Here is a 60,948-nt window from a genome sequence, read left to right on the forward strand (position 1 = left end):
GCACTGACACCAGTGTAGTTAAAATAGTAACTTTCATCCTGACTCTCCTGGATTCAGTCTTCCCCTTCCTGATCACGCTGGCCTCCTACGTGTCCATCATAATTGCCATCCTGAGGATCCCCTCCAGCATGGGCATGCAGAAGGCCTTCTCCACCTGCTCCTCGCGCTTCACTGTCGTCACTGTTTTCTATGGCACCCTCATCATTGTCCACATGCTGCCCAGAACCTGCAGACTCAGACAGCTCAACAAGGTGTTCTCCTTCTACACCATCCTCACCACCCTGGTCAATCTCCTCACCTACAGTCTGCAGAGCAAGGAGCTCAGGAAGGCCCTGAGGAAAGCACTCAGGAAAGATTTGGGTGGTACCTAGAGGTCATGCCATTTGACATGGGCACAAACAACTTCTAACTTCTACAAAGCCAAGTACTCTGTACTGCAAGATCTCTTTAGAAGTGTGCGGCCTTGAGATTGCCTGTGGAGTGCTAATGGGAGGAAAGGGAAAGCTCTGTGGAAAGAAATGCTTTTATTTTAGAAAAAGTTAAAAAGGTCATGCATTAACTTTTTCTTTGATTATAAGGAGTGTGGTGTTCCTACATGTATCAACTGTTTTCTTTCTCGGAGAATCTGGAAGGAATAAATTTGGGATGGCAGATGAATTCCTTCCACGGGCACACCTGGGGGGATCCATCTTGCTTTTGGTCCCTGAGATGGGAGACATCTCCCTCAGCATTGCACATTTCTAGGGTAGAAGCTGGCATGTCAGCCGGCAGTGAATATTACATCTCTCTGGACTTCTAAGGAAAAATGTGCCGTTTCTGTTTGGGGGCTCAGGTGGGTTAAACCCACCTCAACTATATTCCCTCCTTTGGCTTGGCACAACCTCAAGGACCAGCTAGGGTTACAACAAGTGGTTGGATGGGGTGAGCACTCATGCCTTCTCCAGCAGCAAGAGGAAATGGAAAAGCCTGAGTGAGGCAGGCAGTTCCTGTTGCTGAGGGTTAGCAAAAGAGATTCAAGCAACACCTGGGCCTCCCTCTTCCACACTGTCCCTGTCCACTGAGGTAACAGCAAAACCCACTCCATCTGTTCTTCTCTGACTCCAGCTGCAGCTCTGCTCCTCACCCATCACCTTCTTGTAGGGAGATGGCACTATCATCCTTCCTCCCAACTCCTTTACTCTTGGAGCATCAGGCTTCTCTCCCCAGCCCTCATTCCTATTGCAAAGCTTTTACCAGTCCTCCAGAGCCTAGGACAGGGGTGGGCCTGGGGACCACATTCCACATGCATCTCAACTCCTTTATCTCCCTGTGCTATGGGACCTTGGGAGTCTCATCCTACTTGATGGTATTTGCCACCAAGAAACACTCCTGAATCCTCTTCAGCTTTCTCACCAAGAGTCACAAGTCCTCTTCTGAAAAGCTGATCTCTCATCAGTCAGGCGTGTGCTCACCTTTTGCACAGGGCTACTGGGGTTATCCCACCCCAGGTTCAAGACTCTCTCCTTTCCTTGCCTGAATTTCAGGAGGCTCCTGCCAGCCCAAATCTGCAGTGCGTTGAGGTTCCTCTGAATAGCAACCAGCCCTCTAGAGTACTGAGCAGCAGATGAGAGAGACCAGAGCTCTCAGGTCACTGATGGATGGGCACTGAGTAAACCTTCCCACTATGGACCTGCAGAGGATCAAGCCCCGATCCATTAACTGATCACAAGGGCACAAAATTATCCGGGGTCTCCTGGGAAAGGGGAGACTCTTCCGGGGATATTGGAGAGAGGCTGTCACACTGCGTAGAATTTGGTCTGGCATGTTTTACGAGGATTAGGGGAATGTAGAAAGCTTATTCTGAGATGTCCACGCAGAAGGCCAAAAGTGGGGAAAAGAGGAGATCCAGGGGAATCAAGAAGAGGAAGAATGGTGAAATGGAAGGGAGGGGCAAAGAAAGGGAGCAGTTCCATGTCAACAAGCTGCTGGTCAGTACGCTTGTCTGGCTGACATAAGGGTATGCATAATGTGAGAGCATCTGCTTCATGAAGATTATCTGGTCTCAGACCATTCCAGTGCAAAAGGGATAATAAGTAAAGAGAAAGCACTTAAAAAACCCACATAGACATAAACATGATAGACAAGGAGTAACAGAGATGATGCCGAGACCAACATTCCCCAGTCATTAATTGATGTGTCATGAAGAAAGTACAAGCGTAGCTTTGGAGAGGGCCAACCTAGAGTTTGTAATAGATAAGAAGTGGGAAACAAGACATTAAGACTTTGGATATTCAAGAGGTGCTTGGGGGGCTGTGCAAAACTGACTAAGGAATGTCTAGGGAAGAGGATCAGGGTGGAACAAGGATCTGAGGTAACATCTTTTCAAAACTGACTTGCTGACCACTGGCAGAAAAAGGAGCCAGACTGATTCACTGGGCTTATTTCTGTGTCTCCCTCAGAAGAAGACAGATCATCTTCCAGATTCTTCCAGATCTTCCGCTGTCTCTCTAATGATGACAAAGTGAGCCTAGACCACAATCTGAGATACTCAGTTTGGCATGACGTGACACTCACATCCTGCTCTGGAGGATCACTGTACTGTGATGGTAGCACACTGGAGAGCATCCAAAACGCCTTCCAGATACCTGGATGCACCCAAAGAGTCCCTAGGCATCCTTCAGATGGTGTTCAATAAAATCCTCCAGCATGCCTTTAATCTCAGTGCACAATTGCTGCTCAATATGTTTGTTGTCGTTTAAACTTTTAAATAGTGCTATTGTCTGCCTGGCTTGCACTTCCATCACTTTAATTTGTTTTAGATCTTGGCTCTTGAACGTCTGACACATCCTTTTGCAGGGGGGAGCGGAGGCACACAGAGGTTGAAAAGGTCTTAGTAAGTTAGATCTATGGATGCTATGGCCCCTATCAGTTATGATCAGAGCAAGGAAATGCACTATGGAGTTGATGTCCTCAGGACATTTATCGTGGTCAGGTGGGATTACACACATAACCCACATAGCATTTTAATCTGACCTAACTCCTCATACTTCCCTAAGAAAGAAAGAGGAAGAATCAGCATTTCTAGGACATGAATCACCCTGTTTTCAGAGAAATAATTACAAATTACTGAGGAGAAACATTCGTTCAGAGCAGATCCAACATATCCGTGTGTAAGACTCACATACACCCAATGGGAGAGCCTCCCAGGATGGCCTTGCAGACTGAGGATGGGAGTTACTGCCTATGGGTGTATGAGAGTCATTTTGGAATGCTGGGATGGTGCAAGACTTACTATGGAGTGTTTAGGGAAGGATCAAAGGTAGGAAAAGGGCAGTAACCAAGACAAGCCACCAGTAATCTCCATGACGCTGCTCTACCAGGTATGGATTGAAAAGGGGCCTCACATTAAGCCCTGAAACTGTGTCCCTGCAGTTGTCCTATCAGCTACTGACTCACCGCAAGTGGGCAGCAAGTGGCAGCAGCAGCAATGTGCATACCAAGGCTACATTGACTTTACACTCAGCCTCGAAGCCATGTGCCTACTGCTGGCCTATCACGGACTGAGGCAGAAGCACCTCCCAATCTGCACAAACAGCAGGTAGGTGCCTCTCCCTGGCCTCTGAGGTGCTGAGGCAGAAGTCACCTCACAGTCAGCACCCAAGCCAGGTGCCAGCAGCTTGCCTATCAGGTACTGAGGATAAAGGGACCTCACAAGCACCCATCCTCCCCATGAGCCTGCTGCTGGCCTATCAGGTACTCAGGCAGAAAGGACCTCAAAGTCCACACTGAAGCTATTAATCAGTTTCTTGTTTATTTGGAGAATACACAGAGGTGACAGCACAGGAACCTGCACCAACCAAGAGCCTGCTGATGGTCAATCAACCCCAGAGAACAAAGTGACCTCACAAGCAGCATCCAAGGAACGTGCCTTCTACTGACCTGTCATTAACATAGTCCCGAGTGACACGTATCATACATGTGCCTTTAACTGACCTATCAGGCACACCAGGGGAAAAAAAGTCACTCTGAGCATCCAAGCCATGTTCGGCCTGGCTGTTTTCACGGCCTGCCACCTTCTGCTGGCATATGAGGTACTCAGGGAAGTCAGACACGCTGGAATGGCCAGATGTGACTGCATGTCTTAAACTCTTTATTTGTACTTCAGAGATAACAGTGGGACATCTGTGCTCCCAGCTCTCCTGGGAACCACTGCTTACAAACATGTGTCTTGGGTTTCATGACTCTCACCACTTCTCCCCAGTGGGGAAGGTGAGCAGCCCACTGGTTGCTCCCATGGGAGACAAGTGAGGCTTTCTCCCACCTGCAACCATACGGCTGTTGCTTCCTCTCCCTCTCTTCAGAAAGAGCAGGAGAGGGGGAACAGAGCAGCTTCCGTAAAATGCTAGCAACAAACTCCCTCCAGACACAAGAGCCGTTGGGACAGGTCTATGCAGCGGGAGGGGACTAGCAGTTTCCCAGGGTGTGTCCTCAAGGCAGGAAAAATCAACAGGAACTTAAAGACAACTGGTCATCCGTCAGAAACAGCCATGAGTCTGCCTGTCTGCACAGCTCTCTGGATCACCACACCAAAGCCACAGGCAGGACAAATCCCCAGAGCCATTCCCTTCAGGATGCAGGACACTCGCCACTTGCACACTCCCCAGGCACTGCTCTGCTCACTGCCTTCCCTTGGCTACTCAGCCCAGACACACACAGAAGCTCTTGTGGTGACACCAGAAAGTGGCCAAGGCACTCTGGGCTCACAAGGCATGTGGAAAAAACTGAGCACAAGACCAGGGCCACAGCTGGCTCCTTGGGCAATGCTGCTGCTTTCAGAGGGAAGGATGCTGCTCCCTGTGGGCACAGCAGGCTGCTGCCTCGTCCCTGGACCCCACCATGCCATGAACCTCCACCTGGGGACAATGGTTAGGGGATTTCTTTTCTAATGCTGAAGTTACAGACACAATTCAGAAATGCTTGGAGGTCCTGCAGGTCTCCTGAGCCCAAAGCAACCTCTGTCCCTTTCCTTTCATCAGTTGGGCAGGGAGGCTCTGTGAAGGGAGAAAGGGTGCAGAGTCTTTGAACTGAGACCCAAGCAATGAGACCACCCCAGACTGGAGGTCTGCTGAAATGCCAGCTGCCCTGGGGGCACAGGCTCTGGAGCAGGAGACCTGGCTCTGTACCTGTACTCGTGGGGCACTGGCTGATGTCTTAGTGCCACCTGCTGCCTGGCACTGGGCACATCTTCATCCCTTGCAGGGTGAGAAGCCCAAGCACTGCGAGACTTCCTCAGCTCACACACAGGAGGCTTTCAGGCACTTAGACATAGGCCTTCAAGACATGCTGCACTTTAAGAAGAGAGTCTTTAATTCATCTTACTGGCCATTTTATAGCCCCATAGGAAAGGAGGGGCACAATAGCATTTGCTGAGCAGGCCAGTAGTAATAGCATTTGTGACATGAGGAAGCAGAAGGAGAGCAGAGGTACCAGGAGGTGAACTCACACCCTGTCACCCATGGAAGCCAGGTGCATTGAGGGGAGCCTTCGCATCCATATGTAGCCTCACCTCAGTCACTTGCAGCTGCTTTCAGAGGGTCGCGATGTTTGCAAAGATGTTGACAGCTACAGGGATGCACCCTGGCATCCTCCCTCCATCCATGCGGGCACTGGAACTGCACTGGGAGCCTACATGAGTGGAGGAACCTAGAAGAAAGAATTGGAGGGTTATCATCAGTTCTGCTGACCTAACATACTCACAGCAGCCTGGGGCAAATGTCTCCCCTCTGTACTGAACCGAACAATCATCAGAGCACAGACATCTGGGCCCTTGGAGACACTGGACTCCTGGTTTTGGCAAAACTAAGACTCTTTTTTTGGATGCTTGGTCTTGTCTGAGCTTCCCAGTTCCTGAAAGGCACTGACACACAGGAGGAAGTCCAGCACAAGGACACTAAAATGGTCAGGGGCTGAAGCATGGGGCAGATAAGGAGAGGCTGGAAGAGCTGGGTATGTTCAGCCCAGGCAAGAGAAGGCCCAGAGAGATTGTGAATCTCCATCCTGGGAGATATTCAGAACTTGACGGTACAAGGACTGGAGCATCCTCACCCTCTGGGCCATGCCTTGATCAGGCTGCTGGACCCCCACCTCCACAGGTCCTCCACCATTGCAGGCTCAATACATTTGCTATTTTAGGACTGCATTCCCAAGGGACCAGTGGCTTTGGTGCTGCCACCTTGAGTGCTGACCAAAGACAGGCACCTCAAAGCCACCCATCACCCCAACGGGTCTGACTTCCTGTGAGTTCGCATCCCCACTATCTGTAAGGGTCTGGGCAGGCACAAAGAGGAGAAATGGCTCTGACTCATTTGAGTAACTCCCCATCTCTCTGAAGGACTCGAATGGCTTAGGGCCTGCGATGGGAAGATGCAATGAGTGTCCGGATTCAACAGAAAGTCATTAAGGCATCAGCAAACAGTGAGCATCTCTGGGTCACACAAGGATGCTCCAAGGAGGGAACACGGTCACCAACAATCCCCACATCACATCCCCAAGAAGGACACTGTGACGGCACACTGGGCCCTGGGAGTGAACTCAAGTCCTCACCTTACAGTGCTCCCTTCTCCCAGCCTGGCAGGGCTCCCATAGCACTGCTCCCTCCAGACATCTCCTCCTGCACACAGCACCAACACACTGGGGTCTCCACCCCCTCCACAGGGCACCCACGTGCTGTGACACACTGCCTCCCGACATGCCTCACAGAAGGTGTGGGAGAGCCAAGCTTGTTTTTACCCATTTTTGGTGCAAGACACTGTCCTCTAAACCGGCACGAGGGGGCAGGCTGGAGGAAGGACCATTTCTCTTTCCTCTCTTACAAAGTATTTGACCCTCAGGGCTCCCCTCATGGGCACCCTGACTTCTCAGCACTGCAGGGAGACTATCCCCTCAGGCCTCAGCAGGGACGAGATCGAAAACAAGAGTGGTTACACTGCAAGAGCTCTGGGACTCTCCCCTCAAAAAAGGAGGGGCAACTCTAAAAGTGCTCAGGCAGAAAACACCAAGGGTCAAGGGCTTCAAGCACACAGGGTCCTCAATGCCTGCCCAAAAGATGGCAACTTCCTTGGACGACGGCTGTGCTCACCACCACTCCCTTGGCTCCAGCTACTTGCAGCAATGCATCTAGAGCTAAGTGGGGCTCCTCACACCCATTCAAGGCTCAGGAGAAAACACAGCGCCTTGCCCATGTCAGCAGTGGCAGCACCTAACAACACCACACCTAGCACACTCCTGCCTGCATGTGGGCTGCTCTCTTGTGTCCCTGCTGCAGCGCAGACAGCAGGATGATGGGAGAATTCAGAGACTGCAGCTGGGAGGAGGAGAGGTGCAGCCCTCGCAGGGCACTCTTGCTTGGCTCGCCTACTCAAAGGGACTCCTTGCCTAGGGAGATCTGGCACAGCAAGGGACCAGCACCTTCCAATTCATCTCCTAGGAACATACTTACCCGTATATAAAGACCCTCTCTCCACAAAGCTTTCACTCCTCCAAGGAGCTTCCAGCACACTAATGCCCAGCCAGCAATGAGCAACACACATGGCCCTCTCCTCCCTCAGCAAACTCTGCTGCAAGGGAAAGCTCTCATGAAGAAAAGCAAGCAAGCAGAAAGGGAAAAAGCAGCCTTGGTTCACACTTCAGAGCAAGCAGAAACACTCCCTGCCCTTTAGGCAGCATCCTGCCTGCACATCCTGGCAAGAGCTGAGGAAACACAAGGCCTGAACCTCATCACACACAAGGCAGCAGGCTGCCAGCATCCCTGCCTCACACCACCTGGGCAGCCTGGGCCCTGCAAGCCAAGCCACCTCCTCACCACACAGTGATCCTCATCCCCTCAGCCTAAGGCACTCCTCACAAAGAGCACTGCTCTCTCCAGACACCTCCTCCTGTGATGAGCACCAGGACACTGGGGTATCGTCTCTGCCCACCACAAGGTACCCCACCACTCTGACACACCACATGCCCACTCCTCACCTCACAGAGGGCTGCCACCCATCATGCAGCTATACATCAGGGACACAGGGCAAACGACCAGTCATGGCAGCAGCTAGGGGACCCTCAGGACACATCAACCCTCAGAGATATCATCCACATCTTGGAGAAAAAGCTCAACAGCCCCCTGGGGTTTTGATGGGGCAGAGTTTTCTGCAGCACACAGACACTGGAAATCAGAGATTCCCAATGTCACTGCTCGCACCAGCTCTTAATTCATTTAGAAGTATAAAAATTCTGGCTGGACTCCCTCAGAGACTGGTGCAGGGGTGCAAGCCTGTCCTGAGGAACAAGCCCCAAGTCAGACTCCAGGTCTGCGCTTACAGCCGTGAGGCTGACTCTGGCCCATCAGGGACTCAGGAAGAGATCACAGTCACCACCACAGCCGCGTGCCTGTCACAGGAGCTGGGGAAAGGCCTGCAAGTGATTCTGGGGAGCATTTCCTGACAGGAGCATCACACGGAAGCAGCGACCATGGGGCTGGAGGCAGCAGGGCCTCACGGCCCAGGCAGAGGGAGAAGCCGCCCCACAGCACAGGCGTCTGGCTCCTTCCGCAGGGCTGAGCCACAGGCTGCGCTCCGATTGGCTGGCAGAGCCGTCAGTCAGACACAGCCCCGCCCCCTTCCCTTGCATCCCTTGGGCGCTGCCATGGCAACGCTGTGGTCCTGTGTGACGCTCCCCTCTCCTCCCCACCGTGGGACGGCGCCATCTTCTGGGCGGCAGCGTTGGGTGCCATGGGGCCTTGGGGCAGCCCGGCGCTGGGTGCCCGTGCAGATCAGGGCCCTGGGGCCCAGCCGCTGCCCCGCATGGCTGGGCTCTGCCGCAGGGGCCCTGCAGGGCTCCTCGCTGCCCTGCACCCTGTGTCCATGCCGGGCGTGGGAGGAAGCCCTGGGGCCTGTGCTGGTGCCAGCCCTGGTGCTGGCGTGGGCGCCCTGGGCATGGCCGGGACGCTGGAGCCCACGGGCAGTGTGCCGCTGCCCCCAGGGCAGGGCAGGGCCTCTCGCCCCTTCTGCCCCTGCCCCCTCCCCATGGCAGCCCTGGAGCTCGGCAGCCCTTGTGCTGTGCCAGGTCATGGCCAGGCAGGGTCTGCTATGTGTGGGGCTGGGCTGGGCCTTGGGGGGGGGGGTGTCACTCCACAGGGCTGAGGAGCCCCAGGAGCACAGGAGCCTTGGGGCTCAGGGCAGCCCCATTCCCAGGACCCAGCAGTCCAGGCTGCCACATTGTCCCCTGAACCAGGCAGCACCCTCAGGCAGGGCTCTTGTGGCAGCCCCCACACTGTCCAGCCACCCCACAGATCAGGGCCCACAGCCATTTTTGCAGTTAACTGTCTCTGTGGGACATGTCAGGAAGGAGCCCCTGCAGCCCTTACCCTTGGTGCAGAGCATAGGAGACGGGAATAAACAGCTGGAGTCTAAGCTGATAGTGTCAGTGCAGGAGCCTCCGTCTGGCTTGCTCCCTTGCCCTCAGCTCACCTCTCTATGCAGGGAGGAAGGATACTCTTCCTGTCTGGTCACCCCAAACTCCTCTCCAACATGTCCCTGCTCCTCTGCCTGTTAGCGAGCAGTCCCAACATGTTCCCGCTGCCTCCTGTCCCTGCTGCTTGCCATGAAGCAGCTCTGAAGGGCAGCAGTGGGGAGCATGAGAGCAGTGCCCAGCAGCACTTGGGCCTTGCAGGGAAGTGAGGACCTCACCGTGTCACCAGGGAGACCTTCCTGTGATGTGTCACATCCCACTGTGACCTCAGCTCGTGTCACTTGGGGGCTCAGTAGGTCATTGCCATGGAGATGGCACAGCGAGGGAGAGAGCACAGAGATTTCCCCTCACATCCTGTAAAGTAGTCACCTCCCCTCACCCCAGTTAAGTTCCAAATATTTCTAATAAACCCTTCAGGAACATCTCCAGATGGTGCCGAAAGATGTGAAATATTTAAAATGAAGCACTAGAGGGATCATTTTAGGATCCTGCACGAACAGGTCTCTGCACTGGGCAGACCTCTGCAGGAAGCTGGGGCTTGGGGGTTGGATTGGAGGTTGACACCTTTCAAAGACAGGATCAGAGTCATATGGCATCCACATGACAGCACAAAGTCTGACCACGCACTGACATGCTTTTAGTGAGCTTCAAAACTGGTTTATTCTGTGGTTCGCTTTGGTGAGCTTCAAAACTGATAACTACTGTGGGTCACTCTCTTTGTAGAAGTAGGCTGTAGAACAGCATAGGACAGGATGTGGTCTTCCGCCCTGAAGCACCAAAACAGATTCTTTGTTTTTAAAAGTGCTCAGCAAAGCTTTTCGTCTGCAGTGCTTGAGGTGGAGATGAGATACCACAAAAGAGCAAACGTGCCCTTAGTACACATCATCCAGAGAGCTTTACCAGGGACGCTGGTCCTTCCCAGGCTCCAAAGCCATAGGGGAGATCAGGTGGCAAATCTGGGGAAGTGTTCCCCTTTCCCATGAATTGTGTCCAGTTTTCCTCCTAGTTGAGCTTAGGGAAAGCAGTTCTCATCTTTGGACCTCTATTGGCCCCAGGCTTTTCAGCATCACCTCAGGGCAGTGCTTCTCCCCTGGGTACAACCCCTGACACCTTGCGTCCCCCTGGTGCCCTGCCTCTCCTGGGAAACTGTACTGCCTGGATCTCCCACCACACCTGCCTCTCCTGGGAGACTGTACAGCCCTGGCTCCCTGAATCCTCCACATTTTTGAGTCTGGGCTTCTGAGGACATGCCCACAGACTGCAGTGTTGCTGTCCAGGCTCCGGTGCAGAGCTTGTAAGACAGTGCTGCACCTCAGAACATGCATTTTGGCTCATTTATGTGTTTGCAATGGCAGCAGCTCCCATCTCTGCAGCTGCTGGAGTTTGAGAATGTCCCTACAACCAGCCTTCCTGCTCTTCCTCGTCTTTGCACTGTCCTGGGGTGACTCTTGCAGGAAGGCTCCATCCCCCTTGAATACTGTGAGAGATCACAGAATCACAGAATGGTTGATACTGGAGGGGACCTTTGGAGATCCTCTGGTCCCATCCTCCTGCTCAAGCACAGTCAACTAGAGCATGTTGGACAGGATTTTCTCCAGGTGCCTTTTGAATATCTCCAGAGAAGGAGACTCCACAGCCTCCCTGGGCAACCTATTCTAGTGTTCCGTCACTCTCACCATAAAGAAGTTCTTCCTTATATTCAGGTGGAACTTCCCGTGTTTCAGTTTTTGCCCATTGCCTCTTGTCCTGTCACTTGGCACCACTGAGAAGATTCCAGCCCCATCCACTTAATACCCTTCCTTACAGTATTTACAGACATTGATAAGATCCCCTCTCAGGCTTCTCTTCTCCAGTTTAAACAGGCCCAACTGTCACAGCTTTCCTTCATAAGAGAGATGCTCCAGTCCTTTAATCATTTTTGTAGCCCTACGCTGTACTCTTTCCAGAAGTTCCCACGTTTCTCTTGTACTGGGGATCCCAGAACTGGACACAGTACTCGAGATGAGGCCTCACCAGGGCTGAGTAGAGGGGCAGGATCACCTCCCTCAACCTGCTGGCAACAGTCTTCCTAATGCACCCCAGGATACCGTTGGCCTTCCTGGCCACAAGGGCACATTCCTGGCTCAGAGAGGTGGGCCTTTCCGGGTCACCACAAAAGGAAGGACTCCTTTACTTCTTTGGGTGCCTTATTCAGCCCTTGGCACCGCCTAGATGATGCTGTGATCCTCAGATCTGCACCTTTAGCTTTCTGCCCTGTCTACTTTGTGTCTACGCAAGCAGAAGGAAAGCTGGGCAGAATTCATGGGAAAGGGGAAAATTTCCTCGGATTTGCTTCCTAGTCTCCCCCATGGCTTTGGAGACTGGCATGGACCAGGGACCCAGATAAAGCCCTGTGAATGATGTGTATTAAGGGCACGTTTGCTCTTTTCTGGCATCTCCTCTCCCTCTCAAGCACCGCGGACGAAGAAACTTTGCTGAGCACTTTTAAAAACAAGGACAAAGCTTGCACCCTGTCCCATATTGACCTGCATCCTTTTATTCTACACAGAACAGCCACCCATAGGAGAAACCAGTGTTGAGGTTCACCAAGGCATCTCAGCACCTGGTCACACTTTATGCTGTCATGCGGCATGCCACATGACTTTGATCCTGGTCTTTGAAAAATGCCAAGCCTCAATCCAGCCCCCAAAGCCCAGATTCCTGCACAGGTCTACCCAGTGCAGACCAGTCAGGTCAGGAGCACAAAAGTGACCTCTCCAGTGCCTCATTTTAAATATTTCACAGCTTTTGGCATCATCTGGTGATGTTCCTGAAGGATTTATCAGATTTTTTGGGAAAATAACTTAGATGAGGGGACGTGATTCCTTTCCAGAACATGATGGGAAATCTCTCTGCTCTCTCCCTGGCTGTGCCATCTCCATGGCGATGACCTACTGAGGCCCCACGTGACATGAACTGAGGTCACAGTGGGACATGACATATCACAGAGTGGTCTCTCCCATGCCACAGCAGTGTCCTCACTTCCCTGTGAGCCCTGGGTGCTGCTGGGCATTGCTGTCACACTCCACCACTGCCCTTCAGAGCTGGTCCATGGGAAGGAGCAGGTACAGAAGGAAACAAGGTCACGTTGATATTGCTCATCAACAGGCAGATGAACAAGGGACATGTTGGAGAGAATTTTGGGCTGAAAAGACAGGAAGACCATCCTTGCTCCCTGGATGGAGAGAAAGATGAGAGCAAGGAAGCAAGGCAGATGGAGGCCTCCTGGACTGATACCATCTACTTGCATTCCATTTCCTTTTTCCCAAGGCTCCTGCACCTCTCCAGCAAGGATAAAGGCTTTGGGAGCTCCTTCCTGAGGTGTTGTATAAAGACTGTGAACTACAACAACGGCTGTGGATCCTGGGCTGTGAGGGTGGCTGGACAGTGTGGGGGCTGCCACAAGAGCCCTGCCTGAGGGTCCCATCTGGCTCAGGGGACAACCCTGGGGCAGCCCAGCCTCCTGAGTCCCAGGGGTGGGGCTGCCCTGAGCCCCAAGGCTCCTGTGGGGCCAGCTCCATCCTCTCATGGTAGGAGGCTATCCAAGGCCAGTGTTCCCTGGGTGTGAGTCCCCATTTGGGAATTGGCTCTGACAGGAAATGTGTCCTGTGTCCTGGAAGCTGGGGTGTCCTGCAGATCCTGTGGGGCTATATGTGTCTACTTCTTTAGGAGAACCAGTACTCCTTCCCCTTGGATCCTTTTATGCTTCCAACTTGTCAGAGCATGTTTTGGTCTCAGAGATGTTGTCCCCAGATGGCCACAGCCCCTGTCCTCCTGCAAAAGGGGGTCAAACCTCTGCACCAAAAAGTCTGTTTGCAAGGGCAGCTTGGAAACAGATGGAAGTGCCATCCCCATGTCATAGGTCCTCCACAGGTCCACCATCTCTAGCAACCTCCCCGGCCTGCTACCTTCCCCAAGAGATGCACACCAAATAGCTGAGCCTGGCACAAGCACACACGGTCATGGGAGAGGAAAAATGCTGCCATTCAGCTACTGTGTGTGAATGGGCAGTGTGGGAGCACAGAGCTGTGTGCTTGTGGGGCAAATGTAGGTGTCCTGGGAAAGGCACCAGGACATGGAAGGTGCAAGAGAAAAGAGCCCAGGGTGTTCCCTGTGTTGTATGGACACACTGGGGGAGCTGCCACAGGGCCATCGTCCTAGACCAGCCCCACACAGGTCTCTGTATCCTGACAGAGGGGAAAATACCAGCCTTGCAAGGTCCCTCTTTTCCCAGAAAATCCTGGAGTACAGCTCTCTGCTGACCCCCGTGTGGGGCATAGCCCAGGATGGGCAAGGGCTGGGTGCTCAGACCCCCTCCCCCTCCAGACTCTGGAGGGTCATTTAAGAGTCATTTGATAATACTCCAGCCCTTTCCGTGTATGAGGTCTCTGGTGGCAGCTCCAGCTGAGCTCTGGCTTTCCTCACTCCATCCTTGCATGCACAGACAGAATCTTGATGCTCCCCCTAGGCAGCCTGGCCACCTTCCATCCTCTGTGCGCTTCCACCCTCACACCCTGAGTGCTGGTGCTGGTGGCAGGACAGATGTGGAGGATCCCCGACAGCAGTTCCTGCAGGAGCTCCCCAGGGAAATGCTGTTCCCAGCCCCACCTCAGCCCCAGCTGCAGCATGACAGAGGGGAGCTGCCCTGTCCCAGTCCACCCTGATGGTGCCAGTTCCACCTCAGGCTGCTCCTGAAAGTCTCCAGCACATCCCTGGAGGGAGCTGGAGTTGCCTCAGGCCCCAAGGTAGTCTGCAGGCAGGAGGGCTTGACTTGGGCACAGCAGCGGTGGTGGTGAGAGCAGAGGCAGGAGCAGGGAAATTGGGGTGAAGACCCCTGCCCTCAGCTGCATGGCTGGGACACTCAACAGCTGATGTCTTTGTAGCTGGCCAGGCCCCAGCTGCAGGGTAGATCCCTGCTTGAGGACAGCAGCATCAGAATTTTCATGGGCTCCAGTGTAGCTGTGACTGTGGGGACAGAGCAGACCTAGGCAAAAACAACTCCAAAGGCTGGCGGTGGAAAAGGCAGTGTGGGGCTGGTGAAGGCCCTCTCTCTTCTCTCCATGGGGAAGAGAGTCCCCAGGCAATCCTGGACTCCACCTTAGCCTACAGGAGGGGAACACATGGAGGGTGGAAGAGGCAGACAGAGCCTCTGGGAGCAGGGGTGTAAGGGAGTTTTCCAAAGCCCAGGTCTGAGCCCGGGACCTTTGGATCTTCCCTCAACACTCTCCCAGCAGACTCGGTCTGCTCTGCCCTAGGTGCTTTCCTCCCCCTGCCACCCATGCTGATGCAGAGACAGAGGAGCAAGAATTCATGGAATTGCAGAAGAGTTTTGATGGGAAGAGACCTCTGGAGGTCTCCAGTCTGACCTCCCACACAAAGCAGGGCTGAGTGGAGCCCTCCAGTCCTATCTGGCCATCGCTGGACTGCACCTGATGCCAATTATTAGCCCCAAACCTGCTCTGCTCCTCTTGTCCAGGCAGTGTGGGACAGTGGGTCACTTCCCTGACTGCCTTGCCAGCACCCTTGACTCCTGGCTCCCCTTCCCGCATGGAGCAGCCTCACTCCTGCTGCTCCCAACAGCACCTTCTCTGTTGGAGGAACCCTGTCCCAAATGGTTCATAAGTAGGTGAGTGGTATCAGAGAAGGACCTTCTCTCCTGACTTTTCATTGTATAATCAGGCCCAGGCAGTTGCCCTTGCTTTTCCATCCACTGAAGAGTCTCTGTTCAATGTTACCTGAGTAGGGGGCCAAATCTGAAATTCTCCTCACATCTTTACATTGGCTGTCAGGCAAGAGTTTCTGCGTGGATACAGTCACTTTTATACCCACAACGTTCTCTGTGTCATGCTTGGGTTGCAGTTTTCCTGGCCAAGGCTTTCTAGACTGTAGTGAGGTAACAGGGCTGAGGTAGAGATGAGGAATTAGGTCAGCAGGACAAGGACAGGGTCAGGTCAGGACTTGCGAGGTGCAGGGCCAGGCACAGCTAAGCCCCACAGCGTTACTCAGGCCAGGCCCATGGAAAAGGGCAGCAGCTCCACATCAAGGGGGATGAGGTCCTGCAGTGAGGCCTGTCACTGTCTCCCGTGTTCTTGTGCCCGGCAGATCCTCCTCCCTGTCTGCCTGAAGCCCCTCCATGCCCACCTTGCTGCTGTGAACAGCATGAAAGCCCTGGCCTTGCGGCACCTCCGGCAGTTCCTGCTGCCCCGGAAACAGCGCTGCCTGCCCTGAGGTGATACACAGAGGAATCAAGCTCTCCTTCTCTTTTCCTTTCTCTGAATACTGCCCTGCTATTTTGCTGTGACGTCTCTGCTCCCCAGAGAAGCTTTCTCCTGGTCAGAGTATCCATGCTGGCCTGGCCATTCCTGCACCCCTGCCCTGTGCTCCCCGCAGTGCCCCAGGGTGGCGGAGGCTGGTGGATCAGTCCACCAGCACTGGTCACTCAGAGATGAGCCCTGAATCCAACCCTCAGTCCCTAACAGATCACATTGGGACTCTGAGCTCACCCCCCATATGCTATGTTCACAAGGAGAATGCCAGATTCCTTAATGGTGCATTCCCATGTGAATATTTTTGACTCTGTCTTCTGAAGAAAGACCAGACTACAGGTACATCACAGAGGAGATCCCCTTTTATTATGGAAATTATATTGTGGAAGCCAGGTATGCTGTGAGGGTCCTCAGGGCCTGCTCCTGTCTGAGCTCACAGAAATGCACACAGAAGCACCATGTTACAAGAGGACTTAGGCCATATACACATATGAGAACGGAGCAGAACAGTGTGGAAAAGAGGAGAAAAGGCCTAAAAAGAAAAACTCCTGCTTCTTTTGGTGGATGTTTCTCCAAGAAAGTTGCAGCCCCCCTGCAAAGATTGCTGTGAGGAAAGGCCTGCTGTGACACTTTGGGAATGGTGCTGTGCAGCAGAAGGTCTGTTCGCAGAGACTTCGAGCAGATTCTCCTCCCCTTCATTCCTGCTCTGCTTTGAGTGTTGGAGCTCTGTAGAGGGAAGGGAGTAGCCCACGGTGACAGCTGGCTGCCAGCCTCACAGGAGAGGGATGTGAGATCACACCCTGACTGTGGCCAGGGGAGCTGAGCTCTCCTAATGGACACAGGACCCATGGTCTCACCTCATTGGTATTTATCTGAGCCTGACTCTGGGCCCCTGAGCTCCCTTGGTGTCACTACCAAGAGACACTGCAAAGGGAAACTCCTCTCATTGCACTGGGGGCATCCAAGCGAGCTCAGCCTTGCAGGCTGTGAGGCTCCTCTGTTAGAGTTATACTGATGAAACCCTCAAATACTTAACAAGACTCAAGGACAAGGGAGAGAGGCTCTCGTAAAATAGTCTTGCAAAGTGCAACGAACTCCAGCCGAATAACCTTGAGAAAACCACAAGATTTTGAAGAATGTGAGGAGTCGACAAGACAAAAACAGCAGAACAACCCAGAGTAACCTAGAAGTTCATTAAGGCTTATTAACACACTAAACTACACACCCTTAAATGAATAATGAGACGGAAATGACATGATAATGATGTTACCACCTTCTTCTCTGCTTCTTAAGCTAATGAACAGGAATGTCAAAGCACAAATGCAGAGTGAATATGTGATGTAATAAAACTGTAACCAATAGAAAAATTATATATAAAGCACTCCCTGAAAAGTGTGTGTAACTAAAGAAAGAGAAAGGGAGAAGGTGTGCTAGCTTTGAGGATCTACCACCTAGCACCCATCTCTGTGCAGAAATGAAATAAACAAGTATCTCGACCCAGTGTTGCTTGCACACCGGGTAACAGCACCCAGTTTTGGGACAACACCTCCATCAGTGCTGATGCAGAGAGAAGCCAGGCTTCCTGCTTCAACATAGTCTCTGGGTCCAATTCAAATGAGAGATTTCTGGGGAGATGGAGTATGAACTGAACTTTTTGTTTGTTTTTAGTATGGATGCAAAAGAGACAAGAAGGAAATGCACAACACATAGCCTTGACTCTAGACATCCTAGTGAGTGAATGCACGTGGGCCAGTTATTGGTGCTGACCTTGTACCCACTGGATGAGTTTCCTCAATGAGCTCCTTGTTCCTCATGCTGTAGATGAGGGGGTTCACTGTTGGAGGCACCACCATGTACAGAACAGCCACCACCAGATCCAGAGCTGGGGAGGAGAGGGAAGGCGGCTTCAGGTAAGCAAAAAATATTGTGCTGACAAACAGGGAGACCGCAGACAGGTGCGGGAGGCACATGGAAAAGGCTTTGTGCCGGCCCTGCTCAGAGGGCATCCTCAGCACAGCAGTTAAGACCTGCACGTAGGACACCATGATGAAAATGAAACACCCTCAGCCTAAACAGGCAGTAATCACAATAAGCCCAACTTCTGTAAGGCAGGAGTCTGAGCAGGAGAGCCTGAGGATCTGAGCGATCTCACAGAAGAACTGGTCCCCTGTGTTTCCTTGGCAGAGAGGTATGGAAAATGTGTTGGCAGTGTGCAGGGCTGCATTGAGAAAACCACTGGCCCAGGCAACTGCTGCCATTTTGACACAAGCTCTGCTGCCCATGATTATGTTGTAGTGCAGGGGTCTGCAGATGCCGATGTAGCAGTCATAGGCCATGACTGTGAGAATACTCTGTTGAACATAAGAAAATAAAGAAAAAGACTTGAGCAGCACATCCCAAGTAGGAAATGCCTCTGGTGTCCCACAGGGAATTGACCATTGATTTGGGGACAGTTACAGAGATGGCACCAATGTCCAGAACAGAGAGACTGAGGAGGAAGAAGTACATGGGGGTGTGCAGGTGGTGGCTGCAGGTTACTGCTGTGGTGATGAGGCCGTTGCTCAGGAGGGCAGCCAGGTAGGTGCTCAGGAAGAACGAGAAGTGCAAGAGCTGCAGGTCCCATGTGTCTGCGAATGCCAGGAGGAGGAACTCATTGAAGGAGCTGCCGTTGGACATTATTTCCCACTGGCCATGGGGAACAATTCAAGGAGAAAAAGATAGGGACAATTTAGGAGAGACTTAAAAAAAAACCAAAACAAATAAAAAGAAATTAATAAAATTTTACATTTCTTATTAAAAATCTGACATTGCATCTCTTTATTTGTGAGTAGCTCTGACACTCACAGTTTCTGTCAAATGAAATCCACTCGTCTTGTGGCAGGGCTTTTCAGCATCTTCACATCACTTCTCAAGAATGATGGTTACAGAAATGAGTTTCAGGGATTTGCCCAGCTGGGTATGCCACCTCACTGATGATGACATTTCAGGGCAGATCTCCGCCCCTTTGTGGGGCAGCGTGAGATGGGCTCGTGGCAAGAGAGATCCCCTCTCCTCTGCCAGAGGTCTGGCTGCAAAGGAGGGGGCTTATACCCTGGACCCTGTGGCTGTCAGGGCAGGGACTCTTCCGAGTGGGAGGGGAGAAACTGGAGGCTTGCTCAGAGGAAGGTGTCTGCATCAGAGGGACTGACCTTCACTTGGCCAAATCCATCCTCCCATGATGATTCTGTTTGCAGTTCCCTTTCATTCTGCAGCTGTTCCTGCTGCCTGGAGCTCCCTCTGTCCCAACATTTTTTCCCTGTCAGTGCTCACAGACCCTGTCACACCCTGTGTATGCTCAGTTCTGCCCTACATAAACCTCTCAGGACTGGGCACTGTCCAAGGGCATCTCTGTGCATGCAGGTCCTAAGGAGTAGGTCACAAAAGCCCTGAGAAGTCCATAAAGATGCTGCTGGTGCTGCTGTAGGGGGAAGGGGAGTTGAAGGGCTTTGATGATCTTTCAGAGCTGTTGATCTCTGAGAGTGAAGATTTGTGAATCCTAGTTTCTTGACAAAAGAGGAAACACTTTCCCTTTTTCTTCCTCTCAGTATTAGGAAACTGAAAGACCTGGAAGGAAAGCTCCTTCCCTTTTCTGTAGCCTTTTCTTCACCTTCCTCTGCAGTGCAAGGACACTGCTCTGAATCACAGCTCTGGACACACCTGGGTGCATATTCCAGCTTCACAGCCCTGCAGCCGTCCTTGGGAGAAAGTAGCAGCATGCCCTACGCTCTGGCAGTGTGGCAGGGGATCGCTACTCTGAAGAATCTTGCCCTCCTCTACAAAGGAGAGTGATACTTGAGGGATGTGAAAGGTTTAGGAGACCCTTCCAGGAGCCTCCACAGCATTGCCCTGCAGCCAGAGACTTACCGTTTCAAGGGCTGTGAAGATTTCTCCTACAAGGAGCTCTCCTCTGTCCTCACACTCAACACAACCGTTCACTTCTCTCTGTCATGTCTCATCTCACATCAGCAGCAGGAGGCAGTGCCCACAGCCCTGCTGCTCTTTGCAGAGGATCTAATGCTGCACAGAGCTGTGCTGCCAGTTTGCCATCAGCCCCCTCTGTCCCTGAAGCCTGGCTCTGCTCAAGGGCAGGGGCCCAGCTGAAGGTATGACTTCTTCTATCCTTTGGGCTCCCTCCCCCCTGGGAAATGTTCACGGAGATAAAGCAAACTAATCACCTTTTGTCCCTCTCTAAACAACACAGAGAGACCAGTTACAGCTTTGTCAGTTGTTTCATCAGAGGATGGTTATCTACAAGAGGTGGAAAAATCCCACCCCTGGATATCTATATTCCCATGTCTTAAATAGGTAGGACACCTAGATGGGGACAAGAAGGCAGCTCATTACCCTTGGTTCAGGTTTTCATTCAGATGACACAATCTGGGCATTGCATGCCCGTTTAGAAGGCCCTGGGCTGGAGTAGAAGTGGGACATAGCCCGGATGGGCAAGGGAGCATCACAGGGAGCTCTTCCTGGTGCCAAAGCAGAACTCTCATTTCCCTAAAAGACCTGGGCACTGCTGGGCACTTCTCATGCGCTTCCCACCATTGCCCTTAGGAGCTGCTCCACAGTGAGGAGTGGGGATGGGAGATACTGGGGCCACGCTGGGGCTGTTCCCTCACAGACAGAGGCACAGGGACCTCTTGAAGACAAGTTTTGGGTGATGAGGCGGGAAGAGCGTACTATTTCCCTGGATGAAAAGGTGAGCTGAGAGCAAGGGAGTAAGGAAGATAGAAGGCTGCTGGACCAAGACCATTAGCCTGGACTGCTGTTCCTTGTTCCCAATGGTCCTGAGGCTATTCACCAAGCATAAGAGCTTTGAGAGCTCCTTCCCAAGGTGTCACACAAAGACACAAGAGCCCTACCTGAGGGTCCTATCTGGCTCCAGGGACAATGTGGCAGGCAGAACTCCTGGGTCCTGTGGCTGAGGCTGCCCTGAGCCACAGCTCTATCCACTAATGTCAGGGAGCAATGCTGGTTCAGGTTTTCCCGGGCATAGCCACCTCCTGCTAGTGTATGAAGTACTCAGGGAAGTCAGACACGCTGGAATGGCCAGATGTGACTGCATGTCTTAAACTCTTTATTTGTACTTCAGAGATAACAGTGGGACATCTGTGCTCCCAGCTCTCCTGGGAACCACTGCTTACAAACATGTGTCTTGGGTTTCATGACTCTCACCACTTCTCCCCAGTGGGGAAGGTGAGCAGCCCACTGGTTGCTCCCATGGGAGACAAGTGAGGCTTTCTCCCACCTGCAACCATACGGCTGTTGCTTCCTCTCCCTCTCTTCAGAAAGAGCAGGAGAGGGGGAACAGAGCAGCTTCCGTAAAATGCTAGCAACAAACTCCCTCCAGACACAAGAGCCGTTGGGACAGGTCTATGCAGCGGGAGGGGACTAGCAGTTTCCCAGGGTGTGTCCTCAAGGCAGGAAAAATCAACAGGAACTTAAAGACAACTGGTCATCCGTCAGAAACAGCCATGAGTCTGCCTGTCTGCACAGCTCTCTGGATCACCACACCAAAGCCACAGGCAGGACAAATCCCCAGAGCCATTCCCTTCAGGATGCAGGACACTCGCCACTTGCACACTCCCCAGGCACTGCTCTGCTCACTGCCTTCCCTTGGCTACTCAGCCCAGACACACACAGAAGCTCTTGTGGTGACACCAGAAAGTGGCCAAGGCACTCTGGGCTCACAAGGCATGTGGAAAAACCTAAGCATAAGACCAGGGCCACAGCTGGCTCCTTGGGCAATGCTGCTGCTTTCAGAGGGAAGGATGCTGCTCCCTGTGGGCACAGCAGGCTGCTGCCTCGTCCCTGGACCCCACCATGCCATGAACCTCCACCTGGGGACAATGGTTAGGGGATTTCTTTTCTAATGCTGAAGTTACAGACACAATTCAGAAATGCTTGGAGGTCCTGCAGGTCTCCTGAGCCCAAAGCAACCTCTGTCCCTTTCCTTTCATCAGTTGGGCAGGGAGGCTCTGTGAAGGGAGAAAGGATGCAGAGTCTTTGAACTGAGACCCAAGCAATGAGACCACCCCAGACTGGAGGTCTGCTGAAATGCCAGCTGCCCTGGGGGCACAGGCTCTGGAGCAGGAGACCTGGCTCTGTACCTGTACTCGTGGGGCACTGGCTGATGTCTTAGTGCCACCTGCTGCCTGGCACTGGGCATATCTTCATCCCTTGCAGGGTGAGAAGCCCAAGCACTGCGAGACTTCCTCAGCTCACACACAGGAGGCTTTCAGGCACTTAGACATAGGCCTTCAAGACATGCTGCACTTTAAGAAGAGAGTCTTTAATTCATCTTACTGGCCATTTTATAGCCCCATAGGAAAGGAGGGGCACAATAGCATTTGCTGAGCAGGCCAGTAGTAATAGCATTTGTGACATGAGGAAGCAGAAGGAGAGCAGAGGTACCAGGAGGTGAACTCACACCCTGTCACCCATGGAAGCCAGGTGCATTGAGGGGAGCCTTCGCATCCATATGTAGCCTCACCTCAGTCACTTGCAGCTGCTTTCAGAGGGTCATGATCTTGGTAAAGATGTTGACAGCTACAGCGATGTACCCTGGCATCCTCCCACCAGCCATGTGGGCACTAGCACTGCACTGGGAACCTACATGAGTGGAGGAACCTAGAAAGAAAGAATTGGAGGGTTATCATCAGTTCTGCTGACCTAACATACTCACAGCAGCCCAGGGCAAATGTCTCCCCTCTGTATTGAACCGAACAATCATCAGAGCACAGACAGCCAAGCCATGGAGAGACTGGACTCCTGGTTTTGGCAAAACTAAGACTCTTTTTTTGGATGCTTGGTCTTGTCTGAGCTTTCCAGTTCCTGAAAGGCACTGACACACAGGAGGAAGTCCAGCATAAGGACACTAAAACGGTCAGGGGGTTAAGCATGGGGCAGATAAGGAGAGGCCGGAAGAGCTGGGTATGCTCTAAACTGGCATGAGGGGGCAGACTGGAGGAAGGACCATTTCTCTTTCCTCTCTTACAAAGTATTTGACCCTCAGGGCTCCCCTCATGGGCACCCTGACTTCTCAGCACTGCAGGGAGACTATCCCCTCAGGCCTCAGCAGGGACGAGATCGAAAACAAGAGTGGTTACACTGCAAGAGCTCTGGGACTCTCCCCTCAAAAAAGGAGGGGCAACTCTAAAAGTGCTCAGGCAGAAAACACCAAGGGTCAAGGGCTTCAAGCACACAGGGTCCTCAATGCCTGCCCAAAAGATGGCAACTTCCTTGGACGACGGCTGTGCTCACCACCACTCCCTTGGCTCCAGCTACTTGCAGCAATGCATCTAGAGCTAAGTGGGGCTCCTCACATCCATCCAAGGCTCAGGAGAAAACACAGCGCCTTGCCCATGTCAGCAGTGGCAGCACCTAACAACACCACACCTAGCACACTCCTGCCTGCATGTGGGCTGCTCTCTTGTGTCCCTGCTGCAGCGCAGACAGCAGGATGATGGGAGAATTCAGAGACTGCAGCTGGGAGGAGGAGAGGTGCAGCCCTCGCAGGGCACTCTTGCTTGGCTCGCCTACTCAAAGGGACTCCTTGCCTAGGGAGATCTGGCACAGCAAGGGAGCAGCACCTTCCAATTCATCTCCTAGGAACATACTTACCCGTATACAAAGACCCTCTCTCCACAGAGCTTTCACTCCTCCAAGGAGCTTCCAGCACACTAACGCCCAGCCAGCAATGAGAAATGCTCACACTCCCCTATCCCTCAGCAAACACTGCTGCAAGGGAAAGCTCTCGTGAAGAAAAGCAAGCGAGCAGAAAGGGAAAAAGCAGCCTTGGTTCACACCTCAGAGTAAGCAGAAACACTCCCTGCCCTTTAGGCAGCATCCCGCCTGCACATCCTGGCAAGAGCTGAGGAAACACAAGGCCTGAACCTCATCACACACAAGGCAGCAGGCTCCCAGCATCTCTGGCTCACACCACCTGGGCAGTCTGGGCCCTGCAAGCCAAGTTAGCTCTTCACCTCAGAGTATTCATTTTCTCCGCAGCTTGGCAGCACTGCCCACACACAGCACTGCTCTTTCCAGGCACCTCCTTCTGTGGTGAGCACCAGGACACTTGGGTATCATCTGTCCCCACCACAAGGTACCCCACCACTCTGATACACCACATGCCCGCTCTTCACCTCACAGAGGGTTGACAGATAACATGCAGCTATACATCAGGGACACAGGGCATACGACCAGCCATGGCTGCAGCTAGGGGACCCTCAGGACATATCAACCCTCAGAGATATCATCCAGATCTTGGAGAAAATTCTCAGCAGCCCCCTGGTGTTTTGATGGGGCAGAGTTTTCTGCAGCACACAGACACTGCTTGTCCACCATACCTCCCCTCCCCTCCCCTACTCCCATGGGACAGCGCCATCTTGTGGGCAGCAGTGCAGGGCATGGCGGGACCTCAGGGCAGCCCAGCACCGGGTGCCCAGGCAGTGCAGGGCGCTGGGGCCCAGCTGCTGCCCCGCAGGGCTGGGCTCTGCCGCAGGGGCCCCACAGGGCTCCTCGCTGTCCTGCGCCCTGGGGCCATGCCGGGCGCGGGGGGCAGCCCTGGGGCCTGTGCTGGTGCCATCCCTGGTGCCGGCGATGGGGCCCTGGGCATGGCCAGGGCACTGGAGCCCACGGGCAGCGTGCTGCTGCCCCCAGAGCAGGGCAGTGCTGTGTCCTCTCACCCCTTTTCACCCTTCCCCCTCCCCACAGCAGCCCTTGGGCTCAGCAGCCCTCATGCTGCACCTGGCAGGGCTCGGCCGCATCCAGACACAGGCTGCTCTTTGTGGGGCCGGGCTGCACCCTGTTGCATCGCTCCAGAGGGCTGAGGAGTCCCAGGGGCACAGGGCAGCCAGGGTAGAGCAGCTCAGCGCTTGTTGGATGTGGGCAGCAGAAGTGTGGGCCTCTCAGGGAGCTGGGGGAGATGGCCCTGCTGCACTCACCCCCAGCACTGCCCATCACAGCTCAGAGAAAAATGGTTGGTGTCAGCAGAGACTTGCAGGACAAACAGGCTGTCTTTTGGGTGCAGAGGTTTGTCCCCCTTCTGCAGGAGGGCGGGGGCTGTGGCCATCTGAGAACAAAATCTCTGAGCCCAAAACATGCTCTGCCAGGTTGGAAGCAGAAGAGGATCCAGGAAGAAGGAGCAGAGGTTCTTCTATATCAGTAGAACTCTTGGATTTATTACAAGGCGAAGGATCCATTTCCTATATGAGCATTTCCAGCAGGCTCTTAAGAGCCCCATGGGAGTTGCAGGACACACCAGCCTCCAAGACAGAGGCTGCATTTCCTGCCAGAGTCAGATCCCAAAGGGAGACCTATACCTGGGAAAACATGAACCAGCATTGCTCCCTGACATTAGTGGATAGAGCTGGGGCTCAGGGCAGCCTCAGCCACAGGACCCAGGAATTCTGCCTGCCACATTGTCCCTGGAGCCAGATAGGACCCTCAGGTAGGGCTCTTGTGTCTTTGTGTGACACCTTGGGAAGGAGCTCTCAAAGCTCTTATGCTTGGTGAATAGCCTCAGGACCATTGGGAACAAGGAACAGCAGTCCAGGCTAATGGTCTTGGTCCAGCAGCCTTCTATCTTCCTTACTCCCTTGCTCTCAGCTCACCTTTTCATCCAGGGAAATAGTACGCTCTTCCCGCCTCATCACCCAAAACTTGTCTTCAAGAGGTCCCTGTGCCTCTGTCTGTGAGGGAACAGCCCCAGCGTGGCCCCAGTATCTCCCATCCCCACTCCTCACTGTGGAGCAGCTCCTAAGGGCAATGGTGGGAAGCGCATGAGAAGTGCCCAGCAGTGCCCAGGTCTTTTAGGGAAATGAGAGTTCTGCTTTGGCACCAGGAAGAGCTCCCTGTGATGCAGCACATCCTATTGTGACCTCAGCTCATGTCTTCTGGGAGCTCAGTAGGTCACCACCATGTAGATGGTATAGCCAGGGCAAGAGCAGAGATCCTTCCACTCACACCCTGGAAAGCAGTCACCTCCCCTCATCCCAGTTATTTTCCAAAACTTGCTGATAAATCCTTCAAGACAGTGAAAAAAATGTGAAATATTTCAAATGAGGCATTGAAGAGGTCAGTCTGCACCCCCTGCACCGACAGGTCTCTGCACTGGGCAGAGCTGTGTGGGTAGCTGCAGTATGGGGGATGGATTGGGGGTTGGGATTTTTCAAAGACATGATCAATGTGAAATGAAACAGCACAGAGCCTGGCCATGGGCTGAGATGCTTTCAGGAGCCTCAAAACTGATAGCTGCTGTGGACCACCCTTTTTGTAGAAGAAGGATGTAGGACAGCATGGGACAGAACGCAGCCTTCCTCCTTGACGCACCAAAGTAGGTTCTTAGTTTTTTTAAAGTCCTCAGCAAGGTTTCTTGGTCTACAGTGCTTAAGATAGAGATGATATGCCCCAAAAGAGCAACCCTTAAGACACATCATCTAGAGGGCTTTATCTGGGACCCTGGTCTTTGCCAGTCTCCAAAGCCCTGGGAGAGTCCAAGTGGCAAATCTGGATAATTTTTCCCTTTCCCATTAATTTTGCCCAGCTTTCTTTTTGGCTGAGTCCAGGGCTCAGCTGATCCTTGGACTCAGCATGGCCTGAAGGCAGTGCTTCTCCTCTGAGTATAGTCCTTGGCAGCCTGTACCAACCTTGGAACTGTAGCTCTCTTGGGGGCTGTACAGTTCTGGCACCCTGCGTCCCACCATAGACACCCAGGCCCTCCCAAGGGGGCTGTACAACCCTGACTCCCTGGATCTCCCACAGTTTTGATGCTGGGCTTCTCAGGACATGCCCACACACTGCAGTACTGCTGTCCTGGCTCTGCTGCAGAGCCTGTAAGGCAGTGCTGTGCTCCAGGACCTGCATTTTGGCTCACTCTGGAATTTGTGAGGGGAGCAGCTCCCAGCTCTGCAGCTGCTGGACACTGAGGATGTCTCCAGGAGCATGACTTCAAATGAGAGAAGTGCTCTGTGGGTGGAAAAGAGAGGGGAGAAATTGAACAAAGAGTGGTTCAGACTGCACAGAAGGAAAATACTTTTCATCATCAGGATGGTCAAGCATTAGAACAGGTTGTCTAAATGTGCACGATGCGCAATCTCCATTCTTGGAGGTTTTCAAGATCTGATGGATAAACCTCTGAGCAATGTGGACTGATGTCAACATGTCCCTGCCTTGGTAAGGAGGTGGAAGTAGAAATTTCCAGATGTTCTTTCCAACATGAATTACCCTTTTGATCTTATAATATTTGTGTCTGTTTGCCCTTTCTGATGATCCTGGACATTGGAGAAAGACTGAGCAAGTATGGAAATGTGACATGGAATTTCGAGGTGACTTTCAGCCTTTCCAAAAGGCATTGTAGGAGGCTGGAGGGACCAGCCCAAGCTGTCAGGGCTCTCTGAACCTGAGCGAGTCAGTGAAAAGACAGTTGTCTGCAGGGAAGTGAGGAGAATCCCATTTATGGGACCTCTAATGACTTTGTTTCATGAACTTTATGTAGTACTGGTGGCTGCCCAGCCTCCAGTTCCTTTTCAAAGGGGCATGAATGAGAATTAAAATGACCAGGAGTTATGTGTAAAGTCAGGCCTTGCCAGAGTTCTTTACAAGTTTCCAGAGTCCAGAATTTTCAGTCTCCTTTGGGAGCCAGTTATGCATTGCTCACTCTCTACAGCCTCTGGGGAGAACCAAGATGCAGGATCAACCCCCAGAGGCTCGTTAGTACTATTAATCCCAAGGCACACGAAAGAGCAGAGACATTTAGGTCCTGCTGGGGATTTACTGCAGGAGCTGCTGAGAGAAGATGAAAAAATCAGGGCAAAACCTGAGCCCTGGCCAGTGGTCTGCAGAGTCCAGGGAAGGCAGGGACTTGGTGGTGGGGGGGGGGGATGCAGAGAGTGAAATCCCAACCTCGATCTTCATTCCCAGGCACCATCAGTGCAGAGGTCACCCCTTCATGCTGAGGACTGCAGGCTGGCGCTGGATGTCCTGAGGCAAGTCATGGTGGTGTTTATATTACTGCTGGGCTTTTGCACAGTTACAGTTTGTGAGTGAGACCAGAGTCTCACTCCTGTCCTTTCCTGCATGTCTTCCTCACAGCTTCCTCCTCCCCCCAGATGCTGCCGAGTCCCTGGCACCATGGAGCAGAGATCCTGGAAGGGGCTGAGGGTGCTGAATTACAGCTGGGCTGCTGGTGTGGTGGAGCCGATCCTGGGGCACTTGTCCATCTTGGATGGGCAGGCTATTCAGGGCTAGAAATGCTTTGTCCTTCCTTCCACCAACCATTAAGGGCTTTTCCTCTCCCCTTTCTCCTAGTCTTATAGGATTTGGTCTCCATCCCTCAGCTTTCACACATTTGACTCTCACTCATGCAGTGGGGAGGGCCGGGGACCTTAGTCATTCTGGGCTGACTATGGAAACCTCTCTTACTGGTATCCATCAATACAGCCTCCAGGGAAAGCCTAGGAGATGAGTGAGAGTGTAAAAGGCTCATCCATCCCCAGAGTTCTCTGGACAGTCCAGGCATCTGCTTGCCCATCTCCAAACTCACTGAAAGGTCTAAAGGGAGAGAAAGGGAATGGCAGAGACATGATTTTCTCGCTATTTTTGTGAGAACCCCAGGAAGGGCACCAGACAGAGGGCTGTGTGGGAGCACTGCAAGCACAGCTGCCTGTGCTGAGGTCCAGCTGTTGGGCTGGGGTGTGTAGGGAGGCAGCCCTAGAACCCTCAGGAACCACCACAGAGGAGGCAAAGATGTGAGGAAAATGATCTTCCCTGTGCTTTTCCTTTTCTCCTTGAAAAAAAAATGAAAAGAAAAAAAACCCTTCTTCATAGTGTTTTCTACAAAGAGGCTGCAATGAGTGGTTTTTAGGTATCTGCTGAGACTGAACATGGACTTTCTGGAGCAAGTCCAGCAAAGAGACAGAAGGATGATTAGATGATTAAGAGAAAGGAGTATCTGTCATATAAGGAGAGGCTGCAAGTTCTTAGACTGTGTAGGCTGGAGAAGAGAGGGGGGATTTTATCAATGTGCATAAGTATCTGAAGAGCAGGTGTCAAGAGGATGGGACCAGACTGTGCTCAGTGGTGCCCAGTGCCAGGATGAGAGGCAAGGGGCACAAATTGAAACACTAGAAATTCCGTGCAAACACAATAAAATACTTCTTCGCTTGAACTGCTTGCCTGGAGAAGCAGTGGAATCTCCATCCTTGGAGATACTCAGTGCTTAACTGGACAGTGTGCTCCAGTGTGTTCAATGTGTCCTAGGCAATGTGCTCTAAGTGACTCTGCTTGAGCAGGTGGGTTAGACCAGATAGCATGCAGAGGTCCCTTCCAAACTCAACTGTTCTGTCATTCTTTGAGTTTTTCGTGTTTTTTTGTTTGTTTTTTCCTTCATGCAAGATTATATGGCTATTCTTCTGTCAAAAATATTCTTACTTCATCTTAAATCAAGTACAAACAAACATTCTTCTTTTTTCAGGCCTATTTCTTGAAAGCAGGAAAAAGAAAGATAGATGTATGATGGCAATGGAGAAAGATCGATGGGAGAATGGGACATCATCATGGGAGTTCCTCCTGCTGGGAATGTGGAATATTCCCTCACTCCAGACAACACTCTTCCTCCTCTTGCTCATGGTCTACTTGGTGTCCGTGGTTGGGAATATCCTCATTGTTGCACTGGTGGTTGCAGACTGGCACCTGCACACTCCCATGTACTTCTTTCTGGGCAATCTCTCCTATCTGGAGACCTGCTACAGCTCCACCATCTTGCCTCGGCTGCTGGACAGCTTCCTGACTGGGGACAGGACCATCTCTGTTCAAAGCTGTATTGTACAATTCTATTTCTTTGGTTCTTTTGCAGCTAGCGAATGTTACCTGCTGGCCATAATGTCCTACAATCGATACTTGGCCATATGCCAGCCCTTGCTCTATGCAAGCATCATGACCTGGAAGGTCTGTCTCCAGATGGTGGCTGCATCTTGGTTAATGGGTTTCCTTATCTCTACGGCAATCCCTCCTTTCTTATCCCAGTTGAAGTTTTGTGGCTCCAAGGCCATTGACCACTTCTTTTGTGATCTTGCTCCATTGCTGGAACTTGCCTGCAGTGACACTAGGAAAGTCACTCTCATTGCTTTCGTATTCAGCTTCTTGGATATAGTCTTCCCCTTCTTGTCCATCCTGGCTTCCTACGCATGCATCATAGCTGTCATTCGGAGGATCCCATCCAGTGTGGGCAAGCAAAAGGCCTTTTCCACCTGCTCCTCACACCTCACTGTTGTCTCTGTTTTCTACAGTACCCTCATCATTGTCTACACACTGCCCAGAACCCCCCAGCTGAGGCAGCTCAACAAAGTGTTCTCCTTTTTCTACACTGTCCTCACACCCCTTGTCAATCCCCTCATTTACAGTCTGCAGAACAGGGAGGTCAGGGAAGCCATGAGAAGAGTGCTCAGAAAAGCTTTGGCCATCTCCAGAGCTCAGAACATTGCTGTGCCAGGGTCTTAAGACCATGTGTGGTGCATATGTAAACTACCAAGGAGACAATGGGGGAAGATGTTTGCTTGGTGCCAGGAATTGCTCAAGGAGTATGTGAAGCTAAAACAGAAAGGGATGGAAGAGTCCATTAGCAAATATATATATATTAGCATATACATACATTATGTTTAGATATATATATATATGTATTTCTCTAAGTCATCTAATAAAGACTGATGAAAAAAAGTGTCTATATGTGTGCTTATAGGTGGTCAAGATGACATGAGTCCAATCCGACATATAGAGATATGACCCTCTAATAAGCTCAGATAGTGCAACTCTTGCCATGCACAGCAATTTCAGATCTCTGTTAATATCCCTGTTTACTGCCTCTTATTTCCCAGCCACTGAACTTCCTTTCTCATCTCTGCTAGAGCAAAAGGTCTCTTCTCCTTCCTTCGGATAAAATTAACTGTCTCAGTGCTGAGGTGTTGCAAACTATCTCAATATCAATGACTATGCTGTCCTCTGTCAATCTGCTCTAGTGTTTTAAATCACTCCTTTGAAGAGGGAAACTGTGTTGGAGCTCTGCCAAGAGTTTGCCACTTAGCTATGGCAGTCTCCTGGTTTGCCTCCTTGTCTTCCCGAGTACTGACATGCACTGTTGTCTTTGAAGATGCTGACCTTGAAGGCCTGCCAGCTTTCCTGAGCTCCTCAGCCCTTCAAAGCTGCTTCCCATGGCATCCCACCTAGAATTACCTTCCATAAACACAGGTCTTGTCATCTCCAGTCCTGGGTCTGGACACTGCTTTTCCTCTTCAGTCCTTCACTCCTCATCGGATTTGAAACTCCACTATTTCACACTGACTGCAGCTACAGCTGCCACTGATTATCACTTCCCCAGACAGTTCTTCCTTACTAGTGATAGTAGAACCCACTGGGCCTCACCTCTGGTTGGCTCATCCAGTACCTCTGTCAAGAAGATATCTCTGAGACCCTCCAGAAATCTCCTTGTCTGCTTGGGCCCTGCAGGGCTACACTTCTTGAAGATGTCAAGGAGGTTCAGGTCCCCAACAAGAACGAGGGTCTGTCATCCAGAGACTTCCTCAGAATTTCTGAAGAAGGCCTCATCTGCTTCCCCACCACGATTATGTGGTCTGTAACAGTCTCCTGCCACCAGGTCCCATGACAGGCTTCTCCTTCAATCTTTGCCTTCAAGCTCTCAAACAGCCTCTCATTCATTCCATAGAAGAGCTTCTTGCATGGAAGCTGCTTCTTCACAGAATCACCGAATCACAGAAAGGTTGAGGTTGGAAGGGTCCTCTGGAGATCATCTAGTCCAGCTTCCTTGGTCAAGAAGAGTCACCTAAAGCACATTGCAGAGGTTCGCATCCAGGCAAGTTCTGAATATCTCCCGAGATGGAGACTCCACAATCTCTCTGGGCAACCTGTTCCAGTGTCCTGTCACCCTCACAGTGAATTTTTCCTCATGTTCAGATGGAATTTCCTGTGTTTCAGTTTATGCTCATTGCCTCTTGTCCTGTCACAAGGCACCACTGAACAGAGTCTGGTCCCATCCTCTTGACACCCTCTTTTCAGGTATTTGTAGATATTGATAAGACCCCCCCCTCAGTCTTCTCTCCTCCAGGCTAAACAGGCTCAACTGTCTCAGCCTTTCCTTTCTTTCCTCACAGGGGATATGCTCCAGGCCCCTTATTGTCTTTGTAGCCCTACGCTGGACACTCTCTGTAGCTCCATGTCTCGTACTGGGGAGCCCAGAATTAGACACAGTACTCCAGATGAGGCCTCACCTGGGATGAGTAGAGGAGGAAGAGAACTTCCCTTGACCTGCTGACATCGCTCTAATGCCCCCTATGATACCATTGATCTTCTTGGCTACAAGGGCACTTTACTGGCTCATGGTTAACTTGTCCACCAGCACTCTGAAAGTTCTTCTCTGCAGAGCTGCTTTCTAGCAGGTCAACCCTCAATCTGTACTGGTGCATGGGTTTATTACTCCCTAGGTGCAGGGAGTTGCCCTTTTTGAAATTCATGAGGCTCTTCTCCATCCAACTCTCCAGCCTGTCCAGGTCTCAAACTGCTCCCTGCCAGGAGTGCGGTGGACTTCTAGCTAAGCAAATGGGAGTATTCTCTTTCTCCTGAGTTGAATTGCTTGTTGGGCACTGCAGACTGTGCTGAGCCTATCTGGGGTGAGTCAGGAGGAATGCCATTTCCTAAACAGAGGGTGCAGCCCTTTTGGTATGAAAGGCTGCCTCTAGCTGCCACTCTCAAAGGGTATTTTTTTTTCATATAGTTCCAATGCAGTATCTGCCAATGCTGAGAAAGTGCTTTGGACCTCTCTGGTCTCTTTGAATGGCCCTAGACATTTGGCAAATGATTCTCCTCTTCATGACAAAACAGAAAACCTCTGTGTAGACCCCTGATTTGAGGAGAACCCTATTCACCAATCTTTTGGAAACAGATTTTTTTTTTCTTTCCAGAATCACATTCCTCTGTCTATACCTAAAACTAGATACTTCTCCATCTGACTTGTGGCTCCCTGGACAATTGTTGTCAAGGAGTTACATCTGTGGAGCTTTGGGAAAGTCTCTGCTGGACTGTTTGGCCCTGTCCACTCCAGGCACCTTTCATGCTAGGTGATGGTTAGCTCAGTTGTGACATCTACCCTGTGCATGGAGATGCCTAGGGGAAATGAATCCCCCCCGTGCGTTGCTGCACCCTAAACCTCTGCAGTCAAGAAGAGAGCAGAGGGAACATGATTTCTCCCTTCCTTCTCTAAAATGGCTAGGGCTCACACTAGTAAGAGAAAAGACCACCTCCTTTTAGACCTGCAATATGGACTTCTTGGAAACCATAAAGTCTTCTTCAGCCACCATGAAGAAATCTCAGTGGGGATGAGAAGCAAATACCATCTGCTATATTTACTTGTTCTTTTTTTCATTGGCCCAAAAAAATGTAAATAAAAATAAAATGTAGGATAAACAACTCCTACATATTTTTTTCTACAACCAGGCAATTTCCCAAGGTTAATTTTAGACCAAGCTCAGTTGTCATTTTCTGTGGAAAGATAAATTTTCTTTAATATATGTCTAGTGAATCATTTTATTTTACACACTCTCTTTTCCTTTGTATAAAAAAGGAAATGATGCTGTATAGAGATTAACAGCATACATATACCAGTGCTTATAATTAGTAATGCCAGACATTTTTTTTTTGCCGCAAATATATATATATATGCTAATCTTGCTAAAACTACTGATACTTCTATAAGAACATTTTCCATTTGTGGAAAGAAGATTATATCTTCTCTTTTTCTTCCTACAAACTACAAATGTTATTGTCTGCATGAGGTAAACTTGCATTCCTAAAATTTTAGCTAGCCAATAACTCATCTAGCTAAGTCTTCTGCTGCCTACCTCTCCACTGATACCATAATTTGTCCACCTGCCTGGCTGTCTCTCTGTCTATCTATTTTGCAAGGATTTTGATTCTTCTCTCTGATATTTATCCTGCCTCATCTTTGTGTAATTGGTGGCCAGATTTCCAGTCCAGAGCCTTGTCACTAGTTCCTGTCTGTAATCATCTCTATGCCCACCCTCCTGTGGTCACCTCTATCTTGCTGCCTGTGTCTCCTGATCCCATGCCCATCTCTGTCAATTAGGACTGGATCTGTTGCATGGCCACATTTTACAGTCATTTCAGGAATGAGCACATCTTCTGCTAGCCTCTGTCACTCCATGAAGGCTTCCAAAATACCCTTTGCAGTTCTCCAAAAAAAAAAAAAAAAAAAAAAAAGACAAGAATTCTCTTCTGAAAACCAGGTGGCCTGAGGACAATGCCATCTATACATAAAAGTAAGGCAAGCAGTTTTATATTTTTTATCTTCAAATCTCATTTCCATTACTTCATCCTCAGACCCATGAAACTACCCAGAATAGAGCAGGGAGTTGTGCTACAGCATCTCTGGAGGTGAGCTTCTGTATATCCTTTCTTCTACCTCAAAAAAAGCATACAATAGCTCACTTCCATGCAGTGTGTGCATGGGGAATGCCCTGGCTCTGCAGAGATGCTGCTGTAGCCTTGCAGAAGAGATTCTGAGGTGATTCTCAAAGAAAACATTATCCAGACTTTATTAAAAGCATCATGAGTGCTGCTAAAGCAAGAGATGGATTGCTGCAGATACTTTGTGCCCTGATACTCAGTCTTAATTTTAGCTGCAATTGATGATGCCTTTGTGTAGGCGTTTGAGGTTTGGAGATTTTGGAATCTGAGTGAAAGAAAAAAAGCCAAGAGGAAGGTCACTATCCGTAGGGAGTGGTTCTGCTTGCTCTACCAGGTTAATGGCAAGCAGTAAAGGGCATGAGATGGGAAAGCAGCTTTGCCAAATAAGATCAAAGACGGAAAAACAAATGGATCACCATTCTCAGATCACAGGGCAACACACCTGACACCCATTCTGTGACAGCTGCAGTGTAGCTTGACCACCTTTGGACATAGCACAAGGAGATTGGCTTTCCTCCTTCCTAGGAGGACTGTGTGGACCAAGATGAATTGAGATTCCAAAGCTCCTCTTTGCATTCATTGGCTATATGGGAGCTCAGGGACCTTTCACATGGAGACAACAACATGAGAGTCATGCATGCTTGTTTGGGAGATGTTGTGGCATTCATCTGACAAAAGATCAGGACTTCATGGGAGGGCAGCAGGATTTCAGGGCTGGGGTGATGGGGATGTTGAGGGAAGAGGTGATGTGATGGCCTAATGGGCTCAGTTGTGGGAGAGGCTATGGGAGGTGGTTATGAAGGGCCCAGGGCCAGGGCAAATGTATTTTTATAGGGGAATCTATGCCATGCTCAGCATGGTAAGGGGTGGTTCCTGCTCTGGGTCAGAGTGCCTGACAGCACTGTGCACAAAGGGGCACCCAGGATCAGCACACCCTCTCGGGCCCCAGAGATATGGGCAAGGATTTCAGAAATGGTTGGAGCTGTTCTGCTTCCATACTCCTAGTCCTTGGACACTGGGTCCTGTCTGTCAATGAAGATGAAAGCTTTGCTCCCAGTAAGGACCTGGAAGGGGCCTATATTTTACCACTGACCCTCCTCCTCTCAGTAAACTCACAATATGAGGTTGGTGGTGTCTGTTCAGGGCAATCTTCACTCCAGATCTCCCTGCTTGATCCATTTCTGGGAGATCTTCTGTTCTTGCCTCTGAGCTGAAAGGTTTCTGACCATTGAATTCATACTTGTCTTGTCTTCAAGGCAGGAGAAGAGAGGAGGCAGCAGCCCAATGAGCATGGCACAGGCACATTCCATCTTCATAGCTTGCAAGACAGAGACTGGACAAGGAGGCAGACCTTGGGCAAGAGGTTCGGTGGGGTGTGATGGTTGTGGATTGCTTTTCCAAAAGAGTTTTTTTTCTTTGTTTCAGGATGAAAGTGATCTGCCTATGGAATATGACATTCTTTAGGGGTGGGTACTATGTCAGATGATCCCAAAACCTTTGCCATGGAGGTTTACTGCACTGGTGGCAGCATGCAGGAGGTGGAAGCAAGGAGAACCTACAAAGGAGCAATTGAGAAACATGGCCTGAGCATGGAGCGATGGTGTCAGGAAAGCCAAAGCTCAGATTTGAGAGGACATCCTTTGACACTTGAAGAGCTGAAGAATGAAAGAGTTGATCCATTGTTGAATGGAGTGAGTTACTTAATGAGAGTCGACTCACAGAAGGCTGAGGAACTCCTCTGTGATTCCTGAAAAGATTCAAGGAGAAGTAGAACTACTAGGGGTGGATGAGGATTGCATCAGAGATTACTCATGAGAACTCAGCCTCTGAAAGCCATGGGACCTGACAAGCTGCATCTGAGTGTAGTGAAGGAAGGCACCAATGTCCTTGCAAGGACGGTCTCTGTCATTTTTGAGCGATCAGGGCAGGCATACACAATGACTGGCGGAAAGAAAATTTGAAGCTGTCTTCAGAACGAGCCGTTCTTGTCATCATTAATTAATAGTCGAAGGAACAACAGGTGAGACTTCACTTTACTGAGACTTCAGTGTCTCAGCAAATCATGGAGTGAGTCCTCGTGAAACACATTTATGAGCACTTGGAAAAGAATGTGGCTGGCAATAATCAGCATGAGTTTCCCAAGTTTAACTCTTGCCTCACCAACCTTGTTACCTTCCACAGCAGAACAACTGGATTAGTGGAAGAGGGAAGAGCAGTGGATGTCAATTACCTTGTCTTTAACAAGATTTTCTCAAGACATGATTTCTCAAGTCAGGATGTGATGGTCTACATGGGTGGACAACCAGAAGAACAACATTGATTGGGTGACTAGGCACACTGTAGACTGTTTGATGGGTCATACTCTATCTGGGGACTTTTAACAAGTGTAGTCCTTCAGTGGTCTGTCCTGGGATCTGTCCTGTTTTACATCTTTATCACAAACCTGGAGGATGTCTGCAGAAGAGAACAAACTGGGTGGGTAACACCCAATATGCTCAAAAACAAAGCAGACATCAAGAGGGACCTCAAATGTCTTGATAAACAGGTAGCATGAAAATGCATGAAATTCAACAAATGCCAAAGCCTGCCTCTGGGAATTAAAAATCCATTGCAACAGCAAAGGCTGGAGACAGATTACAGGGAGCAGCAATGGCCAGCTGCTCCCAGATGGATAGCCTGCTGGCAGCCAAGTGTGCTAACATAGTCAACAGGGCAGAGACCCCACCAGCCAAGGCCCAGCCCCTCCATATCCAAGGAAGTTGAGCAGGGAAGACCTGGAAATGGTAGGCAGGTTCAAGCAAGACTAGATCATCAGGCAAGTTCTTGCTGACAAGGCAGGTCTGATGTCAAGCTGGGAACGCAAGTCACCACATCAAGATCAGATCCAATGAGAGTGGTCGGGGTCAGACAAAGCCCTATAGCTGCAGGGCAGGTCCATAGAGATGAGGCATGTCCAAGGTCAAGCTGGAAAGTCAGGCTATGAGTCAGAGTCTGGATCAACAGGGCCCATGGCCAGGAACAGGCACACCTGTAACACAGCTGTGGAGAGGCACACCTGCAATGTAGCTCAAGGTGGGACTGAAGATTCAGGGCTGAACTTAAATGAGCTCCTGGGCCTTTGAGAGGGGATGTATTTGGAGGCCCCTAGGGAGTCCGGTCAGAGCTGTGAAGGCCTCTTATTGCCCGCAGGCTCTGTCAAAAGCCTGACCAGGAACAGTTCTGTAGAAAAGAGCCTGGGGATCCTGCTGCACAGCCAAGGCAACGTAAGCTGGAAGTGTGCCCTGGCAGTGAGAAAGGCCAACAGCCTCCTGGGCTGTGTGCACAGGAGCATGGCCAGCAGATCAAGGGGAGTGATCACACCCCCTTACTCAGTGCTCATTAGACCACATTTAGAGTGCCACATCCAGAGCTGAATCCCAAATACAAGAAAGACAACAGCATACTGGAGCCAATTCAGTACATGGCCATTAGGATGCTCAGGAAGCTGCTGCACACAATTCTGTGTCCATGGAGCCAGCAGCTCCTGCCTTCCAGCCAGGGAAGAGGCCAAGGAGACTCCAACAGGACTGAGAGGAATCCTGCCCTGTAGCACCCACTGATGCAACAGCAGGAGCAAAGGAGGTCTCTGAGAACCAATGAGGTAAGAGAGAGGAACAGAAATTGAGAGGAAAGATCAGTAGCTCTGCTCCCTTGCACCCCTTTCATACCAAGCTCCTGTGCCTCAGGGAGAGGTTGGAGAGCCCTCTACCCTCAGGATACAAACCCTGCACCCAAGGGGGACACATCATGGAGTCAGGGAATGTCTCTATGGCTGGGACAAAGTGCTGGAGGCTCAGCCTCTTCCTCCCCACTGACCATTGTGGGGGACCACCTGAAGCCATCAGGGCTCTCTAAACCTGAGTGAGTCAGTGAACAGAGAGTTGGCTGCAGGCAGGTGAGGGGAATCCCATTCAAGAGATCTCTCCTGACTTTGTGTCAGGATTTTTTAAGGAGGCCTGCTGATTATGCAATCTCAGTTTCCTTTACAAAGAGGCAAGTCCCAGCATTTGAGTGACCAGAGTTATGGGGAAAGCTGTATGCCAGAAGTGTTTACAAAGTTCCTAGCAGTTCAACGGGTTTCAGTCTCTTCTGAGGGCCAGTTATGCATTGCTCACTCTCTGCAGTTCCTGGGGAGCGATGAGCTGCAGCAGGAACCTTCAGAGACTTGTTAGTGCTATAAACCCCAGGACACTCTGGAGAACACGGGGCATTCAAATGCTGCTGGAAACTCCCTAGCAGAGCTGCTGGAGGAAGACAGAAAGCACAGAGCAATGCCTGATCCCTGGGTCAGGGTTTGCAGAGAGCTCAGAGAGGAGAAGGACACATTAGAGAAGAGAGAGAGGATGACATCTTGCGCCTTGATCATCATTTCCCAGCACTATCAGCACAGAGGTCATCACCTCATCCTGAGGACTGCAGGTGAAGTGGTGAGGCTTTGCATGGTGGCATCTATGAGTGAGAAAGGGGATGGTCATATTCCTTCCTGGATGTCTTCTACTCTAGCTCCCTCTTCCCTCCACACATATCTTGTGATGCCCTTGTTAGCTGAACAGAATCCTGGGGAGCTTGCTGATGGGTGCGGAGTTAGATGGGTTGCTGGCCCTGAGCCAGCCCAGAGCCCTGCCAAGGGGCACCACTACCTCACCTGGGAGATAAGATCTGGGCAGAGGCCTATGCTTCTCAGGCAGGGACTTTCCCTGGCTGTGCACACAGGCATATCCCAGGCATTCACCACAAACAGGAGGGGAATGAAGCTCTTTCCTGATCTCACCTATGCTCACCATGGAGACACCCACTCCTTCTCCTAGCAGTGCTGCTCGGGGAGCCCTGTGAGCACAGCTGGCAGTGCTGAGGTCTAGCTGCTGGACTATGCCATAAGGCAGCCCCAAAGCCCTCCAAAACCATTGCTGAGGGGGGAACCTATGCAAGGTGAATGATCTTCCTTGTTCCCTATCCTCCTGCTCTTCTGAAAACCTCTCTTCCTTGTACTGGCCAATCAGCCTAGGTGTCCATCTTCCTTCATATCTAGCTCACTTTTCTCTCTGAAGCCCATGTGGAAGCTCTCCAAGAGCCCTCTCAGGCTGTTCTACTGCATGGTGGCATGGACATCAACTGCTCACACCGTCAAAGGAAGCACATGGCCCATTCCTTCCAAAACAAGTGTTCTAGACAGCAGAGATAAGCCACTTGGCTAATTCTCCTCTTTGGAGGAGAAAGGCATCTGACATGATGTGCTCACATAAAGGGATTTTCTTGCCTGGTGAGGACAGGGCTTGCTATTTGGAATAACTTCAGGTGCAGGAGAGACACTGTCACAATGTCAGGGAATGCTTTCTCTCCTATACTGATCATAGAACTACAGAATCACTGATTCTATGATTCTGTGATTCTCTCCTATACCTCTGCCCCAAGAAGAAAATGAGCACTTCTGTGGGGCAGCTCACCTCTCTGGTTCTCCTAGGAAGCCCTTCCCTTTAGATGTATGGTTTAACTTTCTGCAAAAATAAACTAGTTCTCTCATTTCACTAGTCATGGAGGTTATTAAGGGAATACAAATGCAGTCAGAGAAGTGTCAGAGTCATGTTTGTTCTGATAGAAACTTTCTTCATGATTACTCTGTAGAAGAAATGAATAAATAAAGCTCTTTCTCATAGGTATCCTTGCTGGCAAAGAGCAGTGAGGGAGCTGAGGTGCTACATGGAGAAAGGGAAATGGGAGAATTGCACATCGTCAGCGGAGTTTGTCCTGCTTGGAATGAGGAATGTCCCCTCACTCCAGACACCACTCTTTCTCCTCTTGCTCATGGTCTATTTGATAACGGTGGCTGGGAACATCCTCATTGTTGTGTTGGTGGTGGCAGACTGGCACCTGCACACACCCATGTACTTCCTCCTTGGGAAATCTCTCCTCCTTGGAGATCTCCTACAGCTCCACCATCCTGCCCCAGCTGCTGGCCAGCTTCCTGACTGGGGACAGGACCATATCTGCTAGGGGCTGCATTGCACAATTCTATTTTTTTGCCTCTTTTGTGGTTACCGAGTGTTTCCTACTGGCAGTAATGTCCTATGATCGGTACTTGGCCATATGCCAGCCCCTGCTCTATGCAAGCCTCATGACGCAGAAGTTCTCACTGCAGCTGGCAGCAGCATCTTGGCTGGTGGGATTGCTAATCTCCACAGTAGTTATTTCTTTCATATCTGAGTTGAAGTTCTGTGGCCCCAAGGTCATTGACCACTTCTTTTGTGATTTTAAACCATTGCTGGAGCTCACCTGCAGTGACACCAGTGTGGTTATAATTGTAACTTTCTTCCTATCTTTTTTGGATTTAGTCTTCCCCTTCCTGTTCACAGTGGCCTCCTACATGTGCATCATAGCTACCATCCTGAGGATCCCATCCAGCGTGGGCAGGCAGAAGGCCTTCTGTACCTGCTCCTCTCACCTCACTGTCGTCACTGTTTTCTATGGCACCCTCATCATTGTCTACATGCTGCCCAGAACCCCCAGACTCAGACAGCTCAACAAAGTCTTCTCCTTTTCCTACACTGTCCTCACGCCCCTGGTCAATCCCCTCATCTACAGCCTGCGCAACAGGGAGGTCAGGGAGACCCTGAGGAAAGCAGTGAGGAAAGCTCTGGTCTGCACCCAGAGCTCATAGCAGTTGTGTGCTACTGCACACAAAACATTGATGGTTCTGCAAGGTAGTAAACTCAGTACAGGTGATATTATGCTGCAGAACAGTTATCCCTTCAGAAGAACATGACACAGAGAATATTTTTTTAGAAAGCAGAAGGGAAGAGAGTACGGATTTATTTCAGCATTTAAATGCATGGTTCAGAAGAGAATAGAAATAAATTCCCTTTCTTGGTGCCTCCTTTCTAGACAATAAAGTGTGTTACTGTATGTGGGAAATGTTGCAATGATGTGGTGATTTTCTTTTCCTGTGATGACAGGGGATTCATCTGGGGTGCGATCTGAGACAACAGGGAGGGAGATCAGGAGTAGCAGTACTTTCCTGACTGTGGATTCCTCAGATGGGAGCCATCTCCCTCTGCTGTGAACATTTCCAGGGTAGAGGTCAGTGCCTCAGCACACAGCACTTGCTACTCTAATGTCCAGTGGAAATCACAGAATCATAGAATCAGTAAGGTTGGACGGGACCTCTGGAGATCATCTAGTCCAACCTCCCCACTCAGCAGGGTCATCTACAGCATGGTAGACAGGATTGCATCCAGGCGGGCCTTGAAGATCTCCAGAGAAGGAAACTCCACAACCTCTCTGGGCAATCTGTTCCAGTGCTCTGTCACTCTCACAGTGAAGAAATTCCCCCTCACGGTCAGGCCAAACTTCCTGTGCTTCAGTTTCTGCCCATTGCCTCTTGTCCTGTCACACGGGACAACTGAAAAGTTTGTCCTTGTCCCCTTGACACTCTCCTTTCAGGTACTTATACACATTGATAAGATCCCCCCTCAGTCTTCTCCTCTCCAGGCTAAAGAGGCCCAGCTCTCGCAGCCGTTCCTCACAGGGCAGATGCTCTAGCCCTCTGACCATCCTTGTAGCCCTATGCTGGACTCTCTCCAGTAGCTCCATGTCTCTCTTGTACTGGGGAGCCCAGAACTGGACACAGTACTCAAGATGAGGATCACCTTCCTCAACCTGTGGGCAACAGTCTTCCTAATGCACCCCAGGATACCATTGGCCTTCTTGGCCACAAGGGCATATTGCTGGCTCATGGTCAACTTGTCATTCACCAGCACATACTGGTAGTGTTGCTTAAACACATGCTAGTGTCTCCTGACATTTGTGACAGCCTTGAGCCTCCCAGACATCAGGAAGTTCCTAGCAGATAGTGAGGAGAAATAGGGAAGGGACCTGCTGGGACTGGTGCTGTAAATGGATGCTGTAGGTAAACCTCAGGGCATCAGAAAGGATCCTCAATACCAGGCATGGGCAAGAGCACTCATGCCTCTAGGTAGGAACTTCAGTGCCAGGCTGTCTGTGATTCAGCCCATCTTGAGTATGATGGGCACGTGCACTAAGAGTGTTGCCAGCAGGTCGAGGGAGGTGATCCTGCCCCTCCACTCAGCCCTGATGAAGCTATTTCTGGAGTACTGCGTCCAGTGCTAGGTTCCCCAATACAAGAGAGATATGGAGCTACTGGAGAGAGTCTAGTGAAGGACTACTAAGATGATGAAGGGCCTGGAGTATCTCTTGTATGAGGAATGGCTGTGAGAGCTGGGCCTGTTCAGCTCAGAGAAGACTGAGGGGGGGATCTGATCAGTGTGTAAGTATCTGAAGAGAGAGTGTAGAGAGGATGGGGTCAGATTCTTTTCCATAGTGCCCAGCAATAGGCCGAGAGGTAATGGGCACAAACTGAAACACAGGAAGTTATGTCTGAACATAAGGAAAGATTTTTGTACTGTGAAGGTAAGAGAGCACTGCAAAAGATTGCCCAGCAAGCTTCCAGAATTTCCATCCTTAGAAACATTAAAAACCTGCCTGGATGTGACCCTGGGCAACATGCTGTAGGTGACTGTGTGAGCAGGAGGGTTGAACTAGATGATATCCAGAGACCCCTTTCAACCTCAACCATTCTGTGATTCGGTGACTCTGAGAGGGGAGGACAGAGGAGAGGCAGGTGAGAAAGAGCTGTAATGGAAGGTGTCGGGGCTGGGCTGTAGGTAGTGAGGTCACTTGCACTGCAGGATGCTGCTTGGTGAGGAGCAGCAGACTGGCATGGTGAGGTGCTCGAATGAAGGGTGAGGGGCTGCCCAGGAGAGCAGAGAGGTTGTGGGAAGGCCAAGGCAGAGGCAGGGGAAGATGCCTGAGGCTTGTCTGCCCCTCACACTAATCATCCCCTGCTGCTTGTCCATATGGGCACTAAAGGCACTGCCTGGGGAGACTTGCAGAGCCTCAAGAAGGTCCACCTGGCTCTGGGTGTGACAATCAGGGACCCAGGTAGTTTTACGTTCAACCCCGCTGGTGAGGGCAAGGGGCATGAGGAGGTGGGGACAAATCCTATGAGCCAACAACTGCTGCACAGCTGTTGCTGGCAACAGGGCTTTGCTTTTGATGACCATGGGGTCCTCTTTGCTTGGAAGAGATTGAGTCAGCCTGAATAAGCAGAGCAGAAACATCTTTGCTGACAGCCTGGTGAACCTGGTAAGGAAACTGTTACTCTGAGAAGAACTGAAAGGAGAGGATGACCAATAGCAATGAGCACGCTGACCAGTGTGTGCTGGGGAGAGCTCTGAGAGCCAGGACCCAGCTTAGGAACCCACTGCCTCCACCAGCATGACAGACACAAGATGCAGTCTGCCCTTCCTGAGAAACAAGCCAGAGGAACCACCTCCAGCTCCAGGTAATCTGAGAGCAGGACTGCAGGTAGCCAGATGTCATGAAGTGCAGCAGAAATGACCAGACCCAGGTTGTCTGAGACAGAAAAGCTTTATTCCTTGTTCTATGAGGAAACTGCTTGGAAGCAGTCCCTCAGGCCATGACCTCTGCTAGAGTAAAGAAAAGCTCATTGCTGCCCACTGGCCTCCAAGGCAGTTGTGCCTGTGCTGACCCACCTGATGTGCTCATCTGGTTGCCCAGCTGTGATGTCACACTCTCTGATGTCACCATTGCTGGCGACCACCGGAGGAGATGGTCAGGCTCAGGCAGGCTCAGCTGTCTGCCTTCCCCCACCTTTCAAGTCAGACTTGCTCTTTCGGGCTTTTCCACCCACAAGGTGTATTTGGGGAAAGAAAAAAAAACTTCTGACTTGAGATTGAAGGAGACTGCCTCATCCAGCCTCTGGTACAGAAATAAATCTGAAAAAGCCAAAGTTCCTGTTATCTGGAGATGTCAGCCCATGTGAAGTAGCTGTAAGTAGCACAGATGGGTGGAAAGAGGAAGTCTTGACACAGGAGGTACCCATAGCTCTTTGATACTGAAGGATATTTTCATATTTTCAATGTACTTGGAAGGTGAAATTCTGTTCATAGTTCTCCTGGGACACATTCCCCGGGGCTGCAGTCTGTTGCAGCAGTGGTTTTCCTATTGGAAACATCACAGTCTTTGCAGAAGATAAATCTCACCTAGAGACCTAGAGTGCCTTCATCTTCCATCCAGTAGCATCTCAAAGCTGGCGGAGGAGGTGGCTTTGGATGGTGTTTATAAATGCTGGCCTCACTGAGGCACTCTTCTGGTGCAGATAATCCTCCCAGCCTCAAAATCCATTGCTTTGGATCCTCACCATCTCTAGCAGCCTCCCCTGCCTGCTATGTTCCCCTGAGAGAGACACACCAAAAACCTGGCACAGGCACACATGGTCGTGGGAGAGGAAACATGCTGCCATTCAGCTGCTGTGTGGGAACAGCAGTGTGGGAGCACACAGCCGTGCGCTTGCAGGGCAAATGCAGGTGTCCTGGGAAAGGCAGCAGGACATGGAGGCTGCAGGAGAGAAGAGCCCAGAGGGTTCCCTGTGTTACATAGATACATTGGGGAAGTTGCCCCAGGGCCATCATCCCAGGCCAGCCCCACACAACACCCCTTTCCAGTGTTGGCTGCTCCCCCAGCTGTGGGGTGATCCATGGCCAGCTCCGGTGTCCTGCAGGTCTCTGTATCCCAATGGAAGGGAAAAGGCCAGCCTCGTATGGCCTCCCTTCAGCACCACATTCACGGCCATCAGTGCAGCCATGACTGTGGTGAAGGCAAGTGGGCAGACCCAGGCCCATGCAAGTGCAAAGACCAAGGGTGGAAAAGGCAGTGTGGGGCTAGAGAAGGCCCTCCCCCTCCTACCCGTGGGAAGAGAGCTCCCATGTGATGCTGGACTCCGCTTTGGCCAATGGGAGGGGAGCACGGAGTAGGGTGGAAGAGGCAGATGGAGTCTCTGGGAATGTGTGAGGGAGTCTTCCAAAGCCCGGGGCTGAGCAAGGGATCTTTGGATCTTCCTCCTGATGCTCTCCCAGCCTGGCTCATTCTGTTCTGTCCTACGTGCTCTCCTCCCCTTGCCAGTCATGTTGGAGCAGAGGCTGAGGAGCAAGAATTCATGGAATCGCAGAGGAGTTTTGGTGGAAGGAGACCTCTAGAGTTCTCCAGTCCAACCTCCCACGCAAAGCCTTGGACCCCTCCAGCCTTGTCTGGTCCTTGCTAGACTGGACCTGACCCCAGTTACCATTCCCAAACCTGCTCTGCTCTTCTTGTCCATACACTGCAGGGCACCACCTCTCATTGGTGGGTCCCTGCCCTGCCTTCCTGGCACTCTCAGCTCCAGGCTTCCCTTCCTCCCATGGAGTAGCCACACTCTTGCTACACTGCAAAATATCCTCTTTGTAGCAGAAACCAAGTCACAAGGCTCTTCTCACTGACCACCCCCAGGCACATGCTGTCCCTGGAGATCCCCTGAGTTCTTCTGGGGGCTCAGATTCCCCTCCACAAAGATGGGCATCTGTCATCAGCACTGTCACTTATGGGACAGCCTTGGGCAGAAAATTCAGGGACCATTCACCAGCTCCACCAGTACTGGTAACTGACAGATGAACCCTGGATCCAGCTCTCAGTCCCTAAGAAATCACATGGAGACTCCGAGCTTGTCCCCTGGATCCCAGGGAGTTCACAAGCAGAGCAGCAGGCAGTGCTCTCTGGGTCTATTTTGGACTCCATCTTCTGAAGGAAGGCCAGACTTCAGGCACATCATATGGGAGATCCCCTTTTATTACGGTAATGTTATTGTGGAGGCCAAGTCTGACATAAGAGTGCCCAGTGCTTTCTTGAGCTCACAGGAATGCACAGGGAAGCATGAATCTACCACCATCACGTTACAAGACCCTGGAGGCAATATACACACATTAGACAACAGCAGGACAATGTGGAAATGAGGAGAAAAGCTCTGGACAGTGTGGAAATGAAGGAGAAAAGCTCTGAAAAGTCCTGCTGCTGTTGGTGGCCACTTCTCCAAGAAAGCTGCAGCCCCCACACAAAGGCTGTAGCAAGGAAATGGCAGCTGTGCTAGTGAACGAACAGTCCTGAGAACCAAGAGGGTCTTTCCCCACAGGCTGCATCCAGACTCTCCTCCCTTCCACTCCTGCTTTGCCCTGAGTGTTGGATTTCTATAGAGGAAAGGACCAGACCATGACGACAGTGCCCCTTTCCTTTCTTTACTTGGACATGGAGGCTCTGTGAAGGGAGAAAGGGTGCAGAGGCTTTGAAACGAGGCTCCAGCAGAGACAGCCCCAGACTGGAGCTCTGCTGAAATGCCAGCTGCCCTGGGAGTCCAGACTCTGCACCTGGGTTTGTGGGGCACTGGCTGATGCCTTGGTACCACAGGCTGCCTGACACTGGACACATCTTTATCCCTTGCAGAGTGAGAAGCCCAAGCACTGTGAGACTTCATCAGCTCACACACAGGAGGCTTTCAGGCACTTAGACACAGGCATTCAAGAGATGCTTCAGTTTATGACAAGGGTCTTCAACTTATCTTGAAGGCCACCAAATACTCTCGTGGAAAGGAGGGGGCACAATAGCATTCGCTGAGCAGGCCATCAGGAACAGCACTTGTGGCATGAGGAAGCAGGAGAGCAGAGGTACCAGGAGGTGAACTCACACCCTGTCACCCATGGAAGCCAGGTGCACTGAGGGGAGCCTTCACACCCATATGGAGCCTCACCTCACTCACAGCTGCTTTCACAGAAGGTCACCATGTAAGTAATGGAGTTGACAGCTACAGGGACACATCCTGGCATTCTCCCTCCAACCATGGGGCATTAGAACTGCACTTGGAGCCTACTGAGCGAAGTAACCTAGAAAGAAAGAATTGGAGGGTTATTATCTGTTCTGCTGGTTTTACGTAGTCACAAAAGTGAGGGATAAATGTCTCCCCTCTGCAGTGAACTGCAATCATCAGAGCACAGACAGCTGGGCCCCTGGAGAGAGTCAATTCATGTTTTTTTTGGACACAACTGAGACCCTTATCTCGATACTGGGACCTGTTTGAGCTTCCCAGTTTCTGAAAGGCACAGACACACAGGACAAAATCTAGTCTAGGAACATCAAAATTGTCAGAGTCTAGAACACAGGGCAGATAAGGAGGGGCTGAGAGAGCTGGGTATGTTCAGCCCAGGCAAGAGAAGGCCAAGGGGGAATGTACCTGCTGTGCACAGACACGGGAGAAGACTCTTCTTGGAAGTACACAGTAACAGCATCAGTGGCAACAGGGACATCTTGGAGCATGGGAAATTGGTTGGATATGAAGAACACACCTCTTGCATCATGAGGGGGCCAAACACTGGTGCCAGGGCCCAGAGAGACTGTGGAATCTCCACCCTTGTAGATATTCAGAACTTAACTGGACAAAGACTGGACCATCCTCACCTCCTGGGCCATGCCTTGATGAGGCTGTTGGACCCCCACCTCCACAGGTCCCCACCATCGCAGGCTCAATACATCTGCTAGTCTGAGACTGTATTTGGAAGAAACCAGTGGTTTTGGAGTGGCCACTTCCACTGCTGACCAAGACAGGCACCTCAGAGCTACCCATCACCCTGAGAGGCCTGACATTCTGTGAAGCGGCATCTCCACTGTCTGCAAGGCTTTGGACAGGTACAAAGTGGAGAAATGGCTCTGATTCCTTTGAGTAACTCCCCATCTCTCTGAGGGACTGGAATGGCTTAGTGTATGGGGTGGGAAGATGAATGAGGGTCCAGATTCAACAGAAAGTCATCAAGGAACTAGCAAACAGCAAGCATCCTTGCGTTATACGAGGATGCTCCAAGGAGGAAACACAGGCACCAACAATCCCCACATCACATCCCCAAGAAGGACCTCTGCAGCAGGGACACACAAGGGACAGGACAACACGTGGCAGCAGCCAGGTAACCCACACAGTCCTCAAAGCCAGCGATCCATGCCTTCCATTTGCTTCTAATCCTGCAAGGCCTTGCCAAAAGGCACTTCCTCTCAACAGCCAGGCAGAGCTCTGCACCTGTTAACTTACCACCTCGACGAAGCAGACAGGCAGTGCTCTCCCAGGGGCTCAGCAGGCCAGCTCTTCCCTCTCGCTTTTGCCTCACATGCCCTCAAGGCACTCATCCATGCTGATGTCCTAGTGACAGGCCCTTTGCAGCTTCAGTAGAGGAGGCTGAAACTCTCTGGTACCACTCGCCCTCTCAAGAGGCTTGCTCAGGGGGCTCTCAAATGACCATATGGTCACACAGGGACCAGCACACACAAGGCCAGTGCATCACTCTTACACAAGCAGGCTTCCAACAAGGAAAATGGTCCAAGGCTTCCACTGCTCTCAAGCGTTTGCTTCTCCTGTCTCAGCAAGGGCTGCGATTTTTCTCCCAAGCAAAGTCTTAAGCCAATCCAGGAGATTTCAGCATTGCACATGGCACTTGGAAAAGCCAGCAAAGCCTTGGCCTTCAGTGCACCACATGGCACAGTACAGAGAGAGTCTGAGAGTGCGAGCAAAGTCACCCACTGAAGGAGCTGGGGTATGGGAGAGCCAAGCTTCTTTGTCCCCATTTTTAGTGCAAGGAACTCTCCTCTAAACCAGCACAAGGAGGCAGGCTGGAGCAAGGACCACTTCTCCTTCCTCTCTTAGAAAACATTTGCCCCCCAAGACTCAAGGACTTCAAGCACACAAGATCCTCAACAACTGCCCAAAAGCCAGCATCCTCCTTCGAGGGTGGCTGTGCTCACCACCACTCCCTTGGCTCCAGCTACTTGCAGCAATGCATTTAGAGCTAAGTGGGGCTCCTCACATCCACCCAAGGCTCAGGAGAAAAAAACAGCACCTTGCCCATGTCAGCAGTGTCAGCGCGTAACGACACCACACCTACACCCTCAGGCCTGCATCTGGGTTGCTCTCTTGAGTCCCTGGTGCAGCACAGACAGGTCACGCTACAATAGGATGGTGGGGGAAATTAGAGATACTGGAACTGGGAGGAAGAGAGATCGGAGGCATGCAGGCATTTCAGTGCACTCCTCCTTGGCTTGCCTACTCAAAGGGACTCCTTGTCTAGGGAGATCTGGCACAGCAAGGGAAAAGCTCCGTTCAGTTCATTTCCCAGGAACACACCAGCCCCTGTACAAAGAAACCCTCTCCACAAAGCCTTCACTCTTCCAAAGAGCTTCCATCACACTAACGGCCAGCCAGCAATGAGTAACACACATGGCCCTCTCCTCCCTCAGCAAACACTGCTGCAGGGGAAAGCTCTCATGAAGAAAAGTGAGCAGAAAGGGAAAAAGCAGTCTTGGTTCACACTTCAGAGCAAGCAGAAACACTCCCCAGACTTTAGACAGCACATCCTGGCACATCCTGGCAAGAGCTGAGGAAACACAAGGCCTGAACCTCAGCTGGCAGAAGGCAGCAGACTGTCAGCATCTCTGGCTCACAGCACCAGGGCAGCCTGGGCCCTGAGAGCTCAGTCATCTTGCAGTGCTCCTCATCTCCCCAGCTTGCAGCACTTCCCCCCACACACCACTGCTCTCTCCAGACACCTCCTCCTGTGATGAGCACCAAGACACCGGGGTATCGTCTGCGCCCACCACAAAGTACCCCACCACTCTGACACACCACACACCGGCTCCTCACCTCACAGAGGGTTGCCACCCAACATGCAGCTATACATCAGGGATACACAGGGCACACGACCAGCTATGGCAGCAGCTAGGGGACTCTTAGGACTTACCACCCCTCAGAGATAACATCCACATCTTGGAGAAAAAGCTCAGCATGCCCCTGGGGTTTTGATGAGGCAGAGTTTTCTGCAGCACACAGACACTGGATAAAAGACATTACCAATGTTACTGCTCGCACCTTTTCTTAATTCATTTAGAAGCACAAAAATTCTGGCTGGACTCCCTCAGAGACTGGTGCAGGGGTGCAAGCCTGTCCTGAGGAAGAAGCCCCAAGTCAGACGCCAGGTCTGCACTTACAGCCGTGAGGCTGACTCTGGCCCATCAGGGACTCAGGAAGAGATCACAGTCACCACCACAGCCGCGTACCTGACACAGGAGCTGGGGAAAGGCCTGCAAGTGATTCTGGGGAGCATTTCCTGACAGGAGCAACACACGGGAGCAGCGACCATGGGGCTGGAGGCAGCAAGGCCTCAGGTCCCGGGCAGAGGGAGAAGCCGCCCCACAGTGCAGGCGTCTGGCTCCTTCCGCAGGGCTAAGCCACAGGCTGAGCTCCGATTGGCTGGCAGAGCTGTCAGTCAGACACAGCCCCGCCCCTGTCCTTGCAGCCCCAGGGCACTGCCATGGCAACACTGCGCCTCCCCCCCCCCCCCCCCCCGTGTGTGATCCCGCGGCAGCCCCTCCCCTCCCCTTCCCTCCCCTCCCCTCCTCCTGCGGGATGGCGCCAACTTGTGGCGGCAGTGCGGGGTGCTGCGGGGCCTCAGGGCAGCCCCGCGCCGGGTGCCTGGGCAGTGCGGGGCCCCGGGGCCCGGCCGCTGCCCCGCAGGGCTGGGCTCTGCCGCAGGAGCCCCACGGGGCTCCTTGCTGCCCTGCGCCTGGGGGCCGTGCCGGGTGCGGGGGGCAGCCCTGGGGCCTGTGCTGGTGCCAGCCCTGGTGCCGGCCTGGGGGACCTGGTCATGGCCAGGGTGCTGGAGCCCGATGGGAGCGTGCTGCTGCCCCCAGGGCAGGGCAGGGCCGTGTCCTCTCGCCCCTTCTGCCCCGGCCCCCTCCCCACAGCAGCCCTGGGGCTCGGCAGCGCTTGTGCTGCGCCCAGCAGGGCTGGGCCATGGCCAGGCAGGGGCTGCTCTTTGCGGGGTTGGACTGGGCCTCGGGGCAGGGGGGTATCCATAGGGATGAGGAGCTCAAGGTGCACAGGAGCCTTGGGGCTCAGGGCAGCCCCATTCCCAGGACCCAGCAGTCCTGGCTGCCACATTCTGCCCTGAACCAGGCAGCACCCTCAGGCAGGGCTCTTGTGGCAGCCCCCACACTGTCCAATCACCCCACAGATCAGGGCCCACAGCCATTTTTGCAGTTAACAGTCTCTGTGAGACATGTCAGGAAGGAGCCCCTGCAGCCCTTACCCTTGGTGCAAAGCACAGGAGACTTGGGAATAAACAGCTGGAGTCCAAGCTGATCGTGTCAGTGTAGGAGGTCTCCGTCTGCCTTGCTCCCTTGCCCTCAGCTCACCTCTCGATGCAGGGAGGAGGGATGCTCTTCCTGTCCAGTCACCCCAAACTCCTCTCCAACACGTCCCTGCTCCTCTGCCTGTTAGCAAGCAGTCCCAACATGTTCCCGCTGCCTCCTGTCCCTGCTGCTTGCCATGAAGCAGCTCTGAAGGGCAGCAGTGGGGAGGGTGAGAGCAGTGCCCAGCAGCGCCTGGGCCTCGCAGGGAAGTGAGGACATCACCATGTCACCAGGGAGACCTTCTTGTGACATGTCACATCCCACTGTGACCTCAGCTCATGTCACCTGGGGCTCAGTAGGTCATTGCCATGGAGATGCACAGCGAGGGAGAGAGCAGAGAGATTTCCCATCACATCCTGGAAAGTAGTTGCCCCCTCGCACCCCATTTAATATTTCCAAATATTGCAAATGTTTCTAATAAACCCTTCAGGAACATCTCCAGATGGTTCCAAAGGCTGTGAAACATTTAAAATGAGGCACTAGAGAGGTCATGTCTGTGCCCCTGCACCGACAGGTCTCTGCACTGGGCAGGCCTGTGCAGGGAGCTGGGATTTGGGGTTGGACTGGAGGTTGACATCCTTCAAAGACAGGATCAAAGTCAAAGGACATCCCACATGACAGCACAAAGTGTGACCAGGCACTGAGATGCTTTTAATGAGCTTCAAAACTGATTTCCCCCATGGCTCGCTTTGGTGAGCTTCAAAACTGATAGCTACTGTGGGTCACTCTCTTTGTAGAAGTAGGATGCAGAACAGCATAGGACAGGATGTAGTCTTCCTCCCTGAAGCACCAAACCAGATTCTTTGTTTTTAAAAGAGTTCAGCAAGGTTTCTTGGTCTGCAGTGCTTGAGATGGAGATGAGATGCCAGAAAAGAGAAAACGTGCCCTTAATACGCATCATCTAGAGGGCTTCACCTGGGACGCTGGTCCTTGCCAGTCTCCAAAGCCATGGGGGAGACCAGGTAGCAAATCTGGGGAAGTGTTCCCCCTTCCTATGAATTTTGTCCAGCTTTCCTTCTGCCTGAGCCTGGGGAAAGCAGTCCTCATCTTTGGACATCAGTGTGTCCTTGAGCTTTTCAGCATCACCTTGGGGCAGTGCTTCTTGCCTGGGTACAGCCCCTGACACCTTGTATCCCTCTCCTGGGAGACTGTACTGCCTTAGTAACCTGTATCTCCCACCACACCTGGCTGTCTTGGGAGCCTGTGCAGCCTGGGCTCCCTGAATCCCCCACATTTTTGTCCCTGGGCTTTGGAGGACATGCCCACACACTGCACCACTGCTGCGCAGGCTCCGGTGCAGAGCCTGTAAGACAGTGCTGTGCCTCAGGACCTGCGTTTTGGCTCATTCAGGTGTTTATGAGGGCAGCATCTCCCAGCTCTCCAGCTGCTGGAGTTGGGAAGGTCCCTACAACCAGCCTTCCTGCTCTTCCTCATCTTTGCACTGTCCTGGGGTGACTCTTGCAGAAGGAAGGCTCCACCCCCTTTGAATACTCTGGGGGATCACAGAATCACAGAATGGTTGACATTGGAAGGGACCGTTGGAGTTCCTCTAGTCCTGCCCTCCTGCTCAAGCACAGTCACCTAGATCATGTTGGACAGGATTGTCTCCAGGTGACTTTTGAATATCTCCAGAGAAGGAAACTCCACAGCATCTCTGGGCAACCGATTCTAGTGCTCTGTCACTCTCACCATGAAGAATTTCTTCCTTATATTTAGATGGAATTTCCTGTGTTTCAGCTTTTTTTTTTTTTTTTTTTTTTTTTGGTCATTGCCTTTTGTCCTGTCACTTGGCACCACGGAGAAGATTTCAGCCCCATCCACTTAACACCCTTCCTTACAGTATTTACAGACATTGATAAGATCCCCTCTCAGGCTTCTCTTCTCCAAGTTAAACAGGCCCAACTGTCACAGCTTTCCTTCATAAGAGAGATGCTCCAGTCCTTTAATCATTTTTGTAGCCCTATGCTGGAGTCTTTCCAGAAGTTTCCATGTCTCTCTTGTACTGGGGATCCCAGAACTGGACACAGTACTCGAGATGAGGCCTCACCAGGGCTGAGTAGAGGGGCAGGATCACCTCCCTCAACCTGCTGGCAACAGTCTTCCTAATGCACCCCAGGATACCGTTGGCCTTCCTGGCCACAAGGGCACATTCCTGGCTCAGAGAGGTGGGCCTTTCCGGGTCACCACAAAAGGAAGGACTCCTTTACTTCTTTGGGTGCCTTATTCAGCCCTTGGCACCGCCTAGATGATGCTGTGATCCTCAGATCTGCACCTTTAGCTTTCTGCCCTGTCTACTTTGTGTCTACGCAAGCAGAAGGAAAGCTGGGCAGAATTCATGGGAAAGGGGAAAATTTCCTCGGATTTGCTTCCTAGTCTCCCCCATGGCTTTGGAGACTGGCATGGACCAGGGACCCAGATAAAGCCCTGTGAATGATGTGTATTAAGGGCACGTTTGCTCTTTTCTGGCATCTCCTCTCCCTCTCAAGCACCGCGGACAAAGAAACTTTGCTGAGCACTTTTAAAAACAAGGACAAAGCTTGCATCCTGTCCCATATTGACCTGCATCCTTTTATTCTACACAGAACAGCCACCCACAGGAGAAACCAGTGTTGAGGTTCACCAAGGCATCTCAGCACCTGGTCACACTTTATGTTGTCATGCGGCATGCCACATGACTTTGATCCTGGTCTTTGAAAAATGCCAAGCCTCAATCCAGCCCCCAAAGCCCAGATTCCTGCACAGGTCTACCCAGTGCAGACCAGTCAGGTCAGGAGCACAAAAGTGACCTCTCCAGTGCCTCATTTTAAATATTTCACAGCTTTTGGCATCATCTGGTGATGTTCCTGAAGGATTTATCAGATTTTTTGGGAAAATAACTTAGATGAGGGGACGTGATTCCTTTCCAGAACATGATGGGAAATCTCTCTGCTCTCTCCCTGGCTGTGCCATCTCCATGGCGATGACCTACTGAGGCCCCACGTGACATGAACTGAGGTCACAGTGGGACATGACACATCACAGAGTGGTCTCTCCCATGCCACAGCAGTGTCCTCACTTCCCTGTGAGCCCTGGGTGCTCCACTGCTGCCCTTCAGAGCTGGTCCATGGGAAGGAACAGGGACAGGAGGAAACAAGGTCATGTTGATGTTGCTCATCAACAGGCAGATGAACAAGGGACATGTTGGAGAGGATTTTTGCGTGAAAAGACAGGAAGACCATCCTTCCTCCTTGGATGGAGAGAAAGATGAGAGCAAGGAAGCAAGGCAGATGGAGGCCTCCTGGACTGATACCATCTACTTGCATTCCATTTCCTTTTTCCCAAGGCTCCTGCACCTCTCCAGCAAGGGTAAGGGCTTTGGGAGCTCCTTCCTGAGGTGTTGTATAAAGACTGTGAACTACAACAACGGCTGTGGATCCTGGGCTGTGAGGGTGGCTGGACAGTGTGGGGGCTGCCACAAGAGCCCTGCCTGAGGGTCCCATCTGGCTCAGGGGACAACCCTGGGGCAGCCCAGCCTCCTGAGTCCCAGGGGTGGGGCTGCCCTGAGCCCCAAGGCTCCTGTGGGGCCAGCTCCATCCTCTCATGGTAGGAGGCTATCCAAGGCCAGTGTTCCTTGGGTGTGAGTCCCAATTTGGGAATTTGCTCTGATAGGAAATGTGTCCTGGAAGCTGGGGTGTCCTGCAGATCCTGTGGGGCTCTATGTGTCTACTTCTGACACAGCAGAAAGACAGTCTGTTTGCGAGGGCAGCTTGGAAACAGATGGAAGTGCCATCCTCATGCCATAGGTCCTCCACAGATCCACCATCTCTAGCAACCTCCCTGGCCTGCTACCTTCCCCAGGAGATGCACACCAAATAGCTGAGCCTGGCACAAGCACACACGGTCATGGGAGAGGAAAAATGCTGCCATTCAGCTACTGTGTGTGAATGGGCAGTGTGGGAGCACAGAGCTGTGTGCTTGTGGGGCAAATGTAGGTGTCCTGGGAAAGGCACCAGGACATGGAAGGTGCAAGAGAGAAAAGCCCAGGGTGTTCCCTGTGTTGCATGGACACACAGGGAAGCTGCCACAGGGCCACTGTCCCAGACCAGCCCCACAAAGGGTCTCTGTATCCTGACAGAGGGGAAAATACCAGCCTTGCAAGGCCCCTCTTTTCCCAGAAAATCCTGGAGTACAGCTCTCTGCTGACCCCCGTGTGGGGCATAGCCCAGGATGGGCAAGGGCTGGGTGCTCAGACCCCCTCCCCCTCCAGACTCTGGGGGGTCATTTAAGAGTCATTTGATAATACTCCAGCCCTTTCCGTGTATGAGGTCTCTGGTGGCAGCTCCAGCTGAGCTCTGGCTTTCCTCACTCCATCCCTGCATGCACAGACAGAATCTTGATGCTCCCCTAGGCAGCCTGGCCACCTTCCATCCTCTGTGCGCTTCCACCCTCACACCCTGAGTGCTGGTGCTGGTGGCAGGACAGATGTGGAGGATCCCCGACAGCAGTTCCTGCAGGAGCTCCCCAGGGAAATGCTGTTCCCAGCCCCACCTCAGCCCCAGCTGCAGCATGACAGAGGGGAGCTGCCCTATCCCAGTCCACCCTGATGGTGCCAGTTCCACCTCAGGCTGCTCCTGAAAGTCTCCAGCACATCCCTGGAGGGAGCTGGAGTTGCCTCAGGCCCCAAGGTAGTCTGCAGGCAGGAGGGCTTGACTTGGGCACAGCAGCAGTGGTAGTGAGAGCAGAGGCAGGAGCAGGGAAATTGGGGTGAAGACCCCTGCCCTCAGCTGCATGGCTGGGACACTCAACAGCTGATGTCTTTGTAGCTGGCCAGGCCCCAGCTGCAGGGTAGATCCCTGCTTGAGGACAGCAGCATCAGAATTTTCATGGGCTCCAGTGTAGCTGTGACTGTGGGGACAGAGCAGACCTAGGCAAAAACAACTCCAAAGGCTGGCGGTGGAAAAGGCAGTGTGGGGCTGGTGAAGGCCCTCTCTCTTCTCTCCATGGGGAAGAGAGTCCCCAGGCAATCCTGGACTCCACCTTAGCCTACAGGAGGGGAACACATGGAGGGTGGAAGAGGCAGACAGAGCCTCTGGGAGCAGGGGTGTAAGGGAGTTTTCCAAAGCCCAGGTCTGAGCCCGGGACTTTTGGATCTTCTCCCAACACTCTCCCAGCAGTCTCGGTCTGCTCTGCCCTAGGTGCTCTCCTCCCCCTGCCACCCATGCTGATGCAGAGACAGAGGAGCAAGAATTCATGGAATTGCAGAAGAGTTTTGATGGGAAGAGACTTCAGGAGGTCTCCAGTCTGACCTCCCACACAAAGCAGGGCTGGGTGGAGCCCTCCAGTCCTATCTGGCCATCGCTGGACTGCACCTGATGCCAATTATTAGCCCCAAACCTGCTCTGCTCCTCTTGTCCAGGCAGTGAAGGACAGCACCTCTTGACAGTGGGTCACTTCCCTGACTGCCTTGCCAGCACCCTTGACTCCTGGCTCCCCTTCCCGCATGGAGCAGCCTCACTCCTGCTGCTCCCAACAGCACCTTCTCTGTTGGAGGAACCCTGTCCCAAATGGTTCATAAGTAGGTGAGTGGTATCAGAGAAGGACCTTCTCTCCTGACTTTTCATCGTATAATCAGGCCCAGGCAGTTGCCCTTGCTTTTCCATCCACTGAAGAGTCTCTGTTCAATGTTACCTGAGTAGGGGGCCAAATCTGAAATTCTCCTCACATCTTTACATTGGCTGTCAGGCAAGAGTTTCTGCGTGGATACAGTCACTTTTATACCCACAACGTTCTCTGTGTCATGCTTGGGTTGCAGTTTTCCTGGCCAAGGCTTTCTAGACTGTAGTGAGGTGACAGGGCCGAGGTAGAGATGAGGAATTAGGTCAGCAGGACAAGGACAGGGTCAGGTCAGGACTTGCGAGGTGCGGGGCCAGGCACAGCTAAGCCCCACAGCGTTACTCAGGCCAGGCCCATGGAAAAGGGCAGCAGCTCCACATCAAGGGGGATGAGGTCCTGCAGTGAGGCCTGTCACTGTCTCCCTTGTTCTTGAGCCCAGCAGATCCTCCTCCTTGTCTGCCTGAAGACCCTCCATGCCCACCTTGCTGCTGTGAACAGCATGAAAGCCCTGGCCTTGCAGCACCTCCGGCAGCTTCTGCTGCCCTGGGGACAGAGCTGCCTGCCCTGAGATGATACACAGAGGAATCAAGCTCTCCTTCTTTTTTCCTGTCTCTGAATACTGCCCTGCTATTTTGCTGTGACGTCTCTGCTCCCCAGAGAAGCTTTCTCCTGGTCAGAGTATCCATGCTGGCCTGGCCATTCCTGCACCCCTGCCCTGTGCTCCCCGCAGTGCCCCAGGGTGGTGAAGCTGAGCTCTCCTAATGGACACAGGACCCATGGTCTCACCTCATTGGTCTTTATCTGAGCCTGACTCTGGGCCCCTGAGCTCCCTTGGTGTCACTACCAAAAGAGACACTGCAAAGGGAAACTCCTCTCATTGCACTGGAGGCATCCAAGCGAGCTCAGCCTTGCAGGCTGTGAGGTTCCTCTGTTAGAGTTATACTGATGAAACCCTCAAATACTTAACAAGACTCAAGGACAAGGGAGAGAGGATATTGTAAAACAGTCTTGCAAAGGGCAACCAGCTCCAGCCGAATAATCTTGAGGAAACCACAAGATTTTGAAGAATGTGAGGAGTCGACAAGACAAAAACAGCAGAACAACCCAGAGTAACCTAGAAGTTCATTAAGGCTTATTAACATACTAAACTACACACCCTTAAATGAATAATGAGACGGAAATGACATGATAATGATGTTACCACCTTCTTCTCTGCTTCTTAAGCTAATGAACAGGAATGTCAAAGCACAAATGCAGAGTGAATATGTGATGTAATAAAACTGTAACCAATAGAAAAATTATATATAAAGCACTCCCTGAAAAGTGTGTGTAACTAAAGAAAGAGAAAGGGAGAAGGTGTGCTAGCTTTGTGGATCTACCACCTAGCACCCATCTCTGTGCAGAAATGAAATAAACAAGTATCTCGACCCAGTGTTGCTTGCACACCGGGTAACAGCACCCAGTTTTGGGACAACACCTCCATCAGTGCTGATGCAGAGAGAAGCCAGGCTTCCTGCTTCAGCATAACCTCTAGGTCCAATTCAAATGAGAGATTTCTGGGGAGATGGAGTATGAACTGAACTTTTTGTTTGTTTTTAACATGGATGCAAAAGAGACAAGAAGGAAATGCAGAACACACAGCCTTGATTCTAGACATCCTAGTGAGTGAATGCACGTGGGCCAGTTATTGGTGCTGACCTTGTACCCGTTGGATGAGTTTCCTCAGTGCATCCTTGAGCTCCTTGTTCCTCATGCTGTAGATGAGGGGGTTCACGGTTGGAGGCACCACCGAGTACAGAACAGCCACCACCAGATCCAGAGCTGGGGAGGAGAGGGAGGGGGGCTTCAGGTAGGCAAAAAATATTGTGCTGACAAACAGGGAGACCGCAGACAGGTGCAGGAGGCACATGGAAAAGGCTTTGTGCCGGCCCTGCTCAGAGGGCATCCTCAGCACAGCAGTGAAGACCTGCACATAGGACACCACGATGAAAACAAAACACCCTAAGCCTAAACAGGCAGTAATCACGATAAGCCCAACTTCTGTAAGGTAGGATTCTGAGCAGGAGAGCCTGAGGATCTGAGGGATCTCACAGAAGAACCGGTCCACTGTGTTGCCTTGGCAGAGAGGTATGGAAAATGTGTTGGCAGTGTGCAGGAGAGCATTGAGAAAACCACTGGCCCAGGCAGCTGCTGCCATTTTGACACAGGCTCGGCTGCCCATGATTATGTTGTAGTGCAGGGGTTTGCAAATGGCAACATAGCGGTCATAGGCCATGACTGTGAGAAGATAATACTCTGTTGAACATAAGAAAATAAAGAAAAAGACTTGAGCAGCACATCCCAAGTAGGAAATGTCTCTGGTGTCCCACAGGGAATTGACCATGGATTTGGGGACAGTGGTGGAGATGGTGCCAAGGTCCAGAACGGAGAGGTTGAGGAGGAAGAAGTACATGGGGGTGTGCAGGTGGTGGTCGCAGGTTACTGCTGTGATGATGAGGCCGTTGCCCAGGAGGGCAGCCAGGTAGGTGCCCAGGAAGAGCGAGAAGTGCAAGAGCTGCAGCTCTCGTGTGTCTGTAAATGCCAGGAGGAGGAACTCGTTGAAGGAGCTGCCGTTGGACATCAGCTCCAACTGGGTATGGGGGGGCTGTCCAAGGAGGAAAAGACAGGGACAAGTTAGGAGAGACTTTAAAAAAAAAACAAAACAAATAAAAAGAAATTAATAAATATTTACATTTGTTATTAAAAATCTAACATTGCATCTCTATTTGTGAGTAGCTCTGACACTCAGTTTCTGTCAAATGAAATCCACTCATCTTGTGGCAGGGCTTTTCAGCATCTTCACATCACTTCTCAAGAATGATGGTTACAGAAATGAGTTTCAGGTATTTTCTTAATATTGTTTATTTTCTTTGAGATGCCCCTGTCACCCCTGAGGAGTGCTCCTTAAGAGCAGAAATCCTCGGCATTTCCACTTCGAGTCCTGAGAGGAAAGCATCCACTGGCACTTGGTGCCGAGAGGGGACATCTCGCCTGTCTGTTAGTCTCATTCCCTGCCCTGCTGTGCTCCTGCCCATTTGAACTGGAGGATGATGTTACTCTAAAAAGCAGCCAGCCCCTGCTGAGAGCAGAGGAGTCCTGTTTCAAAGTGCAGGTTTCCAAATTTTCCTCCCTTTCTCCAGGCACCTGAGGGAGCTCTCCACATTCCCCTTCCAGCCAAGGACAAACAAGGCTCTTTTCAGCTGCTCATTTGCAGTCTCCCACCACCATCTCCATACTGCCAGTATCTCTGCACCTTCTGTATGGGGCTCTCAGATATCACAGCAATGATATGAGACAGAAGAGCCTTTCTATAGGGCAGCTTGTAGCCTGCAGGACACTATAAGGAAACAGTCAAATGACTCTTAGGACTGGAGATGGGCTCTCCTTAAGGGAGAGTCAGTTCATTTCCAAACCCCACAGACTCCTTTCTCTGGAGCTCCACAGATTAGCAGGGGCCTGGGGACACCTCACTCCCAAGCAGACCCCTCTGTTCCTGACTTGCAGCATCATCATTTAAACTGCAGCTGAAAATTCCCAACCCCAGAAAGCCCAAAAGCAAGAACAGGAGCATCATGGAGGGGAAACAAGGAGCAACAGCATGATTCTGCTGCCAAGGGAGGCAAGGGGAGAGAGGCAGATGGGAAGGCAGGCAAGGCTTCATCTTGCCTGGCTGGGCATGCAACCTCACTGACGGCAACATGGCAAGGCAGTGGATCTCAACCCCTTTGTGGGGCAGCGTGAGATGGGCTCGTGGCAAGAGAGATACCCCTCTCCTCTGCCAGAGGTCTGGCTGCAAAGGAGGGGGCTTATACCCTGGACCCTG

General features: G+C 51.7%; 4 protein-coding genes across 4 annotated transcripts in view; 3 read left to right on the plus strand and 1 right to left on the minus strand.

Annotated features, from left to right (window-relative positions):
• LOC134154307 (olfactory receptor 5B21-like) overlaps positions 1-371 on the plus strand; it is a 944-nt gene extending 573 nt beyond the window's left edge. The window contains exon 2 of the mRNA XM_062601059.1: positions 1-371. This exon is cut by the window's left edge and continues 71 nt beyond it. Within this exon, the coding sequence (XP_062457043.1) occupies positions 1-371 (371 nt within the window).
• Positions 372-29,360: 28,989 nt separating this feature from the next.
• On the plus strand, positions 29,361-30,338 carry LOC134154308 (olfactory receptor 5B21-like). Its single transcript, XM_062601061.1, has one exon. It carries the CDS (start codon positions 29,361-29,363, stop codon positions 30,336-30,338), a length of 978 nt encoding a protein of 325 aa, XP_062457045.1.
• Positions 30,339-40,067: 9,729 nt separating this feature from the next.
• LOC134154309 (olfactory receptor 6P1-like) lies at positions 40,068-41,025 on the plus strand. The gene is given in 2 exon segments (XM_062601062.1): positions 40,068-40,262; positions 40,264-41,025. Coding segments are annotated over 2 exon segments (957 nt in total).
• A 17,745-nt stretch (positions 41,026-58,770) lies between these two features.
• LOC134154310 (olfactory receptor 14A16-like) lies at positions 58,771-59,706 on the minus strand. Its single transcript, XM_062601063.1, has one exon. It carries the CDS (start codon positions 59,704-59,706, stop codon positions 58,771-58,773), a length of 936 nt encoding a protein of 311 aa, XP_062457047.1.
• Between the last annotated feature and the right edge of the window lie 1,242 nt (positions 59,707-60,948).

Source organism: Rhea pennata, unplaced genomic scaffold (genome assembly GCF_028389875.1).
Source record: "Rhea pennata isolate bPtePen1 unplaced genomic scaffold, bPtePen1.pri scaffold_23_1, whole genome shotgun sequence".
NCBI lineage: Eukaryota > Metazoa > Chordata > Aves > Rheiformes > Rheidae > Rhea > Rhea pennata.

Bases quoted from the DNA above. Each gene is read 5' to 3' on its own strand.
- LOC134154308 (XM_062601061.1), top strand. From the start codon at position 29,361: ATGGAGAAAGATCGATGGGAGAATGGGACATCATCATGGGAGTTCCTC.
- LOC134154310 (XM_062601063.1), bottom strand. From the start codon at position 59,706: ATGTCCAACGGCAGCTCCTTCAACGAGTTCCTCCTCCTGGCATTTACA.